The sequence below is a fragment of the Pollicipes pollicipes genome, unplaced genomic scaffold (genome assembly GCF_011947565.3).
Source record: "Pollicipes pollicipes isolate AB1234 unplaced genomic scaffold, Ppol_2.1 Scaffold_7231;HRSCAF=8579_pilon_pilon_pilon, whole genome shotgun sequence".
NCBI classification, from domain to species: domain Eukaryota; kingdom Metazoa; phylum Arthropoda; class Thecostraca; order Pollicipedomorpha; family Pollicipedidae; genus Pollicipes; species Pollicipes pollicipes.
The window spans coordinates 38,023,343-38,094,589 of NW_023597034.1; the positions used below are offsets into that span (position 1 = coordinate 38,023,343).

Here is a 71,247-nt window from a genome sequence, read left to right on the forward strand (position 1 = left end):
AAATGGAGCCAGCAGAACGCCGGCAGCAACAGCTGACGACGCAATACGGATAATGAGTCTAAAGGGATGGGCACAAACAGAACATTCGGCGGTGACATCTGATGTCCACGGCGTGCGCTGTTGATTGAAACTGTTTTTGGATGCGTCATTGGGGCACTGTGCATGATTTTTGGAGCATTGTCTGAGTCGTGTGATACCGAATACGATACATATCATGGCATATCAACATTGAGTGTAAGTTTAAAGGGATTTGTCGGGAAAATCTTACGTGAAGGTGTTATGATATTTCAAAAGCTGCATGACTTTATATCTTTATGCAGTTGCTTCGTCTAGAAATGAGTGGTAGTACGTTAGGTATTCAAATGATGTGTAGAATCATGGTTCATTTGTTCTCAGGTATGATGTCAATAAAGACAAACATCAGTGCTGTGAGTCATATTTGAGACACAAACAGTTCACACCAGCATCGGGTTTCGTCGCCATCAATGACAAATCCACCAGCCTCGCGCGTCACCATCAACAATAGCAGACATGTCTCTAAATCGTGCGCCATCAACGCGGCCAGCAAATATGACACCAAATGCGAGAACTCTAAATAATCATCATCAAAAGCGGTATGCCACCAAGGTGTCACCGACACCAACAGCGGAAATCCACCGAACTCCGCGTCACAACCACGAACCGTGGACATATCACCAGTCACGTACATCACCACCACCGCCGGCCGGCCCGTCACCACCACCACTGGCAGAGGACATGCCACCGAGCCGGTTCGCCCCCGCTGAGAGCGGGCACCCGCCAGACCCGTGCACCATTCCCATGGCCACGTCACGTGACGTGGCCACGGGAGTGGTGACGTGGTTGACACGTCACCGGGCTAGCGCGCCACCATCACCAATCGCGGACGGTCGGCTCGGCCCGTGCGTCGCCGCTCAGCCGTCCCGGGTCCCCGCGGGGCACGTGGCCGGCCCGATGTCCCCTATATTCCAATAAATGCCCGGCCGCTGTGGGACCGGCCGGGCCGCCGGACGACGGATGGGCCCGCTGCGACTCTTCGCGAGAGGCAGCTTGCAGACTGAGGTCGGCGTCACGTATTGTGGACGGATGTTGCGTGGGAGTTGAACTTGGGAACCCGGGGACCATGAGTCAACAACGCGCCGAGGCTGGCAGGCGTTCACAGGAGTCGGGCTGGAGCAGTGCGCGAGAATCTGGAGCTAGAAAGCGGTATTAACCTTTAATCGAATCTCGCGGACGGTGACCTGAGGATGAAAAACTCGTCAAAACTTCGGTGCCGCTGTGGCGGCGTTGTCGCGAGCTCCACGAGCCTGTGGCTGACACACCAGAACAATATCATACGGAAGCTGTCTTCCGATGTCGTGCCCAAGCATCCCGTGGAGAAGGCGGTACCATTGCCCCGTACCAGAGGGAGGCCGGGCGCTCCAGAGGAACGCCGGGGCATCAAGTCCACATCGTCTCCAGTCTTACTCTCCGTTAACATATTAACAGACTTACCACATGCCTTCGTGGCATTCGCACCACTCGTTAGCCCGGGGAGAGGGGGGGGGGGGGGGGCGGGCGCCGGGGAACTTCGGCCGCTGCTTCGGCCAGCACGCGAGCCGCACGCTGCTGCACCCTACACCAGGCACGACCTCCCCGAGTTAAACCCGATACGGCCTGACCTCATCACGTGGACGGAAGTCGGACCGCGCGGCGGGGGGCGCATGGCTGACATTCTAGTGGACCAAGTTCCAATATACCCCGCGCGACGGAAGCGGCGGCCGTCGCAGAGGCCGCTGCTCCCTGATCGCTGCGTCGCCGGGTGCCCGGCGCCGAAAGCTGGCGCGCACGGCGCCTGATGACCGTGAATCGTTACCGATCTCCGGCCTGCTTAACACTGCAAAAAGATGGTGAAATAGGAAACATATTGATAAAAATCGGCGAGTGCAACCAATGGCATCAATAAGAATGAAGTTAAGATCGTAATGAGAATTACTTGTGTTGGTTTGATACGGTCAGGTTAAGGTTGCACTTTGTATTGTCCAGTCAGGGTCAGCGCGTGGGCATTTCACTGTTAAGTACTTCGGAGCAGCGCGTCTGCACGTTGCCCGATGGCCGGCTGCTCCAGCCCCGAGATCAACTTTTGTGGCGAGAACGCCTTTGTCACGGAATCAGCTCCCCTTGCCAAATGACAGCAGCTATTGTCAGGAATGAGAGCTGAGTATGACCTCATCGCGATGCTTTTTTAGACTTATGAATGGCACGTATGCGTTTCGTGATTATGGCCACTTGGGATACGTATACGTATTTCATGTTTTAAGGTCAAGACTATATGGTCGTGGGTGCACCCGCGGTCATGCACGATGCCTGAATTACGCATTCTTATCTGTCATCATGGATGGCACGAGAAACCACTGTCCACTCCGCCTAGTCCCGAAAAGGAGGAAGAGCGGACACGTCCAATAGGTTCCGTGTTTCCGATTCGACCCGAATCCAGAAAAACTTAGGATGGCAGATAATTTCACATTGGTCACCGCCGTGACTTTCTGATGCGTGACTTTCTCGCCTGGATTCTGCTTGGCGCGCGGCACGCGCCCGCCTGCAAACCTGACGGGTACACATTCCGAAAAATCGTTAAAAATGTTTATGCCAATAAATGCCTGCTGTACACTTTACTTGACCAAAAGAAGCATCAGTAACTACAACTTTTAGGAATTCCGAATTTGCATCCCAAATCTATCGGGTACTTGGAATTGTGTTGTCATGCAGTAGGCGCTCGTGGAAACGACTATAATTGGTGTTCCCGGTGCAGGGACCGCGCTGAATGCCAGCCCGAGCGCAGTTAACGGTGCTCTTTGATGGTGACCGTGGTCCCGTTCATTTTGGAACTAACTTCTGCTCTACGACGAAAGGCCTCACCCAATCTGAATGAAGTCCGCGCTGCAGATTCGCTCACTCATTGCATGACACGCCGTAGTTTTGGCAGGTTCCATTCTCAGAAAAGAAACATCTTTGTCGCGCACCGAGGCGTGGGAAACGCGGCCGTTTATTGGCGTTGCCTCAAAGCCGCTCCCAGTCGGCTGAGAGAAATTGCTTGTTACTTACGTGCGTTACACTGAAGGCGACAGTCATAACGAAATGATTCGCAGTAGCAGCGTGCACATGTCAGAGAGTCACATTTGGACGGCCTGCTTACGATTTAAGAGGTCATGAAAACGAACGGAATATAGCCTAAAGTTAATATACTGGCCTTCACAATTTACTCACACGGTTGCCTAGCATCGCGATGGAGGGCACGCAGACATTCCGTAGATTTATGCTCAGCTGTATGAGCTTCATTCTGAGTAGTCCGATTCCGCCAGCTGCTCTGCAGATGAGCCTCCACTGCGGGCGACGACAGCCCAACTTCGGTCATTATTCATGGTCGCAGGAATCCCGCCAGCACCCGGCCCGCAATATTTTAGTAGCTAACGATGCACAGATCCCCTAATTGGTGTAGTTACAACGGTTTCGCATGCAAATGTCCGAGCCACTCGGACTGCAATCTTCGAAGTCACAGTTAACCTCTCGCTATTTTGAGAACCAGTCTACAAGGTTGTTTGAGTGCTGTAAATAATCCAGGAAACCCCAAAATAGCCCACTTCGTCCGTAGCAAAACAAGACAAAGTGGCCAATGGCCAACCCTGTAATTCATGTTTGACTTTTGCTAGGGGTTTTATTTTGCAATGATAGATGTTTGAGTGCTCTTAAGCTGTTCGACTTTTCCGGACTCGATTCCTTATACCTTCTACAACAATCTGCTACATTTACTTCCAGTCGGGCGACATCCTGAAAGGTGAGATCAAAGGTCACGTCGACCAATTAGCGCATAACAGCATATCGCCATCATCATTATCGCTGGGGCTTTACGACTTATTCGTGCCCTGCCACTCACCCTGGCAGGAAGGGCGGGCACGACGGGAAAACAAACCTCATGCCTCTGGTTTTCCAAACGCGCAGGCTAACCTCTACACTACCGGCACCCTCTTGCCGGTGACGGGATGAAGTAACTTGAGTATTTCCATTGCATTACATTATTTCTACTACATTTCGGCCAAGAATGTCATGGCTATTTCGATAGAGGTCCAAGACTTTCCAGGAGGTCCAAGGAGGTCCAAACTCTTTCCAAAGACTTCGCGATCAGCACACATGTCATCTGCCCAGAGCATGCGAAGGACGCGGCGCAACACTTCTCTCTTCGTACCAAACTGATAGCCATACATGCCAGGGAAATGTCTAGGTTTAGAATGTTCCGCTAACTTACGCTGGTCAAAAAGATCGTCAACTATTGCCCTTCAGAAGCCTCTTCACCCTTTCCCAAACAAAGGGACTCTAAGAAACCCGCTGAGGTCTAAACAACTACGCAAGTTAAATTCACAGAGAAACGGCACTGGAAAACTTCGCCAAACAGCATCAGATACGTTTTGCTGAACATTTATCAACATGGCCCCTGACTGTCCACTTCAGAAATGAGGGTAAAACTAGCCCGTCATAGACACTCCTGGTTGTCTCAAATACTAAGCATGCTTGGACGATGCCAAAAACAACGTCAGCAAACAATCCATCAATCCTGGGAAGCTATCTACGACCTGGTTGCCAATTGTGACATGATACAAGCTTGTTTCATAAATAAAAGCTTGCGTCAGTGATGTCACACATGATTGTATCGGAAGGTGAGGGGTCAGGATATCAGAGATGGAGATAAGTCAAACGCGCCCAATTGTTAGTTTGATACGTGTTTATGACACCTACGCTTGCAGCAATTACTTCTATCCGTCCACCACATCAATCTTATTTAAACGAACATGGTGCAACCAACCTTGGCAAAGCTGCATGGCGGGGTGCGGCTACCATTGCCCACGCCGGCAGAACATCTAATAACCCGATGGGCGTCCGACGTAACTGATACGGGGACATCTGCGAAATGGCTCCATCAGCCAATGCGCTCCCAGGCGCCGATCGCAACCGATCTAATCGCAGCGTATGTGGGATTCGACGAACCCGTCCCTGAAGTGCTTGTTAAAAGTCAGTGGGTGTTCAAACTGCCAAATCATGCGACGGGTGAGCTTTGTCTGGCGCGGATGCCCTAGTAAATTCACATCGAGCACCACTTGGGCGTCGGGCCGGCTTTTGGTATGCACAATCCTTCCTGGACTATGAACCGCAATGTTATCTCACGGGCCTGCACGTGCCTTACCTACATGGGATGTTTGCGTGCTTGAGGCTGCCCATAAATGACGCCATGCAGGTTTTACCATTTTCAACCTTCCCCATGATTACACGCCTTTTGCGCTGGACGACCAACCCCTCCCGGTTGATGATGATTGGAGATTTAGGTGCCGGCGCCGAAGGTCCTTTTGCAACCGTATCTATTCACGTGCGATGCCTAAAAACTAGTAGGGATTACGAATTGCTGAAAACTTGACGTCTGTAAGAAATGAAAACATCTGACTCGAGTCCAACAAAGAAGAGTCGCTCCCCAGGATTTGGATAGATTAGAACCCGAGATTATTGTCCAAAGAGATGCAAACGCTCTTCCATGAAATGTAGGCAAGAGTAGAGTATGGAGCGAGCAGCCGTTGACGCACCGCATGTGGGGGGAATTGGGGTCTGTTTCCACAACACAATAGATATCCGGATGTTGCATGTGTGTGGTCGGTTCGCAGGCGGCACATAATAACCTCCTCGCGCCTCTCCAAACGTGAGTTGGATGGCCAAAGCCCCAACTGTGGCTTGATTGCCTTTCGCTTGTTATTTTCCTCAACATCGCAACAACACTGCCCTTTTCTTTTCACGTGCGCTGTGGTCGCTGGATAGAAGTTTCTGAACAGCGGAGGTAGGTTGCATACATGGTGCGTGTGGCGCCCGTTTCGCCGACGCGTCAGCAACCTTGCCCCTAAAACCCACGTGGCTGGGGACCTCCCCCTGCTAACACTAAGCTAGGCGGAAATCCCCAAAAGTAAAACCCATTTGGCCACTGAGTTAGAGGTGCGAAACAAATAGGGGCGGGGGAATCACTCGCTGACAGGAAGCCGGAGATATCCATCCTTAACAGGCACTCGGGTGGGGATCAATTTGATCCCGCCCAAAGGTTTTTCCGTAATAGTTTTCGAACGGCGCGGCGCAGCCGCGCCAAATTTGGCCTATGTGTAGACAATTAAATGTCGGGTCATTTCATATGCAAAGTTACATGCAACTTGTAAGGTCGCTGACCTACCGCAGGTCAGTCAGGCCATGGATTCAGTGAAGTCAACTTCTAGGGAATCGTTGAACCTGATGTTACAGTGGTGTTAGACAAATCCATGCATCTCTGAGATAACTTCTTAGACAACACATTAGTTGAATAATCAAATTAAATTGACCTAGGGTCAGGTATGAAGGTCAGACCAAGGCCAAAACCAGCCTGTTTTATTACTCCGGTTCTTGCTGCATAGGGTAGTTTCTGGTGCTCATCTCGGATTTATTGATAACAGAAACCCCATTATACGTCCCGCATGGACTTCTCAAGGTCGGAATAGGTCACTGATCTAAAATGACCCGGCCAATATTTCGTTCTAGGAATATGCTGCCCACCTGATCTTCATCGCTTATTCAAATGCAGAACTCAAAGCAGTCCCGTAGGACTTAAGTCATGTCACTGATCTTAAATGAGCATGTGACTTTTTGCCTAGAACAGGTTTCTAGGCTCTAGGGGGGCTTTTTGGACGCTTACCTGGTGTTTGACCTCGTCTGACACGAGGACCATAGCATAGGAACCTCGAACTTCGACCCAAGCGAGTTCACACACAACCCAACACACCCTGTGAATTTGGTGTCTACAGCTCTCTTAGTTTCTGATATCTCGGGGGCTTCAAATTGCCCCCCCCCCCTCAACCCCACCCGAGCGAAGAGCATCCAACCGGCCGCCGGGGCGCGTGTTAAGGTGGTAATAGCATGCTTTCCAACCACAAATGAGCGTAACGTTGCGCCGCCCAAAACGTGCTCCCATTACGCCCCACCAAGATGCCCCTCCCCCACGCGTTACGTTATTTATGAACGGCCCCTTGAGGTCAAGTGGCCGGTATCGGCCATCGAAAGAGCCCATGTCCAACGGTCGTGGGACACTCTGTTTCCGGTATTACTCCACCACCATCACTGTAGCGGGCCGATTAGTTTCGAGGACGTCCCTGCTTGGTTGATCAGTTTTCGCAAGCAGCGATTGGTGAAAGCGTTGCGCGGTTGTATTTAAATCTCTTTCGTGCAAGGATCTGGAAAATGACGCCACGTGCCTTACGGCGTTCTGTCTCGTGAGTTCCGACGTCCAGCTGTTCGTCCCACTGCAAATAAGTTTAACTAATCGCTGCGATTACTCGGCATAACAAAGATGCAGGATGCTAGATGAGCATGGAAATGTGAAACGTGAAATTATGCAAAACTGGGATCTTCCACCAGGAAAGATCCACGCGCCGGTCCGTGTTGGCCCAGCGCGGGCTCGCGCCTTCCTCGCGCGCGGAGCTGGCAAGACTACCGGCTACCGAGCCTTCCTCGCGCGCGGGGCCGGCACCAACGCCGGCTCCCGAACCTTCCTCGCGCGCGAGCACCGCCGGATCCTGGAGGCCGGCCGCCTCACCCGACCAGCGCCTGGATGCCAGCCAGATCAGATTCGACACCAACGTGGCACGGCGGCAATCTGGGCGCGTCTGGCCGACGCCACACGCCCCCGTCGAAATATACGCGCACATAAAACTAGGAGATTTATTAGTTTTGATCAGCAGGGTCCGGGTAAAACCAGTCTCAACCAAAAGTTAAAATAAGTCCGATTACGCGGACCAAACCAGTGGAATTACGATGCACCATCACATAAGTAACGCCGGCCAGTCATCCTGTGACTGGGGGCGGCGCGGCGGGCGGGACCTCGCAGCGGCCCGACCGCCTGCGCCCGAGGCGTTGCAACGCCCCGGCCACGGCCGCTGGCGGCGGTGGTGTGTGACCCGCGGTACGGTGCGGCGGCGGCAGCGCGGACCGCGCGGCCGGGCTCCGCAGAGTGGCCGGCACGTCTGGGTGACCAGGGTCGCCGGATCGTCTGTGTCTTGTGAGTGCGTAGGGTCACAGCTGTGGGGTACGGTGGAGTCGGTAGGGTCACGGTTGTAGGGTAGGGTAGAGTCGGTAGGGTCACGGTTGTAAGGTCAGGTCGTGTCACAGTTGTAAAATCGGGTCATTGTTGTGAGGTCAGGTCGGGTCACGGCTGTGGGGTCGGATCACGGTTGCGAGGTCGGGTCACGGTTGTATGGTCAAATCACGGTTGAGAAGTCGAGTCACGGTGACGTCGGGTAACGGTCGTAAGGTCAGGTGGGGACACGGTCGTCAGGTCAGATCGGGGCATGGTGTGAGGTCGGGTCGCGTCGGATCAGCGTGTTTGTGTGTGTGTGTGTGTGCGTGTGTCGTGCAGTCTAGGCCGGTGGGCCGGCGGTGGTCAGTCGAGTCAGTCGTGCCGCGGCGTCGCGTGTCGTCATGTCAGCCGGCAGTGGTGTGTTTGTGTGATGCGAGCCGCCTGCTAGCGTGCCGTCAGTCCGTCGACTCGCGTGCTCTCGGCAGGCCGCCTCCTGTCTGATGTGCTGTGCTTCGGTGGCGTCGCTCGCTCTCTGCTGTCAGTCGGATGAGCCTCCTGTCGGAGCGCTGTCAGTCGGCTGGGTCTGGTCATGCGTGCGCGGCTGGGGAGACAAGTATGCTGTGTGCTGTGCGTCGGCCACGCCGGTCCCGCCGCTGGGCGCTGCTCCGTCTGTGGCGTCGCCGGCTGGCGCGCGGCGCCGCGCCGTGCTGTTTGTCGAGGTGGCATGTGCGGCCCTGGTCAGGGACGCGCCACACGCAGGAGAAGACAGATAACGCGTCGCTCTAGTGGGGCTGGATGCCAGCTAGGAGGACGCGCCAATTGGAAAAGCCTAGGAGCCGCTCCGTTACCAGGCCGCCTTCTTCTTGGCCTTGGCGTTCCTCTTCATCACTTGCGTCTTCAGCATCTCCTTGTAGCTGATGATGTCACCCTCCCACTTCGTGACCGCCTGTTTCTCACAGATCCAGATTTCCTCAGCCACCTGGATCGCAAAGGACAGCTATCGGCTACGAGCAGCCTTGGACAATACACACCTGCACGATGCGCGTAACGGAACCAGCTCACCCTCATCCAAATTAGACCGCACGTATTCATGGCAGGACAAGGCGATGGCTGTCAGTCGTACGTGTAGCACCCCACGCTGGGATTGCGCAGGGCACACGAATCATTCCTGACACTCAGCTGACCGAGCATCCAGCCGCTCTCTGCCCGACAGAGGCACAAGCGGACCGTCGCGAAGCGGCCCGATGCCTGCCCGACGACGCGGCGGCGCCCACCTGGCTGATGAGGCGGAAGTCGTGGCTGACCAGGATCAGACCGCCGCTGAAGTTGTTGATGGCCTCGGCCAGCGAGTCGATCGTCTCCATGTCCAGGTGGTTGGTGGGCTCGTCGAGGAAGAGCAGGTGCGGCGACTGCCAGGCCAGCCAGGCGAACACCACGCGGCAGCGCTGGCCGTCCGACAGCTGTCGGATCGGGCACACCTGCCGCCGCCGGCCGCCGCCGCGTCAGCCGACGGCCACACCCACACACGGACGCCGCGGGGGCGGGAGCGGCCGCCGGCGCACCGCGTTACCCAGCGCCAGCCTCTTATGCTGAAGCCCGGCCAGCTTACCGGCAAGTCCAGCAGTGAAGCCGGGGGAGGACACTGACGCAGTCAACCGACCAGGAGGTTGACTGTGCTTTGGCTTTGCAATTACTGACGTGGCAGCAATTGTAAAGCCCAAGCACGTTTGCATTGGTATCACTAAAATTGCAAAAAAAAAACAACTCCTGATCTCTGCTCATACCACGCCCTACCTTATATTTCAATAATCGATTTGTATAATTCATATGTTAATATATTTTCATATCTAAACACATACACCATGAATGGTTTATTGTCCACCATATCCCTGCAAATTTAATCATAAGACACATTACACGTGCAGCTTCTGCTCTACACAACCTTGTTGACATTCCTCAATAACACACACCGTCACCCAACAAAGCGCCGGTGCTGGCGCGCGGCGGTGCTGGCCGCGGCCTGGCACCGCCGTCACGTTACCTGCTGCTTGCCGGTGAGGCCGTAGCGACCGATGACTTTGCGCATCTCCTCCTTCTCCTTGATCTCGGGGAACTCCTTGAGCATGTACTCGAGCGGCGTCAGGTTGAGGTCGAGCAGCTCATGCAGGTGCTGGTGGTAGCGCGCGATGCGTACGTGCATGTTCTTCCGGATCATGCCGGTGGTCGGCGACAGCTGGTGACGCGCGGAGACAAACGAGGGTCAGCTGCACCGCCACCCTCCGCCGCACTCCAACGCACGGACCCATGGCCGCCCCGGGCCACCCTCTGCCGCACTCTAATACACGGACCCATAGTCACCCCTGGGTCACCCTCTGCCGCACTTTAGCACACGGACCCATAGCCGTCCCGGGCCACCCCCCCCCCCCCCTCCCGCTGAAAAATAACTGAAGCAAACCATAATGAACACTCAGAATGTTTGCGCCAAATGGTAGCTAGCACCCGCGCTCATATCTTTCAGCACCTGCCTGCGATTCAGTAAATGACTCCGCCGCGCTCACCTCCCCATAGAGCAGTTTAAGCAGTGTTGACTTGCCGGCCCCGTTGGGTCCCACCAGCGCCAGACGGGTGTCCAGGTCGATGCCAAACTCCAGGTTCTTGTAGATGTAGTCAAGGCCCTCGTCATACTTGAAGCTCACGTTCTGCGTTAACGAAAGCGCGATGATGTTACACGGCAGCCATCGCTGCTGTTTATCTGCACATCTATCAAGCGTTTTTTTTCAATCGCTGCATCAAGAATGCAAAGCAAATGCCTTCCACTACCGCGATGAAAAGTCGGCCGGCTGTCTCAAAGAAGGCACAGTGCTCGTAACAATCCACCAACCCATCTTATGTCTGACGGGCCACCTAAAAGTTCTCAAAGTCTGAACGGTCGACTCTCATGTCAACCGTCATGTAACTCCGAACAGCTACGCCAGTCAGGTCTCTTCTGCTGCAGAAGTGAGCAACTTCTCAGTCTCAACACCCGTCCAGAGCTCCGCTCCATCCCCTCCGCCGACAACATGGCACACGCCAGCACTCGCCCGTCCGCGTTCCTCGCCGCGCGTGCACGACGTGCACACCCCTCTCCCTCCGCTTCCGAAATGTCGGAGCAGCCCCAGGCCAGCCGCCTCGGCGCGGACCAGTGGTCCCGGGACCGGGACCGGGACCGGGTCCGCGCCACGCTTCACCAGACTCCCGTGTCCTGCCGGGCACGGGCCGGCGTCGGACGCCCGCGCCCGGCAGGGCTCGGCGCCGCACCTGCACCATGATGACCGGCGGCGGGATGGTGCCGCAGTCGAAGAAGTAGAAGGAAAGCTGCTTGTCGCCGGTCACCCGCTCTGTCAGACCCTTGTCGACCATCTTCTGCAGCGTCTTCTCCTTGGACTGCGCCTGGCGCGCCAGCTTGGCCGAGCCGTGGCCGAAGCGCGCGATGTAGTTCTGCCGGCCGGCGGGCGTGGTGCGATGACGACGCGCTCAGCCAGGGAACAACGGCCACATTGCACGGAGCGGGCTGGAGGGAACACCCACCAGGGTGCGGCCGGGGCTCCGACAGGCAGCCGGAGCCCCGGCCGACACAGTGCCCCGGGGAACGCCAATGGACCCGCCGCACAGCTCGTGGTGACGCACAGTGGCATGGATGTGGAACACAATCAGACGAAAAGTGTCAGACGCAGAGCAGGATGCACGCAAAATGCCACACTTGAGCAATGCGGTTCTCAACAACCCATACGAGAGGTTCCATATTTGAATGGGAACGTTACGGCCAGGGTGGGAGGAACAGGCTGCAAACTAAGCGAAACACGGCGGCAGAGTGCCGCACGGAACCAGGAACTGTGCTTATGCGAGTGACATAAGGCGTCCAAAGTGCGGCAGTCATATGGTAGTGGGCACATATCGTGTCAATAGAACGATGTTCATGTTACACGACATTGAAGGATAATTAACTGAGTTTAGGAACGTACTAACTGCTTGATTATGCACCATAAAGGGCCCATAACGCCGGTCAGAGGTCACAGAGTGCATATGACGGTGTAACCGACGTCCGAATGCAGGGGTACGCCTTAACAACAAAACAGCCAAAGTTAAAATAAATCGCAGCATAAAAATACGGCAGCAATCTTGGTAAAACGAGCGAAGATGCTTGATGTAATCGATATCCGGCCCAAACACTATCACCTGTTGGACTTCCCCCGGGGTTATCCTTCACCACACGAGGAAAACGAGGCAGTCAAATGCAATTTCACACATGTGAAGGGCGCATTCCATTCCTGTGTGCAGACTCAGGCAGGTGACCAGCACATGGTGAGTGGTAGTAGGCTACACTACCTACAGCTTGCACTGGCAGGCAATTGGACAATACAAAACACGTGATCTTCACCTTCATGTGAGCGATCTGGTCCTGTTCCCACTTGTACTGCTTCATCTGGTTCTCCATCAGCTCACAGCGAGTTTGCACGAACATGTCGTAGTTACCCGTGTAGAACTGCAGTTTCTTATTGTCTAGGTGGATGATATTCGAACACACACCTGCAAAGAGAACGACCAGCACGCATGTCACATCATACATGACGAACGGGCAATATTGAAACTACAACAGTGACTATTAAATGTGTATGTCAAGTTGCTCAACATCGAGTGCAGACGAAGGACGATATTGAGGTTACCATGCTATTTTATGACATTGGACAGCAGAAACCAGGACAGAGCCAATGAAGTAGACGACCTAAAGCCCTGCACGTATCTTACTGTTGCACTTCTTCTGTGCTCCCAGTGCCACAAGATTTCTGTGAGTTCAAGTATACCATGCGAGCATGCAATCAGAGAAGATATGACACCGAAATAATAGGACAAACTAACGCGAAGCCAGCATGCGTACACCGAAAATAAAAATGAAGAAGACGACACCCCGCAAAACGCTCTGCAATGAACATCTACAGAGCACATCACTTGTCAACTCGGGCACTAACGCCCATCCGACAGATGGCGCCATTCTCACTCCCGCCACCTGGCGGCGGTTCGCGCCCGCTGCACGACTGCTCCGACTGACGCCCTGGGAACGCTCAACTCCCTCCCGAGCCGCCGGCCGCCGGTGTCCCAGCCCGCTGTACCGTGGAGGTCAACCCGCGAAAACGTTCACCGAGCCACTGGCCGGCGGCGCCGCCACCGACTCACCGTTGAGGAAGTCCTGCGAGTGGCTGATGACCACCAGGATGCGCTTGTACGTCTTGAGCTCCTCCTCGAGCCAGACGCACGCGTTCAGGTCCAGGTGGTTAGTGGGCTCGTCCAGCATGAGCAGGTGCGGCCGCACGAACAGAGCACGCGCCAGGGCGACGCGCATGCGCCAGCCGCCCGAGAAGTCCTTACACTGGCGCTGCTGCATCTCCTGCCGGTCACACGAGCGGACGTCAGCGCCCCGGGCGGGTCGGCCAGCTGGAGAGGCTGCCGCACGTGCGGACGTGCCAGGCCGCCGCGGCGGACAGGCCTTGTCCATCCGAAACATCACATGACGCCCGGGAGCGGAAATCTGGCTCCCGTAGCACGCAATGCGTGGAATGTGCGCCCCGAGAAGGCTACCTCTGGACGCTTCAACCGCTTTCGCCGCAGTCACTACTCGCTCCATCTGCAATTCAACATAAACGCAATTTTACACCGAAGTAAACTCACCAGGCAGTCAGTACCCGGGGAACTTAAACAAAAAAATTGAGCTATTGCGAGGATGTTCTGGGACATTAGCATTCCATAACACAGCCTCTTGATTTCGAACTTTTCACGAATGCGTTCACCGCATTCCATTATATTTTAATTCCATTCTAAACACCGATTCTGCACCGTTTGTTCATCACCAGTGAGCATACTTTTCCGGCGGGGGCACAGGGAACTTTTTCCTGAATGGCCTGCACGGGTGGCCCCGGATTCGCAGTAGCGGCTTAGTCAATCTTGCTGCACGACCCCAACCCACTACCAGCGGTGAATCACCATCTTCATAACGCAACTTTCCCTCAGCACTATCGCCACATAGGCCTGCGCAGGATTTTTCGAGTCGGGCAACGTCACCGCACGGCCAGCCGGACCTGTGTGCTGGCCGTCGCTCAACACCTGCCAGATGGCCTTTCCTTTGGGGCCAAACAACGCACCCGTACCTGAACCATCATCCAGTGCCACTGGATAACGGTCTCAGCATCTTTTCCTAGGCTACAAGGGCGGCAGTAAATACGCGCAGGATAAGAAACATTTCAGCTGCAGTAGTCACCTTCTCGTCAACAATCCGTCCGAAGCTGAGTACAATCGTTGTATCTCACCCATTGTTTCTGGATACTGGTGCAGTCCTTCTCAAGCCTGAACTCAGACAGAGGAATAGTTGATTACATGTATGTCGAGGAGCGTGATAAAACTTAGTTTGGGAATGACCTGTGCATGTGTTACAGCGCCGGGGCATTGTGCATAGGCATCATGAGACGACGAAGCCGTTCGTAGGCATGGCTTGTAGTTGCTTTGCGATTTGGGTGATGCAAGTCATGTTTGCTCTGAAAACAAGGTTCAGCCTCTCACATGGCACTAACCTGTCAGCGTGTAATTTGTTTTCGAATGCCAATATGCATTTCTACTTTTGCCTCCACTGGTGTTCCAAACCTTGTCCTTTGCTCTTATCACTCTCGGGTGCTAAAACCAAAACTCCGACCTCATTGCAGCTTCGAATTCCCACATGCCACGCCATGGGCTGCACGCAGCTGCGGCAGGCAGAGCCCCCAGTCGCCGGCCACCACACGGCAGACGGCCGTCCGCCGCGCCCGCATGCTCCACTGACCGTGGTGAAGCCGAGACCGTGCAGGATGTAGCCGGCCTTGGCGGCGGCCGTGTCGGCGCCCAGCTCGTCCAGCCGCTCGTACACGTCCATCAGCTCCTCCTGGCTCTCGTCGTCCGGACAGTGGGCCAGCTCCTCGGCCAGCCGCTCCAGCCGCACGCGCTCCTGGTCCACCTCCATCACGCACTGCAGCGCCGTCTTCTCCGAGGCCGGCATCTCGCGCGCCAGCAGGAACACATCCACCATGTCCTGGATGGGGATCTCGCGGTTGGAGATCGCGTGCAGCAGCGACGACTTGCCTGAGGGCAGAGCAAGCCGAGGTCAGGCGCCGGTCCGGCGTGACCGTTACTGGATCCGGGGGGGGGGGGGGGGCGGCGGCTCACGGGCGGCGCAGAATGGAGTCTGGGCTTAACGGAACGCCCGCACAGCCGTGAGAGCCTGCGGACGTTCCACCGCGCAAGCCTGCCGTCTGAAGCCGCGCACTTTCACATTTACAACACAACAAATCGCCACCTCGACACCAAGACTGCGTCATCCTTGTCACGGCCGCCGAGAGCGAAGAGCCTGACCGGACCGTGGCGGGGGCCGCTGCCGGCACGGGGCCGGCGCGCTCACCGCTGCCGTTGGCGCCGATCAGGCCGTATCGGCGGCCACAGTTGAGCTCCAGGTGCGTGTCCTGCAGCAGCTCGGAGCCGTAGAAGCTCATGGACAGGCCCGACACCTTGATGTCGCGGCTGCGCGGGTGGACGCCCATGACGCCCGTGCAGGCGCGCGCCTCGGCCGCCATGGCCAGCTCCGCCTCCAGCTGGGCGCACAGCTTCTCTGCGGGCGGTGCCAGCACGAGGCGTCAACGGCCGCCAGCACGGCACAGGGTGTAGCGACAAGACGCTGGCGGTGCGGTCAGACGGAGCCGGAGACACGGGTCAAGCAACACGTCCTCCGCTGTCCAACCTGTCGGCGACATGGAGACATGGGCCACGGGCCCATCGAGACAACCGCCAACGAACGATACATGACAACGCCCTACGTCAACACCCGCATGTCACACACCAAACCACACACACATGGAGCGAGCGTCTCGCGCAGTCCTCCAGTCCCTGGCTCACCTTCGTCCGTCATGGCCTTGACCTCGCCATTGGTGGACGTTCCATTCTGCGCTCCGTTTTGCTGAGAGTCGTTGCCGTTGGACACCTCGGCGGCCTCTGGTTTCTTGCTTTTGGGAGCGCCCTTCTTCTTGGCAGCGTCCTTCTTGGCAGCCTGCCGCTTCCTGGACGACTCAGACGGCATGGTTCTGCAAGCGGAGCATGCAGACAGGCTCGTGCACATGAACAGTGACTCGCAAGAAACCAAAGTTCATGGCTAAATTAAAAAATTTAAACCTTCTAATCTCCGTTCCAAATGACCCCCACGACCAAGCACACTGATATATGAAAGAATAGGTCCAGTTTGCCCGATTTCTGTCACTACGTCGATTGCGCTAACAAATAATTGGGGCAGCCATAAGCGGCCTGAGCTGGCACCGTTACACAATGTGTTGGGATGCATATCAAATGTGCATCTCTTTCAAAACGCAACATGAGGCGAGAGCATCGCTTTGCCGGTCACATGAAAAGTCGCCTGCCTGCTTTCGTTGCACGATTCTGCCGTTGATAAAGAACTGCGTGATCGTACGGTGGGTGTCAGGCCTCACGCAACCACCTTCTGATTAGCATGAGCACTGAACACAAGATTCCAACTAATCAAAATGCTTGGACTTAAAACTCGATACTTAAAAAGGTTCCCGCATCTTCCATGACCCGTCCCATTAGTTTGGGTTGTAAAAATAAAGTGAATAGTGAGTTACCAGGCGTTGTCATTACATCCTCACCTCAACTATTTCAGACTTTAAGACAGAAGGTTCAGGTGGCCACAGGCCGCTTTTGAGAGCGCATCCGCATACTTTTCGCTAAAATCTTAAACTTGAGCACGAAACCTTTCCAAATTTTTCCAAAAGGAGCGGTTTCTTCGGGTTGTCCGCGGGCTATGACAACGGAGGTGATTTATATGCCTTTATCATGCATTTCCATGCCGTTTCCCTACTCTTCCAATAAGGATCTTTAGGCACCCGCTCGCAGCGAATGTGTTGAGCGGACGAGCACGCTGTGCACCGGGTGTAGCATCCCAGTAGCTGAAGACAGCAGATCAGTTCTTTACGTGCATAAAAGGAACACAGAAAGGTTAATTCAATGGGCAATCAGTTGGAGGTGGGTGACGAGGTTTGTGTCCCAAACTGTTGCGGCGTCCATTACATCTACCCCATCAAAGCATATGAATTGTAGAATACCTAACACCCGGCTGACGGTCAAGTGGACCTGAACAGGGAGCTGGATAAACTCAGATACTTTGCTCGAGCTAGAAAAGTAGACATGGAAGCTGTACTAAAAAAAACCTTTGACTAGCTTTATTTCTGTCAAACACACTATAGGTCACACCAGCATTTCGACCCTAATATAAAAAAATGGGTGGTCCCGGAAAAAACGCCTAGCAGCCGTGGTACCATCGGGTCACCTCCAACCAAGCCTTTTCTAAAGATGGCAGTGTTGAAAACGAACCAGTCGCCAAGTGTGAATCCATTAGAAATCGTAAAGGCCAATCCCACGTGGGAAAGTGGCGGCAGCTTGGCAATGCCGACCAAACAACGTCGGTCACGTCAACACCGCACGACAAGCGCCGCGCGGGCCCCAACGGCAACACATCAATCACGGGAATGTTCACCGGCATCGCACTCTTGCGCATACGCAACCATGGCGAGTGTCCCGTCCCACCACTGTAAACGTCGCCCACGCCACCAGCTGCACTCAACACTTTACGGCCTGTGTGACGAGCCATACCCCACGGCCTGTGCACGCGCCGGGTACGGGGTAACGTGTGACCCGCACTGTGCAGCTCTGCGACGCCCAGTGACGCAGTCCGTGGCGGATTCCTTACAAACTCTTCATAATAACACATCGATCTATGTGGTTGTTGGTATCGAAGCGGACGTTGGGCAGCTGGTGCGGCCGCACCTCGTCACGCCTGATATCTGCATAGAACAGTTGTAACTACCGCTTCTTAACGGGTCTCCTCAACGGGATCAGCGAGCATTACCCGAGGAAATGGCTCAGTATGTACCCGCTGGACAAATGGCCGACTATAATGTGAAAGAGGGTGCCCAAGTTCCGAAAGTAGCTGGACGCAGCAAGACACTTGTTGGCGCCGTTCTCACAATGAGGGCGACTTCATCTCAAACGAAGCAGGCACTTGTGAAGCTTGACGCGAGTCACTGCACGGCTGTTTGGTTCGAGACTGTGTAGTCGCTTATATTGCAATACAAATTTAATAAAATGTATACTGCGGCATCCATCCGCTTAAGCTTTCGCTCCGTCGGTCCAACGCATAGTCGGACCCGTTACCCAAATGAATGAAGACTGGGCTATCAGCCGGGAGCCATTCCTCTGACGATGCTCGCAGGTTCTGCTGAGGAGACCCGTCAAGAAGCCATTGTCTGATGACCATTGCAGGGCTGGGACGGTGTGCGTCCGCAGCCGTTGGCCGGCATCAACTCCGTCAATCACGTCAACTGGTCGAGTTGGTAACGGAGCCTGTTTGGCGACTGATGCAGAGAGTTGGTGATTCTCTGTATCACTGGGCATCACACAGCTATCGACTGCACGTCACAAGTCACCCTTATACCTGGTGTGCACACTGAGGCTGCTGGACGAGGCCACGCAGGCGGCATCTGCGCCTTTGGCAGGACCTGACGCGCGTCACGGATACATGTGCGCCAAAATGTCACGGCCATTTATAAGGTTTGGCTGTGATTAGAGCCCTTTCAGCTAGCACTGGCTACGCAGAGCATGGCATGATCGAGCAGTGAGTGGAGTGGAAATAATGTGGCAATTGTGAGAGACCTCTCGAGACGAGCCTTATCCCACACAGGGACATCCTTGGGGCTTTTATGGATGATTGGATAGGCATCCTACCAGAGCATGCATTTTTGCCAGATCAAGGTTGCCATCTACAATTCAGTGTCAACAAATGCAGCAGTAGAATTTAAGATAAAGCACTGAAATGATGAAGTCAATAGTGGGGCAAATGACCTCCACTGGCATTGTAAAAAGGCCAATTGGAGGTGATGCAAACACACTGTGGCTCCTAGACCAGCCTTACAAACCCATTCATTCTGCAATCATATTCTTTGTGCTAAGAGTGAAGATCTATTTTTTTTTTTAAGGAACAAACCTGGCTTAAATGTCATTTTCAAATACCCTTCGCACCTGTTTGCATACCGACAACCACCCATTTACATCAAGCTTCACTTTTTGAGGATCAGATAAAAAAGCATCTGTCACACACTAGATTATAACATTAGGAACAATTTCTAGTGGAGCAGTTTAAGCCCATTTCAAAGTTTATGGGGCACAGACCCCTCCCAACCACATCTAACCAATTGTCCATGAAGTTAACCTGCTGGGGTTCGACATAAAGGTGCATAAGATTGATTTGCAGGCTTCTGTGGTCAATGAAAGTGTAGCAAAAAAAATCATGATGAGGCAACACAATTCACTTCCCTTGGCAAAAAAAAACTGAGTAAAAAAACCATGTTTTCAAAAAGCAAATTAAAAATTTCTTCTACAGCCACCTTCAAACTTCATTTAAATTTGCAATTACAGCACCCAAAAACTTCCCCATTCTTTGAAAATGCTTACAAAAGCTTATCATGAAGAAAATGTCTGAAGTTTTATGACCACATTGGGTACAGAAGCTACTCCACACTCATTATACTACTTGCTAAGCATTATGCTACAAACACAGTGAGTAAATGACATGCAGACCTCTCTGTTAGATAGCTGTTTGTTTACAGTTGACAGAACTAAACTTCAGCAATTTGCTGTATATGCTGTATAATGAAACTTCTTGAGCACCATTTTGTTAAAATATGCATGTGGCCTGATTGCCAAGCTACCATCATCATCGCTCAGCTCATAGATCAGTGGAATGCTGGAAGTTTAAATAGCATGCAGCATATGTGTAATTTGTGTTCCAGAAAATGTGTTCAAGACTTACATATGATGGCAAATTAGCAAGTTGCCATGACTTAAGCTGAAAAATATGGGAGTGTTTTCCAGACATAAACCTGGAGCCAAAAATAAGATAAAGATAAGATTGTACATTCCCATACATATGGAACCCTATTGCATCTTAGATCCAACCTTGGGATCCAGGCACATGTTGTTTTGTCCAATACCTCAGCACAAGCAAGGCCAGAATTTTGTATTGGGAGTCTGGGACCAAAGCCTGGCGTGAGTAAAATATAAAGTGAGAATGCCAGATGAGATGAAGCATAGCTACATACCTATGCCAGTTGAAAATATATTGAAAATAAAATTTCATAACTTAGGAACACCATTCAATATGAACTCAAATTCCAGTATGCACCATATGTAACTTGCAGAGCTACAAAAACAAGTTAGCCAGTTCAGTCTCACTAGGCAGTGCTGGCATTCCATTAGTTTGCACATATGTATAGACCACTCCTTAAATATAACTCATGAAATACTGCTAGTTTTGATTCATGCATGTAAATCCGTATCAACATTAATTTATGTTTCAGAAGTGTCCGATGTTCAGAAAGAATGAGGCAATTACAAATTCAGAAGAAAAGATGAAGAAGAGATGCTGATGTTTGGCAGTGACATTAACAAACAGTTTCCATGAAGCAACACAATAAAAAAGCAATATGCTGATTGCATTCCAAACATACTTTCTATAGTTTCCCTGATTAAAGAATAAAAACATCTACATTACCTGCACCAACATTTAGAGAACAGGGTTCCAGGATATATCAGCCTAAAATACCAGAACTGATGTTTTTTGGAATGAATGAGGTCATTCATGTGACCAGGTTGATGAGTCACCATTCATCCACCAAGCCAGAACAGCTGCATGGCACCATCGGAAAACATCTGGAAAGGGCTTAGCGCAAACATGAAAAGCAAACAAGCACATGGCTCCTTTCATCCAGAACAAAACAAATTTGGAGACAATTATTAAATGACGATGTCAAACAAGACCGACATGCATGCACAATGTTCATACTCAACAAAGCATGACATCCTAGAAACGCGCCATAATTGTATCTTGTGATAATCTCTTCCACTTTTGGTCAGAAGAGCTACAGAAGGACAGCAAACGGTGTGAGATTCTTGCATTCTCAAAACGGAAAACAATGAAGGGGGCGCATACCCCCACAACTTACCCGGAAAAATCGGTAGGGGCCAGGGAATCCGCCCTGCGCGCCTCACGTACGGTCTCCGCACGAGAAAGGACTGACGTCACGTCGGCCGGATGCGCGCTGTATTCGCACAAGGTCAGTCATATAATTTGGGTAATATGAATTTAAAACGCTGACTAAAAGTCTTCTTGCGCGTATTTGAGAATTTCAAGTGCAGGTTGTCGCTCAAACGGCTTTAAAGGTGCTAAATGCTACCGTTAAATTACGATATTCCGTTTTTTTGCTATGTTCTAGACAATTATCTTATATTGCATAAAAAAACTCGTGAGGTAGTGGTTCTTTCATTTTTGTGACGTCACTGTGAATGGCACTTCCATATATTCGCGATCTTTTGGAACTGATGTATCTGCTCACATTGCATAGCCGCTGTGCAATGTGCGCTTTGCTGGAAGCAATGGACTAGGTTGGCCAGAATGCCGTCAAAAACGGCATAAGCTCAAATGGGCCCGCAGCCTTGAGCCCCCATAGCCATCATTTAGCGCCCGAGTCGCTCCTCTCATTTGCTTAGCCCGATCCTTTTTATATGAGAGCCCTATTCTAGATCAGCAAAGACGTTTCCTGGTGCGTTTTTGTGCATCTGGTTATGCCAATCGGTCGATCACGTGTAAAGATTTGCACCCTCCGCATTGCAGTGCCAGCGTGGCCGTTCCGTTGGCATTGTGCACGCGTTGTGAACGCTAGACGGGCGCCGCCCTTCGTACATGGCGCGAGCCTGGCTGCACACGGCACCAATGCCAGCTGATTCGGAGACCTGACAGTAGGCGGCGGTGTTGGCAGTGGGCCGCGCCGGTACGGGGCGCCGGGGCCGGCCGTCGAGCAATGAGGGAACTCCAAATCGGGAATTACATGTGCTTGGGCTGTATGGTGCGGATGCGCGATGAAAATGCTCGTTTCATTTCGGCGCTAACCAACGTAAGTCGTGCAGCTCGATTTTTCTGGGCACTCCGCACTGGGGCCCCTAGGATAGGTTCCGGGAGAATACGAAGAAGAGGATGGGACTCTGTGGCTTTTATTGGGAATCCTTCAAGTGTTTTCATTTAAGTTACATGCTGAATCTTGCACGGCGACGAATATGTGAGCTGCCATTGCGCCTTAACCAAGGTATATTTCTGAAACCAAGCATCTGTGATTATGGTTCAGGCGCATTTGTTAAATTTGAATAACGTTTGGGCTAAGCAACAAAATAATATGCAGCTGTAGTGAAGACATCTTTCCCTTTCTGGCGCTGTGCTTTGCTCTGCGGTGAACACTAAACGAAGTTTTTCATGTACAAATGCCCATACCGTGTGGCAGGCGAAGCAAGTGTGCGTAACATTGAACCCCGACGCATTAGCAGGACCCCATTGTTATATCTCGGTAACTCGCGGCAACGGACGGCCCGGTGTGCTGGCCAACAATGTGAGAACTCCCACAGGGCGCGCTAAACGCGGCTGGAAACGTCCGTCAGAGGCTAATTCATGAGTGGTGGACTTAAATTTCACGAGAGGAGAAATACTGCAACATAAAAATTTTCCAGCTGTTCGAGCGTCTGGTTGGGACCGAAGGCGAAGACTCGAAAGTTGAATCTTCGCTTAGGTTTAGAAACATCGCCGGGGTGGGGGGGGGGGGGGGCAATGACCAGGGAGAGGGACAAAGCTCAGGGGCACAAAATAATTTACCCAAGGGAAGGGGAGGTTGACCACAGCGACAAAGCACCGCACCATTTTATTTATTCCGCAAAGGTTATTTATAGGTAAAGAAAAATAAAACAATGTGTGTCATACTTTCTAGGTAGCACCTTCTCTTTAACATACAATGCCACAAACAGAACTGAAGAGCACTTCGAGCAAGTAAAAAAAGACAGACAATGTGTGGAGACACTTGAACGATTGACAGTGTTCCGAAAGTTCACATGTTGAGCCCTGACAGTGCCGTATGTGTTTAGACATTGTGGAAGACCCAAAACTTTAATAACAATGATACCTTAAATCAGCTTCAGCCAGCGCTTCATTCCCATTCATTCCATCACAGTAGTCATCACTTTCGTCTGCTCATCAGCCCTTCAGCTTTGTTTGGGATGTTGGTGAATTTAAAAAGTTACTTAGAAACTCATTTAGCGACAAACGTTTTAGGGTGACCTTAAGAGGTCTTGAATTTTTGACGGGTGTCACCTTATGAAGTGATCGATATTCTGATGATTAAATATTTCAAATTGGCCCCGCGGTTTCGTAACGCAGTGCATAGTTCCTCGTTATCTTAGGTTCCCGTCACTTGAATTCCCCGTATACAGTTCCCCGTCATTGTGATACGAAGTTGCTATGCGCAAATTCGCTCAATGGGAACTCCTTGCGCTGTAAAGTTCACATTCACATTTCACACGGAGTTCACATTCACCACTTCGATTGTGCAAAGCGTTTGTCATGCTTCTCAGCTGTTGTTCCACAGGACGAACCTGATATCTGCTTTCGGGGCCATGCCCACCATAATGAGGTACCCACCCCAAATTTTTAGCGGTGTCCCCGCGGTTAGGAACTTGAGCCTTATTACTATGTCCGTTTTTTAAATAACTGCTCAAAATTTCGCGAAGTGAAGTTAAGTTTCGCACACAATGAACAGTTCCAGGCGTCTCTACGGGCCCCGCAGCTGGTCGCCAGCTCCGGTGAAATTGGCCACAAAGCTGGCTCTGGTGAGCCCGGCCTATGTGCTGGATCTGGTGAGCTCAGCCTCTGTGCTGGATCTGGTGAGCTGGGCCTCTGTGCTGGATCTGGTGAGCCCGGCCTCTGTGCTGGCGCTGGTGAGCTCGGCCTCTGTGCTGGCGCTGGTGAGCTCGGCCTCTGCGCCGGCTCTGATGAGCCCAGCCTCAGCGCCGGCTGTGGTGAGCCCGGCCTCTATGATGGCTCTGATAAGGCTCGGTCCCGCACCGGCTCGAGTGAGATCGCCCGTTACAAATGGTTTAGCTGAACTAATTTTCAACACAAGTAATTGAACACCACATGGTGTCATGCATGTACCCTATTCCTCTCTGTCACGCAAACGTCTTCGCGAAATATCCCTGGGCAGAGGTTTTAAGAGAGCTTACGTACTACGTTCATCTGTGCGAGTTTTCCATTCAACCGGGAGACCTATATGTGATGAATGCCACTCCTAGCTGAACACGATGGGGCCTCGAAGACTCATTGAACAAACATGAACTTAGGAATAGAACCACTGGTTCATGCCGTCCCAAGGCGGTGCAACCACTCAATACTGCGATATCATCCGCCTGTTTTCACAGTTTGTCAACAACTACTTGCAAGGTTTGTAAACTGCACATCTTGTCAACTAGCTATGGTGCGTGCCGGATTTTGACCAAGGGTTTGAAGTACAGTTCCACAGTGCGTCTTCCATCTCAGGCTGCGCTCGACACCGCGACCTTGGTGGTATGCACGCCGTTCGCTGGCGCGCCGCCCCTCCGCTGTTGCGAAGGCCTTTTGTGACAAACCCATGAATGATAAGATAATATGAATATGACAAATGATAAGATATAGGTGTCAGGGGAAATAGCTGTCGTCTTTCCACAGTGTCCAGTTGTATACCTTGGGCATCGACATTATAGCTCAATCATGCGAAAGATATGTGTTTGTATGTGTTATGTGTTTGTATGTGTTAGAGGTACGTGTTTGCTGCTATGATTTGATTTCATATTTTTTGACAAGTTGTAAACAAGTTAAACAAAGTGGCTGCATACATTTTATCACGATCCGCGCAATGATTTCCGCACGGACAACATGTTATGCTGCTCGCTCCTGTCGAATACGTCCGACTTAAGACAGAGACGCGTCCGACCTGAGACAGAGACGCGTCCCACCTGAGGCAGAGACACGTTCGACCTGATACAGAGACCCGTCCGACCTGAGACGGAGATTTGCTCGGCTTTGGGACGGAACGGCACCTGTTTTTAGGTCAAACCCCACCAACCGGGGAGCTGAACACGGCCGCACGGTGCGGCCGCGCCCGCGTGGGAGACCTGCACGTCGCGTGTCACACAGCAGTCACCAGCAATCACCGTCAACGCGGACAGCTGGAGCCGACCACCGAAAGTCACCCAAAGCCAATTCAGCTTTCTCCTCCCGGTGTTCCGCTCCACGTCCAGATCATGTATTGTTCGAAGCCGTATTTATCCGCATCCACGGAATGCAGTCCTTCAGTTGGCTTAACGCCAGCTTGTGATACCAACCGTAGCAGTCCACTTATTCAACAGCTTGTGTTACTATCAAAATCAACTTGCATTGTTATTGAATCCTTGCCGTTCGTCCTGACCTGGATTGAATAGACCAGGAAAGACCAGGCAACTGACCGCTACTACCGGCCCGACGCCGCTGACCCAACATGACCTGGGGGACCAGCTGCTGACCCAGCTGCGCGCCGACAGCCACACAGACACCGCACCGCTGACCAAGCATGACCTGATGAACCAGCTGCTGACCCAGCTGTGCGTCGACAGCCACACGGACACCGCGCTGCCTCGCGCCGACGCTGCCGCCGCCGCCGCCAGCGGCGTGTCGTCGGTGACGCCCGAGACCCAGCTGTCACAAACGCTGTGGACCATCATCAGCCCGCTGCCGATGACGCACCGCGGCCGCCGGGCCTCACGCCCTGCCTGGTGCACTCGAGCCTGACCGAGTCTGATCAGATTCGACACCATCGTCCGAGAGATAACAGGGCGGTTGTGATGACGACTGTCATCCAAACTGTCGCGACCGCGCGGCGGCGCGCGGCAGCCGTCCGTTTGACTCTTCGAGAGCGACCAAACCCAACGCGCTCGTCCGTCAGGCTCGACGAGGCCGTCAGACTCTTCAGCCGGACCAGTATCAACACCCTGTCATACGACGTGTGACGGGTGACGGGTGACAGGTGACGGGTGACGGCACGATGGTCACGGCGCCGACCACCGAGCCGTCATTGCTCACATGACATATGACAGTCGGTCGTGCCGTCCGCTGCGCTGGTCGGACACGCCTGGACAAATGCCAGCCAATTGAACAAGTCAAAACGGTTCGTAGTGAGTGATAATATGTAGAGCTGAGTATAAGATAATCCAAGTGCAGTTCAGGTAACGTAGGGCTAACACAACATGCCACTCTTACGCATATAATTGCTGTAAGAATAAGACAAATGTAAGTAATGCAATGCCACTCGGCCAATCTTTGTTTGAAATTAGTTCTGAGCAGGCTTGTTCGTCGACCGGTGACGTCACCCCACGCGTGGACCGGAGATACGTGGGGACGCGTGCGCAGTGCGGTAGTCTCCCGCGGCATTCTCGGCGCTCTCCGTGACGTGATGTGAGAAGCGTGTGGCGCGGCCGCGCTGCTCTGTGGGGACAGCCACGGGGGGCTTAGCTCCCGTATGCGCAGGTCTGCGTATGCTCGTGCTCGTACTGAGCACGAGCATAGAGTACTTAGAGTACTTAAGGCTCTTAAGTTGATTGCTCTATGTTTCAATGTAATCAGTCCATTGCCGCTTCCTTGTTTTGCTTAATTCTTCTTGGTTTACTCTTATTATGTAAATATATTTGGATATTTCTGCATTCTGTCTGTCCTGTTAACAAAACTTCCAAGTCGCTAAGACATATAACCGGGGAGTGAGTTGCCCGGAAAAAGAAACTTACACCTCCAAAAGATGAAATAAATCATACCAAGAAAACGAATGCAAGCTTCCCAATATGTTAGTACAGATACATGGGCTCATCACTGTAGCCATCATGCTCGTTTTGTACCACACAGTATCCTGAACCCTGTAGTCTTTTTCAAGATCATATCATTAGACAGGGACTCAATTTGATACCAAATCTGAAATGTACAAAGGCTGGGATAAACAGGAGTGGAATCAATCGTTTGTCGACAGGCCCTGGGGCAGCGCAGCAGGGGCGGGGACAGGAGAAGAGGCAGTGCCCCCCTCCCTGCCGGTCGCGCAGGGAAAGGGCAAGAATACGTTTTTTGCCCCCTCACATTTTTTTTTTTGAGTGCCCTGTTTCCCAAGCTAAAGACATTGTTGCTACCCGTAGATTACTATAATCCAGATCAAGGAGATCCCATGACTGAGTTAGAGAGTAATAAATCAGGCTCATAACAACCTTTCCTACAGCAAGAGACTCGCCTTTTGGATAATAAGGCCACCTTTATGAATAAGGCAGCCCATTCTCAAATCAGTGGGCCCGATGTCGTGTTAAGGAGATCCTTAATATAGGAGATCCTTTCGGTGACTCGGGAGGCCCCATTACAAACTAGTGGACCTCTGTTCTGAGTCAGGAGGCACCCTTTATATTCAGGAGGCCCCTCTTCTTTAACAGGAGGCCCCTTTCCAACATCAGATGGCCGCGGTTCTGGACTAGGATGACCATTTTTGTGATACAGTCCCTTGGCTAGATTTGGAGGCCCCTTCGTGAATCGGAAACATCCTGGTATATAGTAGGAGGCTCCTCCGTGCATAAGGAGGCCCTTTTCAGGAACACGAGGCCCTGTTTTATGCTAGCGAGACCTATAACTGGTTAATCAGAAGGCCCTCATCCAACTTTTTTGACTGTCGACATTCATTTATTTGGATATAATACATATCACAATCTGATAATGAGACACATGCCCTCGGTGTCCTTCCCCATGAAATGTAATACTGCCCGGGAGGCTCCCTGTGAGGGAGCTCAATTTTGCACCAGAGGCCCCGGGAAAGTCCTGCCCCCCCCCCCCCCTCCAGCTCAAAATTCGTGGCGCCTTATCAACAAGCCGTTGAAGATTGTTGTGGAATCGTTCTTTTTCGTCACCATACATCTGTTCGTCATATTACGTTTAGTAATTTGACCCAATGAGGAAGCAAAATAATAAAGTACCGAAATATGACATTACGAATAAGTATACGGTGGTGGAAGAAAAAAGCTGGAATCCAATTCAACGTTTATTTCGATAGATATAAGAGCATTTGAAGGGTTTCTTGAAGGGTACTGGATTCTGTGCATTTCAACTGTTTTATAATACCAACGTGAAAACGGGTACGCCATGTGCTAAAAGTGATGAGCTAAAATGATATTTATGAGCTTAAGTGATATCACAATAAAAGTACGCTCAGATCATATTCACTATTCGTTGGACTGTTGGTAAGGCCAAACGCTGCTAAATCATTGTAGCATGCAGGTAAAAGCTTCAGTAGATAGAACGATATGCAATGAATGGTTAACATGCGACACAGCTTTCATCTTTAACTCAGAAAAGATTTCTTATTAGTCAGAACTGACCCCTTTGAAGATCCAAAGATTCTTATCCCTTTAGCTGATTCCTTAAGCCCTAAAAAGCCTCACCTCTGTCTGCATTAAGCCTGATTAGGCCACCGTATCGGCCACGACTTTAAGGCATATTGGCCGCCGCGATGTCGGACAAGACCGTCGTGCGAGTAGTTTCAACAGCTGTAGGCAGACACCATTTTCGGGTTCGGAAAGGTTTCATTATTGCACCTGATAAGTGTTTGCTTAGCCAAATGTAGCTAGAAATCCTCACGCCCAAAAACAAGTACACGTCATGTTTTGCAAAGTGACTAATGAAGCTAAACGCAAGCTTTCGAACTTGGAATAACACGCAAAAATGGATGGAGCATGCAATGATCCGCACAATCACGCCCGCTGTTGCTTTACTCCTGACGCGGCTGCAAAACATCGACGTTCAGCTGGACGTGCTGCCACCACAGCGGTAGCCCCCCGGTCGGCAGCACGTGGCTTCACCGGCGCCTGGTCACTGGACAGTGACAGACACTGTCACCCCAGGGACAGCCCCGGCCGGGGAGAGGCGGCACGTGACATCATCGGCGCCTGATCACTGGACAGTGACAGGCACTGTCACCCCAGGGACAGCCCCGGCCGGGGAGAGGCGGCACGTGACATCACCGGCGCCTGATCACTGGACAGAAACAGACACTGTCGCCCCAGGGACAGCCCCGGCTGGGGAGAGGCGGCACGTGGCTTCATCAGCGCCTGGTCACCAGCAAGTGACAGACACTGTCATCCCAGAGACAGCCCGGCCGGAGAGAGGCGGCACGTGACATCATCGGCGCCTGACCACTGGACAGTGACAGACACTGTCGCCCCAGGGACAGCCCCGGCTGGGGAGAGGCGGCACGTGGCTTCATCAACGCCTGGTCACCAGCTAGTGACAGACACTGTCATCCCAGAGACAGCCCGGCCGGAGAGAGGCGGCACGTGACATCATCGGCGCCTGGTCACTAGAGAATCAGACACTGTCACCCCAGGGACGGCCCCGGCCGGAGAGGGCGGCACGTAACATCCCCGGCGTCTGGTCTCCAGACAGCGACAGACACCCCAGGGACAGCTCCGGCCGGGGAGGGCAACACTTGACCTGGCCTGCCCCACATACCGTTTATGGATCAGCGATGTTTGCGGGTTTTACGATCCATTTGGGCAACATTGCAACGTGGGGGGGGGGGGGGGGGGTTCGCTGTTGGCAACATCGAGTGCAACTTTTGAGTGCAACGAGCGCCACCCCAAGGTGAGATTCAAAAGCTATCTCAATAAATCTGACAGCAAACGATGGGTTTCGTTCCTGCTCCTCCGGTTTTGATGCTTTTCGGAGTCGGTACAAGAATGTGTCTCTGTAATGTTAACACGAGAAAGGCTGGTTTGCTTTGCCGTGCCGACTGTGTTATGTTCTACGTCAATCTTCAAGTGCTGGCAGGTTTTTTAAGTTATTTTGATCGGGGTAAAAGACAGCTGCAACATACGATAATTTTTACAAGTCATGGGAACAGAAGAAAATACCCGTGTTGAGAATGGCGGCATGGAGGACCTTACGTCTGGTTACCGGGCGTATGGTGGTCGCTACCGCACCATCCAGTAAGTTTGGCCGCCTGAAAAAGTTGCTGTCATGCTTGCATTACTCCAACTCAAACAAACTCTAAAATTGAGCTGAACTTTCCATTGTGTGCTGAACATTCCATTGTGCTGAACTGAATATTCCATTTTCCTTTCCATTGTTTCTGATCAGATTGGTGGGAGATGATACCGAACAAGTTAGATGGATCATTCAGGATGTCACACAAGGACAAATTAACCACACAAACGTTCCGAGGCAACGTAAGGTTTAACAGGGGCATACCAGAGGACCTTCCAATTTCATGCACCTTTTCAGTTCGCCCGGCCCACGGCTTAAACTGAAGGATAACACCTTTCATGCACCTTTGATGAGATGCCAATTTGCAGTGCATACCTATTCTGGCCAAGTTGGGCGGAATCTGCTGTAGGTCCTTCCACCTGTCGGTATGGGTGCCCACGAAAGCGTTTGGCCCTGACTGCCTTTATCTTACAATTGCGTTATTTTGCGACATGAATTACCAGATTAATATCACGACTCCAAATTTTTCTAAAGCGGCCTGCTTGTTTTCAATCGTATTTTCACTCATAACGTTGATTTTGCTCAAGACCTATCACACTTTGAAGCAAACCAATAAGGAGGCTTTGGCAGTCCTACTTGAGGGCATCAAAGACAGACAGAACAGAAGAATGCGCTATTTGACAGATGCGTGCATCATTCTCAGCCTTGTTCCAGAATTCAGATGTTTTAAAGGGACGCAACGTAATCCTAATTAGTCTGAAGATATAATCGGTGTTTGAGAAGAAAAAAAACAGTGTAAAACCATATACATACAGCCTTGCTTTTCCTTTCATTTTGGGCTCGTCTCAACTAAAAGCATGCTCCAAACGGTATTGGTAATTCACTTTTCACATGCACACCACCAACGGCGCTTACCAGCCCAGTGATTTTGCTAACAATGAAAGGGGGTCGACTGCCAAAGTTGCGGGCAGCATCAAGCCTTCAGTCCGCCCTTTGTTAGCGAGCAATCGGGCCGTCGCTGCCGGCGCGACGGCGGCGTCTCCGCGATGGTGTGAGCGGCCCCTCTGCCGATTGGTCCCCACCACCTGGAGCCCATATGTGGGCCACGTGGGTTTATGGGAACACGCGGGCGGGGACGCGCAGTCCCTGCCGAGCAGTCAACGTTCGGGCTCCGACGGCGCGGCTCGACGCGAGCCGCGTCAGCGTTTACGCCGACGACGACAACGACTTCGGAGTGTGCGACGCCGCCCTTCCAACCCCTCTCTCACCTTTGCCTTGCAACTCTTTGGCTAATAGAGACTCTTCCCTTTCAACTTCTCAAGTTAATGGTCCTCCGGAATACTAACGAATTCTTTCGCATGAACACCCCTTATGACCGGGATTTTCCGCGCTATTCGCGAGCGTGGGCGTCTGCGTGAATGGGCTAGGGAGCATGAGAACCATGACTTGCTTTTTCATGCTGGGCCACGGTGCACGGTCTTGTCTTCGTCATAGTAAAAGGTGTTAGTGGGATGTCAAAAGACACAACCAAAACTTAATCACCGAATCACAGACCTCGTTTGGCTGCAAGATGAGTACTGTGTAGTTGCGTTGTTATTGTTGTTAACTGAATATACCCTGTTTCATTTCAGAGGAGCTATATAGGATAGCTGAAGAATGTATTCGAAAAGTCTGTCTGGGCTCAAGGGTGACCGCGATAAGATGCGTTCGGCTTAGCCGGTAAAAATGGATGTCTTTTGTAATGCATATTGTGCCGTGCGCACGATGGACAGACTGAAGGATCTCTTACGTATCAGACGTGATCATTTCCTTGACAGCGACAGTGGCGCCGCGTGGTGGTCAAAGTACGACAATGACGATTTGTGCAAATTGTAGCGAATTTTGCACAATTGAGATCAGTTTGCACATATGAGGCATTTGGGAAAAAGTTAGCTCACTGCTTCCCACATATTTTTCATGGAACAAACCCGTCTAATCGTGAATTTGGGTTCATCATTTAGTACGTAAGCAAAAGGAGATGCACCGTGCGTCTGTTGCAAAACACAAATGCATCTCGGTAAATAGGACTCTGTACGGTAAAAGCAACGCGTTAATCCCGGACGGAAAATATTACGTGACACCTAGTCGAGCATACAACGTTGGTGTCCACCCAGTTTTGGAATCGCGCAATTCACAGGGAACATCGCGTACCTACGTTTGCATTTTAACGCAGTGGTAGTGGAATGTTGCGTGGGAAACCTTGCTGTAGTTTTGCTGCGAGTTTTGTGGTAAACTTTTACCAATGCAGAAATGACGCCGGTGAAGTTGTAGGAATTTCACTTGAAGCGAAGTGCATTGAATCACTTTTCATAGCACGGTTGGTGCGTCACTTTTGCTAAGTACCCGTCACACCTAAATTCGTGTCACTTACCGCTGGAATCTGCAGACATTTAACTCCATAATGAGGCAATAAAGTGTTGCTTGGAAGGTTCATCCTTCTTCGCATAAGGCATTCCAAGTTGCACAGCGCGAAGTCCCCTAATTCGCCAGCTCCTTTCAAAACAGGAGCGAGTTGTCGCATATGTGTCAAAGGCATGTGAGAATAGTTTCCGTTCTTGACAAATATCAAGAACTCGCATGACCGCTCTGACATGGGGAATAGCACTTAACGCAAGGCTTACCGGATGAGTGAGCTGGTAAATGTGAGTTTGAACTCTGAGCCACACCATTCAAGGGGTGAAAAGTGTTCGTCCCTGACTTTGTGCCCAATTCAGCTCACTGGCCATGTGCAATGCAAAGAGCATGCATAAGGCGACAACATGGAAACTTGGAGGGCAAATATGCTGAAGCTCATTTTGCATTCTATTAAACGTGACTTTCTAAGTTCTCTCAATCATTATTTTCCACAGACAGACCCTTCACGCACGCTTTGAAATGCTCACACTAGTCGCCAGTAGAGGACTACACGGGTACCCATATAAAATGGGAAATGGGTTGGATTTGGTACAAATATCGGAAAATGTGGCACGGGTACGGGCTTGGGTAAGCCGTTAACGAAATGGCGCTTAGATACGTCAATACATACAACACGTATCCATGACTTACGCTTCTTTTAATCATAGTTAGCTCCCTTCCCACCGCTTTTGTCATTTTAAACTCAAAACGGTACGTTTGCTTCACACTTTCTGGAATTCTCGCATAATCTAGAAGCGAAGTCCTCAACAATGCAAACTTGTGAGCAAGGGGAGGGTAAAGCTGATTACGAATGGGTACCGGGCGAGTATGATCACTGCTCCATGGGTAACGGCGGGCCAGGAAGCGCACTGATTGCTCGCTGACCGGTCACCGGGTCGAGCGACCAACTAAAAATCACAGGATATTTTTTGTCGCCTGGTTGGAAAGTTTCCTAGAAAAGATATGGTGCCGTAGGGTGCGGAAAAGGTTCTTTGCGAAAATGCCTGCCGTTGTGTGCCGAAATGTGTTATGATGGAGACCTCAGGTTAGACTGTGCAGCGTGCGCTGCAATATTTATCGCAGCCGCCACCAAAACTTGCATACAAAAGCTTTTTGGCTCCAGGCACCACGCAAAATTATGTATTTTTGTCGCCGACTTTATCCACGAAGTCGGGACGTTTTAACACTAGGTAGTCAGTGCACTGGGCAAAGGAAAGCTTATCCATGAACGTCTAGTCTCCAGCCTTCACCTTACTGGCCTTTCCAGTTATCAACACACGTATTGAGAAAGAAGGTCGTCGGTCATCGTTAAAAAATAAGCAACCACGGAACCAACGTTGAATATAGTACCTTATATTTTCGCGAGAAAGGTAGGGCCAGCAACCACTAGGTGAATCTATCGCTAGGTACCACCACTGCCTAAGAGGAAAATTAGCCGACACGCATATTCGGCGTTGCCCCTCCCCTAGCGTTGAGGGGCTGGATGGCAATGCCAACGCCATTTTTCTCTCTTTGTGGCCGTCTCAACTGACTCCCACCCTATGTTTGCATTTATCGCCTTTGTACTATCCGACGTGAAGCAAACTTAGTGCACACATCACCTGTATTTATAAGATCCATAGCCGAAATCGGATGATCCTTGTTGATCAGCCAATATCAATAGATGCTTTCCCACTGGGCAATTCTATTCCACTGGTCCCACTGAGCTATTCTATCAGGCGTACTCATTTTCAAAAAAGGTTGCCTTCTCAGTCACGATGCCATCCGCTGTCGAGGAACACGTCAAGGAACTCTCTCTCTCTCTCTCTCTCTCTCTCTCTCTCTCTCTCTCTCTCTCTCTCTCTCTCTCTCAGCACATTTCGGGACACATTGCTTTGAAATCGGGGAGAGCCCCCTATACCCCTCCTCTCTATCGGCCCAGCTGGACCACGCTCCAATCGCCGCTCGGTACCAGCTCCCCAAGCGCCCACCTCACTCACCACCAGGCCCGCGCTGGTTACCTGATTACCATATTCCAGACCGTACGCGCACCACGCGCGCATTATCATCAGAGTCCACCGGTCGCGCATGTGGCCGCGCCGATCCTCTACCGATACGGGAAGACCCCGACCGACGCTGCCGCCGGCCGGTATCCAGAATCGACCACTGGCGGCGGGGCGCGGTGGAGCGGTGGTCCGCGACCTTGGCTGTGCCATCGGCGCGCGGTCGGCCGGGTCGAGCGAAGGGTCCGTGTGGGGCGTGCGGGGGCCGGTCGTGCGCGTGCGCCCAGGCGCGGAGCGGGGCCGCGCGCGGGCGGTAATCGCGCGCTGTCTCGACAGCCATGTCGTCGGAGGGGACGGAGCGGGCCGCGATGGCGGTGGTGAACGACGGGGCGCCGCCGAAGCAGAGCCTCCTGAACTACGTGGACATCGTCGTGGTGGTGGTGTACTTCGGACTAGTGATGGCCACCGGAATATACGTGGGTGTTAGAGACATCGGCAGCGACGCGGCCCTGGAGTTCAGGACTCCGCAGCTGTCGGGTGGTTGGGGCGGGGCTGTATCTATGAAGCGCATCGTGTTACATGGGCAGAAACAAATGTAAGCAATCGGGGACTAACGTTGTCAAAACTGATCTGTGCATTCGGTTCTCTTCAGAACAGTAAGGGTTTTTGTGTAACGCGCCACCTAGCGCGGCAACGCTAAATAGTTGCCGCGCAAGGTGACGCCCGCTAATAGTATTTATTCGGCGCATTCGCTAGACTTTGACTCAGTCGTCCTAGTATAAACGTTCCCGATCTCAACCAAAACGCGTCCTTTTTCCATAATGCTCCCGCAGTTTCGCTTCTCTGGCCAGTGGGAAGTCCCTCCCCAAGCCGCTAGCTGCGCTCCCGGGTGTTTTCTCACCAGCGGGAGCCTGCGAGAAACCCGAAAGAGCCCTTACGTGCTATGCACGTGATCCTTGACGCCGTGCAAACGATGTCGTCTATTACGTCGTAATGCCGTCTCTCCTTCGGCAGTCAATGTGTCGTCCAAATCGCGGCACGGTCAGCGGGTTCTTCCTGGCTGGACGCAACATGAGCTGGCTGCCGGTAGGTGCCAGTTTGGGAGACGCTGCCCCCGTCCCCGCCCTCATGTATATTTAAGAGCTGCTTCGATCTGTACGGTACACCTGGCGGCACAGGTCGCCAGCTCACCGCACGTGGTTCACGCTGTATAACAGGCTAAAATTGTACCGTTTAACGTGTCGTGAGAACCCACATGTAAATGCTCTCCTCTGGCGGTTGCCGAATGAGTTCCGTCATCTTTGTATTCTGTCGCACCGATGCCTTGACTGCGCGCTGCCGTCTATAAGTGTCGCTCGCTGGTTATGTTGCTGTAGGTGACAGCCGGCGGGCGCCGGATCTGCTAATCATCAGCCACCACGGCGTGTTTTGGGTCGGCCGATGTTGGCCGGTGGGCGGAGCTCGGTGACTGAAGGTTGTTTTTGCTGGCGGGCGCCGGTAGGTGGGCGCATCACTCTTCGCCAGCAACATCGGTTCGGAGCATTTCATCGGACTGGCCGGCTCCGGCGCGGCCGCCGGGATCGGGGTCGGCGCGTTCGAGTTTAACGTGAGCGCAGCTGTGCGAGCGGTAGGGTGGGCAGCGAGACTGGATGCGGCCCGGTAAACTTTCATTGGGATATTACGCTTTCCTAGGATTACATGGAAAGAAAAGGAGCTTAAAAGCTTCCATCCGTACCCTGCTTTGTGAGAGAAATACAGTGCAGATTGCCACCGTTTTTGCTTATCGCTCAATGCCAGTATGGATGCATTTCCCTTCCCATCATGACGGACGATTATGTGTGAATAATCGCTGTCTTTAATTCATACGCTGGTGGCCTTTAAGATCAAATGTCGTGTTTGAATTTGCGACAAGATGCCACGAGCAGGGGCTGTGCGGTGGGAGAAGGTATAATATATTGCGCCGATCAAGTGCTGCAGTAGACCCTGGTGCGCGGAAGGTGAAGCGTCTGCTTTGATATGGAGCAAGCCCGGTATGCAGCTTGTGCGATACCATCGTAATGAAGCTGATGGTTGCGTGAACCAGCAGTCCAAAGGAACGTTCGTGTGCTCCCATATATAAATCACAATAGATCACGATCTTTCTGCTGAAGTTCGAGACGACCGCTGTTCATTATTTAATGCAGAGACTGTCAACTGTCTGGACGCCAAGCATTGCATGGCATTAGACTGTCAGGGGAATGGAATTCACCGCCTCTGTAAAGAAAACCTGCTTACATGCTGGTTGTTTTCCAGGCGATTATACTAATTCAGCTGCTGGGGTGGATTTTCCTGCCCGTGTTCCTGGCGAGTAGGGTAAGTACCACCAGCGTCATTTGCCGCTGCCGTCCATGCGCCGGTAAGTGCAATCTCCACTCATCAGCCGATCGACTGTGGGTCGAGACCAGCAGTTTCTACTGACGACCGTCATCGGGTGGTGACCTGGCTGAACCTACCGACCTCCGCTGGACAGAGGGATGAGGGAGTGGGGAGGCGACTGCCGGATGGCGCGCGGAAGCCGGCTCTCCAATTCAGACACGAGGAAGCTGTCTTCGAAGACGCGCGCTGGCAACAGGAGGAAGACAACGCATTCGCCGGAGAAGATCTGCGATAACCTGCGACGAGAAACGTGTAGCAATTTTTGTTCACAGGCACTGGTTTTAACGCTTAAAGAGAGCATTGCACACCGACGTGGGATTTTGAACTGAAATAGCCGTCTTGGAGACCGTTCCATGTAGTTCACAGCCCTGCCCTCCTCAAGACCTAAACCCCTTTAGTTTCTGAGCTACACACCCGCAAAGATGGGGAGACTTTTTCGTGGATAGTATTTCAAAGTCACCTTGTCATTCATGACGCCATAATAAGCCATTCAAATCCTGTCATTCCATAAGCCATGCGACAGTCAAGGTTAACGGCCGTTAATTGGCTCTCAATGTTGGCAAGGTATGATCGCCACATCAAACAATTACGTATCGAGGAGCATATTTACGGCGGAGAAAAATTGTGTTTTCCAGAGCAGTCTTTTCTTCTTAAAAGTGTACCAATAGTCATAAGTGAGCTCGTTTTATGGTATGTGATGCTGGCTTCAATATCTTCAAGTGTGAAACATATCCTTTAAGACACCAATTTTCACCCGGCGAGTCTACCCGACCGTCCGCCATCTACAGCAAAGCAAGAGGGAAAAACCACGCGTAGGCGGCCTAACATGAGCTTTTGTGGTTGTTTATGAATAAGCACATCGCCGTGGGGAACTGCCACCCCAGATGTAATTGTTATCAGGGTTATAACTTTAGTTTCGAGTCCAGAATATGACAAAAAATGAGAATATATGATAATACATCACAGAATGAAAAATGAGAATGCATGACATATAACTGACCCCCGTCGATTTTGAAGAGGTCACTAACCAAGCAAGCGGTTTGTGTGCTTATACACCGTACAGTACTATTCTATACTAAATTGTGCCCGAAGATGTTGTTTGTTTCTATGAACAGCTAAAGACCGGCATCAGACGTAATTTAGTCATGCAAAATTCAAGAAACAACCTCGCATAGGTCATTGACAAATCTGGGGTCGATTCTTGTACGTTTAAAGGAGTGGTTCGCCTTTGAAGATGTTGAAACAAGCATTAGATACGACGAAACAAGCTTGCTTATAATTCGAATATCATCAGTACATCAATATATCGTCGGGTAGGCCAGTTATACGGCGTTATCTATAATGGTTTTTTGGTGATCTCAGAAATGACGCTTGGGGGAGCGGGCATTCGGAAACGCTCGTCTTGACCCTTGCTTCTTCGTCGGACGAACGTTCACTCAAGCCTTAGATATATCATACTGCTTTTTTTCAGGAACAGTCAGCAGATACGTTCAGCTGTTGTCTGCTCGTTGGTGAAACCTCCGGTAAAAAACGGAATATCATAGCTCAAAATTATTCATGATGCATCAAGGTGGCGAATGGACACTTTGGTCGTGGTGACTGGTCCTGTTGCGGTGCGGCGATCACACCACTGCATCGCCGGTGAGGTAATTCCGAGGCTCTAGCGCGGCTCCGAAGCGGCCGGGCCCGTCCTGGGGAAAATACCGCGGCTCTGCGCCTCGGGGCTGGACATCCTGCGTCCTCGCGACACTCCGAATGTCCGGGGCCGAGTATATGCGCCAGCCACCAGTATGCCGAAGGTCCCCCGACAGGGGTCCTGGTGCGAGCGCCCGACACGAGCCCCGCAGAGGGCTCCCTGCGCGGGCTTAGTCTCGGCGGTTGAGTCCCAAGACGGACGTAGCCATGCCCCACCGCTCTCAATTCTCCTTCATCTCGCATGGGGTTACCCCGAATAGCCCCAAAATGACCTTTACTGGTCGAAAGGGCCCTAATCCAAATAACCAAGCCACGGCTATTTGGATTGGTATTCGCAAGAGAGAATACTGATCCCGAGAGAAGTTGTAAGCGGAGAGCGAGGCGGTGCACTCGCATACTCGAGCTCTGGCGACTTTCTTTTAAAGCGTTCTAGGGTGACCGTCTTTGGAGGCGGCCGACGTGGAAAAGCTTCCGGCCTGTTGAGAATGCAAATCCATGCTTTCCAGCCTAGCGTTTTGAGAACAGGCTTCTTAAGGCTTCCAAGCTTTGAAAAGTGCCGTCGTTCTGACTGCGTGTTTTACGTTATGCTACGTCAGCTGCCATGGCAGTCTGCGTTATACTGCCATTGTCAGTTTTCTAGTGCTAAATATATTTTTAGAAATTTAAAATAACTTTATGTGACCCACATGGGAAGAAAAGCGAACCAAGTTGAAAGTCATCTGCTGCGTCATGTGCAAACACATCACGAGTGCGCGGACTGTAGCCCATGGAACTATCTACATCACAAAACCTACCTGTTCTGTGGGTGTCTGGAGGTCGTCGCGTCCCATACCAGTCATGCAGCCCTTGAGCGGGCCCGTCAGCCGACGAAGCGGGGTTTGACACTCGACTCCGACCAGCCCGGCCGGCCTCGCCTGGCCGGAAGGTCACATAGTCTGGAGCGAAGCGACTCCGTTCGGGCGCCCACTTTTTGGCATCCACTACGCCGTCCACATTGGCTGTGAACAGGAACCACGAAACGGATGCAAATGGCCGACTCCGTGAACAACTGACCCCTTTGTCAAATACTAGAACATAGTCTGCAGAGAAAAGATGTTTTGATGTCAATGTTCACGAATCGAGGGCATTTGGAGACGTGTAGAACATGAGTTTTTACACTATAATCATGTTTGGTGTGCTATAGCACTGTACCTGCGCGTACTGCTAGGGTTGTTTTTTTGTAAAAATTCCAGGCAGCCGGGTCCCCAATAATTATAGAAATTATTAATGCAGAAAGCGTATTTCCTGTTGAGGTGTAGATAATCTGATGACAATGTGCTGTGTGTATGGTTGCATTGAGATGTTTTCGTCTATATGACCTTTAAATTGAACGACTGGGACAATGCGGCACACCTGAAGGACAAACAGTGGCAAATATGCGTTAAACTGGATGGCTGATTTCAGGTTGGCACATTACCGGAGTTCATGAAGAAACGGTTCGGAGGTTCCAGGATCCGGGTGTACCTGGCCATCTTGTCCCTGATACTATACATCTTCACCAAGATATCGGTTAGTTTCTGTTACATTTCGGGTCTTTTCAGCCGTGCTTGCTGCATGCTAGTTAGGCAGTTCGGTTCGTTTCCTCTCGTTTCGTTATCAATTGCAAAGTTTTCTGTCATCGGCCCATCAGGGATTTTTGTGAATTTTTGCCGGATCAGAATCAACATACGGAGAAGTCGCTCACTTCTTGTGCCGCATTGGCACAGCGCTGTTTAAGGGCATTTCATGTCAAATTGATCTGGTTTGCCCGTGAACTCATCCGATCGCGATAAAACCCGCTGGAGGATCAGCACCTGCGAAAGATGATCAAACGCTACTTCATACCCGCTCCCGCTCCTCCCCTCTCCTCCTCGAAGCATTCGTATGTCTAGCCTCTGGTTCAAGGCCAGAAGCTTTTTAATGCTCGCATTTTTCACTCGCGCAAAAATTGGAATATCCATAATGACGTTTTTTATTAAGGACGTTGCCCAGATAATTTTGCGACCAGTTGAACTTGCGTGCTCCCTTGAATGTTCCGTAACTTTGTCGCATTATATTGGTCCTACCTTGGAGATTATGAGGATGTCCCACATTTCGATCAGCGGTGTATGTCGGTCAGGTCCGTAACTTTGCATAAATAACAAGCATATCTTTGCTAGGGAATGGTAGTTTTTGGAGACGTAATACTTTGGATATGACCCCCATTCAACTCATGGTCTCCTCCGCATAAAAAAACACTGCCCCTCCGGCTTCCTGCCTCACAAGCCAAATGCAAAGTGAAAGATTATGTACCCAGGTGATGCCGCGTTACTTTCTGCACTGTTCACATTTTTAAAATAATGTGTTTGGGGTATTTTCGAACGGCTTAGGGTTCATCTGTATGTGATTCACACAATTTTTTTTTTTTTACTCACGGGACAGCGCTATTTGAGACATCTCAGATCAGTACCATTTCCGGGGTGTTAGCCAAGGTCGTCCGAAGTGGCATTGACCCGGACTGAGAAGTGCATTATAAGCATCTCTCAAGATGCGTAAATTTGAGTATGCAAACGCCAAATATTTTGTGGCCTTTAACGTACCGCGCCAGGTCGTTAACGTCTCGTCAAACATTGCACGACGTTCTTGAGCGTGTTCCCAACGCGTTACGAATCATGTGTTTGTAGGGTAAGAGGAGCGTTTCAGTCATGAAACATGCGCCCACAGGTATTATCAGAACGATCAGTTCCACGGCTTTCGATAACTGAAGTTGTGCTGGTCAGGGTGGTATTAATCGCTTGCATGCAACATGCAATGTCTAGCTTTAACGATATCTTTTTTCTATCCTTTTTGCAGTTTGTTGAACAGCGGAGGTGACCGATGGTTGGTTGGATATTTGGGCTTTAGGGCACCTGGTCTACACGGTTACTCTATTGTCCATAACAAAGTGGTAATCAAAGCTGTCCAGCGGCTGAAAGCTTTTTACGCATGGTATGAACTCCTTAGGTAGGCGTATACAGCGCAGAACTTGAGATGCGATATGAAGTTGTAGGTATGTTCGATATATGGTGAGATGTCACATAGCAAATTGCAGAGCACTAGAGACGGCACAACCGGGCCAAGTATCTTAGACATTCGGCGCGTAGTGCGGCACAGTATACGGGCACGTGTCCCACCGTAAGCGCAACGTTACAGTGCCGACACTGAGGTAGTTCGTCGCGACACGATAGGTATCGCTTTGTGACATAAACATGGCCAATCCGCAAGCGACACAAGATGATTTCCTCCTTCCGTCAAGACTTTCAGTAGGATGACTGCCACTCCTGGACAACAGGCTCAATGCTTTTCAGTTCACTAGCGCCATTGGATCCTATGTGCTGTGTCATTTTCCGCGCAAAAAAGCAGAGATGGCCGAGGTTCAAGGTTTGTAACGGGTATTGGGGACGCCGTTCGACAGGGACGAAGCGTAGCCCTCTTTGCGGTAGCGTGGACCAGCTCATTTCCAGCGATGCCAGCGTGACGTGAAATCCAGTAAGTACAGTGGTCTTACCGGCCCGGCGCATGGAGTTGAGACGCAGTGAAATGCCCTGTAGCGGGGGATTTGCCGGAGCAAAATCGGGCCCCACCGAAGTACGTTGGTGGCACCACCACTTTGCAGAGCACTTTTCCAACAAGCTCATAGGGCTCACGTGTTAAAGACCTGCTTTCCGCAGAGCTGTGAATCAAATTTTATGTGGTCAGTCTCGATGGACCTGGCATCAGACGAAAGATTGTTCGATTGTCCAGAGCCGATCCATTAGGAGTTTTAGTTTAGCTAGAGGAGCCAAATCATACGACGGAGCAGGTCAAGGGTTTTTGTGCATGGTACGCCTTGAATCTTTCGACTTGCTCTACCCGCCCAATAGTCTCGCAGCTCAATCGATGGCACGCTGGGTCTTTAACCGAGAGGTTGTGTGTTCGAAGCTGCGGAGCATCAGGGCTTTTCTACCATTGCTGTATGGAATATGGTGAATTGTTTGCCATGAACCAGTTCATGCCGTCAGTGTAATGTAGTATACAACTCCGTTTGAGTGTTTCGTGCAAACACTCTGGGCATAGCGTTCATTTGAATTTTGAATACATCCACTACTGTATGATCTGTGCCAAGCTACCTTCAATTAATGGCTGTCAAACATTCAGTACAAACCAGAAATTTGACCTACATTGCGCATCCAGTACATTTCTAGTTTTTTACTGGAGTTGTTTTTTGCACTGAACGTCGCTCTACCCGCAACCTATTACCCTGGATTCAAACGTTTTAATGTCAAAGGGCTGCTCAGTTAGTCCAAAAAAAATCACGAACAGACTTCTCCGACTACTTCCATCAAGCAAAACGCTTTAGTGGTGGCCACAAGCTCTGCCGTATACAGGGACACATGGGCCGGAAGTGTGAATGATCGCGTGGCGTGACTACACACAAAGGCGAAACCAACGCCCGTGTCCGTTCTAGAGCCGTCTGTATATTAGTTTTGAATCCCCAGTGCGTTTGAGCATGTGACAGGGCTGGGCTATCTGGCAACACACGGAATCGTATTTTGCTTTCGAACCTCCGACAATGATACGTCGACGGTTGACGCTGCTATCGCCCACGGAGCGGTCAGCAGGCTACGTGGGCGCGCCACGCCCCGAAAACTGGGGCCGCTGCCATGAAGGACGTCACAAACACGAACACGTAGCAGCGCGACGCGTAATGTTTGCTCGTCTTTAAACAGCATTTGATGTGTGGCGCGACAACACGACACCATGTGTTGGACGGTTCGGGAATAGAGCCAGACTGCGAGCGTACCACATCCACAACAATTTCCTTCGAGCCGCCTGCGAGGGTTCGTTGGCTTCGGCAAGCAAGCTGGCTGTCGAAGACGTACGACATGCACCAGCGATGATGCCAACGCAGTATGATGGACCGCATTTAATATACGCTCTACGGACTCAGAGGCTTTGTCGTATACAAAACAGGCATAGTCTGGCTTGGAGCGTATCAGATAACGGTGCAAGGACATGAGCGTCCCACTGCCGACCCGTAAGACGGTTGTGAGATGCATTTTAAACGTTCATGGATTTAAAACATCTCTCCTTGAAAGTTTTAACTTAAAGTTTAAACATGACAAAGAAACGAAAAGTTTTAACGAAAAGTTTTAATATCACAACATTTTGATATCGCACCTGAAGGTAAATTTCTATGAGACTGAATCCTGAGAAACGCACACTGGGATCGTATGGTATCACCTATCTTTGCAGACGAATGTACATGCTGGGACAGTTCGGACGTGAACAAAATGTACAGCCACTATCTCTGCAGTTGAGAGCTGGAGTCCGTTGAGCGCAGTCTAGCCCTGCAACGCCGCTAGACAGCACCGTGATCAGGATGGATCTGAGCGATCTCCGCCCCTTGTATCACAAAAAACGGCGCGAATCGGACCTAACTGAACATGACTGCCTGGTTGACGTAACATGAACAGATGTGATAGATCTGAAAATAACCGGCTTAGATGCTCTACGGCACAGACTGGACCATCTGTAGGAGCCTCATTAAAGAACTTTTAGCGATACGCAGCATTTTGTATATTTGAAGCTATTGGCCAGGAAAAGACGCGGATATTAGATGTCCTCTGGTTTCCGCCTCGGTGTCCGAAATATCTCGCCGGGGACTAGAAATTGACGCATTATCATGGTTTATGGGGTGTCTCATCTCTGCCAAAATGTTCGTCATATTGGAAAGGGGTGTAGGTGAAATGTGTCCGATTTGTATCGAGTTCATGTGGGATGACATGTATTTCAGACAATCCATGTGGCCAAAGATATGAATGAGTTGCGGAAAGTTAAAATGTGCTCAATGGGAATGTATTAAGGTGCGAAGTTGACCGAATGTCGGTCCAAGTTTATTTGGTGTAGCTTATATATGTTAATAATTCGTTATGCAATTAGAAGACTGTCAATCGCTTAAATGAAGGTGTTGCAGCTCATAGATAAGTCCCCGTGTAATTGTGTCAAGATTTCAGCAGGCTGAGGACTTTTTTGTAGAACGGCATGAGACTACGCGGGGGAAAGCGACGCGCTTTCGAGCTGAAGCATTCCAAGCAACTGTTCAAGATGGAAGCTCACGCTGCGATTGACCAGGGCCAGCGGCCGGCGTGCTTGCGCAAGCGCTGTTTTACGTGGGCTGGGTTGTATCAGCGCGTGCTACACACTTCGCTAAATGTCTCACGGAGGGGATGGCAAAAATGGGCTGTCACGCAGACCAAACGAGGCATATGTTTACGGCAAGCTTGGGGCCAGGCATGTTTGGACGTGACTCAACGAGTGTGCACAGCACATCTGACGCGGCACAATCCGCTTGCAGGCATTCGATGTTATCTGAGGGCAACGCATGTCGCCCGTATTTGCGTCGCGATTTAGTTTCAAGTAACATCGGATCAACGCACAGCTGCGTATTGCGTGACACTATCACGCATTCTCGGGGCTAATTGTTTTGGCGCGCTGGCGTATTTCTCATTAATTTATTTGCCGTAACGGTGCAGTTTATTGTGTTTTGTTATTTCTGCATGCGAAGACTAAACGTCTGTCGCATTGTTCTCCAAATTGAGCTGAGCTCCCTTCGGAATTTAAAGCTTGCAAGGCTCATGCATTACTGCAAAGGTAAAGCAAGTGTGCTTGAACACTCAACTGGTTATTGGTTGTGCCTAACGCGGCCGTTAAATAGGTTTTACCTTCTTAACATATGCTGTACAGATGTCATACCAGGCCACACTCAGGAAAGCACTAAATTATGATGACATGGCATAATTAAAAGTAACGTGGAGCAAGTGGGACCAGGAATAAGTCGATCAATTTTTTGGCATGCTCTGCGCTTTGCTACGAGCAAAAAGCCTTGGCTACGAGTATAAGTGCTATTCCTGCCATAATGTCTTCTGTCCGATAAACAAACGCGCATGCGTCATCCTGCGCTGCTTTCCATCCATGCACGTGCGCCTGCGCTAGAGCCCGCCTTCAGCAGAGATAAACGCACACCAACATAGTCCACAGGTCGAGCCACGCGCCGAAGCCTCTGTCCGCAGGTGAGGCTTGGCGCGACCCTGGCGCGACCCGTCTCCCTCGGGCGCACATCACTCAGCACGTCTCTGTTCAGGCGCACGCGCACCCTGTCCCCAGGTGAACCTGTACTCGGGCGCAGTGTTCATCCAGCAGGCACTGCGCTGGTCGATCTGGTGGTCAGTGCTGCTGATCCTGCTGGTGACCGTGCTGACCACCGTGCTGGGCGGCCTGGCCGCCGTCATATACACCGACACGCTGCAGTTCTTCATCATGATCATCGGAGCGCTTGTCGTCATGGGCAAAGGTGAACGGCACGGCAGCGAGCGTGTGACGTGTGAAGTGTGACGGGGCTGGCCTGATGGGGCTCACCTCAATGTCCTAACAGCCAGCTGAGTTTGATGACGAATTTCAGGAATTTCAGGGCATTTGTTGCGTTGTGACCATGGAATTTAGCCATGCTTCTTCGGAAAGCTGTTCCACGATGGGCTCATCTTTTTGTTTGATGTGATTTTATTCAACGTTTTGATTTTATTAAACCCGTGGAAATGGAAAGGCATATACCCGTTCATGCAATTTTTACTACCGGGCATTGTGATTAGCTGAGGCTAGCCCAATGGACCCGAGCGTTGCACCAGATAACGACGCAACTTATTTTATGCTAGTATGGATAGTCCGCGGATTGTTTTATTTCAGAGGCAGTAGCTCACAGCTAAGTCATGCATTTATGGATAACGTGCGCAACATGAGTCATAACTATGAAAAGGAAGCATCCGCCATTAGAAGAAAACCACAAGCCTAAACCGAGAAAGCGGCTGGTCCACATGCTCCTACCGTTCAATACGCAGCGCGTGCTTCTGTTGGCAGGGAGCGCGGCAGCATCCCCAGGCAGCACCGGATCTGCCGTCGAGGTCGGATCGCACCAGGCCTGCGCGCCTCCTAACCGCCGAGTGCGTCCCTTTTGCAGCATTCTCCATGGTGGGCGGCTACTGGGAGCTGCAGGAGCGCTACATCCAGGCCATCCCCAGCGTCACCGTGCCGAACACCACGTGCGGCCTGCCGGCCACGGTGCGTCTCAGAGCAACGGCCCTCATCCGCCCGGCACGGCGCCCCGGCGACAGCCGCATCTGGTCCGTATGATGCCGGGCTGGCGGCGTTCATGGCGAACATGGTGGTCTGCAAAACAGCAGCATTCATCGTGTTGAGCAGAAGCATCTATGTGGCGCGCAGCACTCCGCCGCAATGTGGCGTGTGCCGCGCTGCTATGCGCAGCAGGCTCTTAGGCGGGTACCCTGTGCTTTCCTCGCGTAAGTGGACGTCCCGTGGACGACGCACAAGTGCTATCTCCCCGTGTCTGACGGGATTCCTCCGTAACTGCAGGACTCTTGGGTGATGCTGCGGGACCCTATCAATTCGGATATGCCGTGGCCCGGCTTCATCCTGGGTCAGACGCCCGCCTCCATCTGGTACTGGTGCGCCGATCAGGTGAGAACTGCCTCGCCGCTCGCTCCCGCCCCACACTCGCCACTCGCTCCTGCCACTTGCCGCTCGCTCCCGTCCCTTACTTGCCGCTCGCTCCCGTCTCTTACTTGCCGCTCGCTCCCGTCCCTTACTTGCCGCTCGCTCCCGCCCCACACTCGCCGCTCGCTCCTGCCACTTGCCGCTCGCTCCCGCCCCTTTCTTGCCGCTCGCTCCCGCCCCACACTCGCCGTTCGCTCCTGCCCCACACTCCGCTCGCTCCCGCCCCACACTCGCTGCTCGCTCCCGCCCCACACTCGCTGCTCGCTCCCGTTCCACTCACTGTTCACTCCTTCCCCACACTCCGCCTGCTCCCGCCCTGGCGAACTGTTGTAGACAGCGCTCAGTGTTTTTTTTTTAGGTGTTGGCGTTAGAAATGGGAAGACTTCGCTGTTTCCTTTGCGCCCGTGATCGCTGCTCCTGATAGGACTGAATGCGAATATGCATTCTTGTGTCAAATACATAAAGTGGCATAGCCGTACATTTGATAAAGCTAGTGGCAACATGCTTCTGTTTTGGATCGTTTGTAGTCTCATGTTTTAATCAAATCTGGAAGTCAATTAAGCATGCCGCCTCCAGCTATGAGGTATTATTATGGTGTTTACGCAAATAGCTTTCGACGGAATGGAGACACGTGCATGCTGAGTGGTGTTTTTCCTCTTGACATGGAATGAAACAGTGCTGTTGTCCGTATCACGCACACACATGAGCGACCGGAACATTTCTGATAACGCCACCGTGATTCATCAGGCGGGTAGCTCATGAAAGGGAGATGCACTCGATGGTTTGTGTGGGCGAAGCTTCATTCGAGCCATGTTTCCAATATATTCCTTCCCGTCCCGCGCCCTTTTCCCAACTCACGCCGCAAGCTCCCTTCCGCCCGGACGTGGGAGCCCCCAGCGCTGGTTGGTTTGCTGCGCGCTGACAGACGAGCGTGGCTGCAGGGCTCGCGCACGCACCGTTGCCGTCCGTTGAGTTTGGCTGACGTTGTCGCCCCGTCAGAACTGCCAGCTGCGCGTCATTAGTCGCCACGGAATAGTGAACAGCTGACCAACGACAGACGAGTCACCCTAGCCAGCTGACGCAGCAGTCTTAGTCAGCTGACTGACGCTGTGGGGTGACCCACGCGAACCAGACGATCCTGAGATGTCACACGGTCGAACGCAGCCGAATGAGAGAACAAAAACGTAAGGATACCGAATGGCTTATATGAAAAGTCCAGCGTGATGTTCCTGTGTGCGAACACTCAGGCTGTAACTTTGGAGGTTTAAGCAATGTTCGCTGTCAGTGGCACACTTGAGACATTGCCTGCCGCTGCTGCAGATGATGGTGCAGCGGGCGCTGTCGGCCAAGTCGCTTTCGCACGCCCAGGGTGCCACCCTGATGGCCGGCTACATCAAGATACTGCCCGTCTTCATCATGGTGCTGCCCGGCATGATCAGCAGGGTGCTCTTCCCCGACGAGGTCAGCTGTCCCGGAAAGACTGGTGGGAGGCGGGCCACATCGAGCCAGCAGTCTCGAGCGCGACTGGCCAGCGTGGGTGACGGGCCTGGGCGGGGGGTGGGGTCACGGGTCAGCCATATCAAGCTGGGAGTCATGGGTCAGGTCAACGGCATCAAGCTGGGAGTCATGAGTCAGTTCAGTGATATTAAGTTTGGCCAGTGGGGCATGGGTTACGGATGGGTCAGCAGTCTCGAGACTCGAGTAGGGTTAGCCGGGTATGGGTCATAAATTAGATTGCCTGATTACCCGATTACCTGATTCAGGCACAACCAGCGGCGCGTAGGTTGTGAGTGAGTCGAATTTTGCGGACCACACCCCAGGAACTGGAACTGGTACATCTAGAACTGGTACATGGGAACGCCGTCTGATTTCGAAACCAAAACAGCCATGCGCACGAACAAAAGCCAACTAACGTTTGTAAGAAAACGCCGAGAGCCAGAACTGCACTGTGGCTATTTCAGAGAAATGATCGCCTGCACACCAAGAACTGATATGTAGGTCGACGGTCGCTAAGTTTTTGTCAAGATAACACAAAGTTGTCTGTGCCGGGGGTCGCTTTCCCGGGCTTCTGCTGAAGTGACGGCCACAAATACGCATTGCCTGTCCCGACCCGGAGTGTGGGGCAGAACACTGAGCAGCGCGGACGGGTACCCTCAGGTCGGCTGTGTGGTACCCTCAGGTCGGCTGTGTGGTACCCTCAGGTCGGCTGTGTGGTACCCTCAGGTCGGCTGTGTGGTACCCTCAGGTAGGCTGTGTGGTAGCCTCAGGTCGGCTGTGTGGCACCCTCAGGTCGGCTGTGTGGTACCCTCAGGTCGGCTGTGTGGCCCCTCAGGTCGGCGTGTGGTACCCTCAGGTCGGCTGTGTGGTACCCTCAGGTGGGCTGTGTGGTACCCCCAGGTTGGCTGTGTGGTACCCTCAGGTCGGCTGTGTGGTACCCTCAGGTCGGCGTGTGGTACCCTCAGGTCGGCTGTGTGGTACCCTCAGGGGGCTGTGTGGTACCCTCAGGTGGGCTGTGTGGTACCCTCAGTGGGCTGTGTGGTACCCCAGGTCGGCTGTGTGGTACCCTCAGGTGGGCTGTGTGGTACCCCAGGTTGGCTGTGTGGTACCCTCAGGTCGGCTGTGTGGCACCCTCAGGTCGGCGTGTGGTACCCTCAGGTCGGCGTGTGGTACCCTCAGGTCGGCTGTGTGGTACCCTCAGGTGGGCTGTGTGGTACCCTCAGGTGGGCTGTGTGGTACCCTCAGGTGGGCTGTGTGGTACCCCCAGGTTGGCTGTGTGGTACCCTCAGGTGGGCTGTGTGGTACCCTCAGGTCGGCGTGTGGTACCCTCAGGTCGGCGTGTGGTACCCTCAGGTCGGCTGTGTGGTACCCTCAGGTGGGCTGTGTGGTACCCCCAGGTTGGCTGTGTGGTACCCTCAGGTCGGCTGTGTGGCACCCTCAGGTCGGCGTGTGGTACCCTCAGGTCGGCTGTGTGGTACCCTCAGGTGGGCTGTGTGGTACCCCCAGGTTGGCTGTGTGGTACCCTCAGGTCGGCTGTGTGGCACCCTCAGGTCGGCTGTGTGGTACCCTCAGGTGGGCTGTGTGGTACCCTCAGGTGGGCTGTGTGGTACCCTCAGGTGGGCTGTGTGGTACCCCCAGGTTGGCTGTGTGGTACCCTCAGGTGGGCTGTGTGGTACCCTCAGGTGGGCTGTGTGGTACCCCAGGTTGGCTGTGTGGTACCCTCAGGTGGGCTGTGTGGTACCCCCAGGTCGGCTGTGTGGTACCCTCAGGTCGGCTGTGTGGTACCCTCAGGTCGGCTGTGTGGTACCCCCAGGTTGGCTGTGTGGTACCCTCAGGTCGGCGTGTGGTACCCTCAGGTCGGCTGTGTGGTACCCTCAGGTGGGCTGTGTGGTACCCCCAGGTTGGCTGTGTGGTAACCTCAGGTTGGCTGTGTGGTACCCTCAGGTCGGCTGTGTGGTGCCGGAGGAGTGCAAGAGGATCTGCGGAAACGCCGTCAGCTGCTCCAACATCGCCTACCCCAAGCTGGTGCTCAGCATCATGCCGCAGGGTGGGTTCTCTGGTCGGGAGCAGCTGCTCCTAGCTCTGTTCTGAGTTTGTTCGGCAGAAACCTTGGGAATCCGATTTTGATGCGGCTTTGCCATGCTTGCGTGCATTTTGATCCGGTAGTCGTGTTGCCATTGGTTGGCCATGTTTAAATGACATACCAGAGGCTGCCCTGCGAACAAAGGCAGACAGAATTTATCTGTTTAAATATCATCCACCATTTTTATCAGTGTATCCGTTTTTATAGTTTGGATATCCCGTGGTCGCCGTGGTTGAATCCTTTTTTTGATAGCTGATCAATAAGGTAATTTGTTGCGTATTGCGCATTATGTATGACACATGTGGCAGGATGTACCATAGAAGACTAGGCACAGTTATATCGGGTTATCCGATCGCGTCATTCCTCGCTCATCGCTTGAGTAGTGCGCGCTTACTACAATGTACCTCTGCTCCCGGCAGGCATGCGCGGCGTCATGATCTCGGTGATGCTGGCCGCCCTGATGTCCGACCTCACCTCCATCTTCAATTCGGCCTCCACCCTCTTCACCATGGACGTGTACGGTCTGTTCCGGTCCAAGACCTCTGAGCGGCACAAGATCATGGTCGGCAGGTGGGTCTGCGCTGATCTGGCTCGAAGCGCACCATGCCGGTCGCTGGTGCTGGAGGCGCAAAGCTCCCACATTGCAGCGTGGCCCGCAGTGTGTCCCTGCTATATTTAAGCTGTTTGTGTCGTGTGTGTCCCATCCATAATGGCATTTGGTTGCCTATCGCCCCTGGGCGCGTCTCTGTTTGACGCTATTGCTGTGGCGTGTCCGATTTCATGATGCACATGGACCCGACCCCTCGTGTCCCAGCTAGGCAAAGCGAAGCCCACAGCGCATGGTTTACTGCTGTCCGGCGACTAGATGACCATTCTGTCCGTGTGTCAGCAGGTGGTCAGATGGCTATTCTTTCCGTGTGTCAGCAGGTGGCCAGATGGCCATTCTATCCGTGTGTCAGCAGGTGGTCAGATGGTCATTCTGTCCGTGTGTCTGCAGTTCTGCACCAAATGTGGTCACCTTTTCTGGGGTTCGGCTGATAAATGAAGGCGCCGCTCGTATCGGATGACTGCTTTGTTTACGTTGCGCGTAATCAAGACGGCTGCTCATCCCCGCAGATACAGACCATCCTAAGCGACTGTGCTACGTATTGCTGGAATGGCCTGCGTCTTGCTTTGCCACAGACGCCTTCCGATTACCACTGATGGCGCGTGTGGCCTGGGGGCGTATCGCTGGCGTCGGGTGCCGCCAAATTCCAGAGAATCCGCGTCATGGGCTGGCCGTGATGTACATTGCTAGTCTAAAACATTTAAAATCATCGGCCCGTGACGTCTCGCTGACCAGGTAGCGGATCTCACGGGCCGCAGTCCGTTCTGCTGACGTCATCAGCCCACGGTGTCGCGTGTCCCGCTGACCTGACCTCGTGCCGCAGGCTGTTCGTGTGCTTCATGGTGCTGATCAGCATTGCATGGATTCCGCTGATCGACAAGGCGCAGGGTGGACAGCTGTTCCTCTACATCCAGTCCATCTCGGCTTACCTGGCGCCGCCCATCGCCGCTGTCTACACCATGGCTGTCCTCTGGAGACGCATGAACGAAGCGGTGAGGCGTGGGCGGCCGGCTATCACTGACGTGTCGCCCGGCGCCATTTCCGTGGTGGCGACAGCAGCGCCGCGTGGTGGTCAATATATACAAATGACGATTTGCACAAATTGCAGCGAATTTCCTGCAATGGGTGTTTATTACGTATGCCTCGGCGTGTGGGAAAAAATAGTTAAGAGCTTCCCACGCATTTTTCATCATGTAACACTGTCCAACTGTAGAATTTCGGCTCGACATTGACAATGGAAACTGAAGGAGATAGGCAGCATATTCTCTTCAAAGCATAAACATTTGTCAATAATGTCAGCGCATTCATCATAGTGGAGGCACATGGTAAAGGTGGCTGGTTGATCCCGGAAGGACTTGATCACGCGAAATCAATTCATGCTCATGACGTTGATGCTCACCTAATTTCTGGCTCATCATTATGCGGGGCAATATTGTGTAATTATGTGTGCAATGCACGCAGTCCAGTGCGCCATTCCATGGGGGAGACCTTGCAATGTATATTGCGGAAATGGTAGTGGTAAAGTTACAAAATTGCGCTTTAAGTGAAGTACATTGAACCACTTAATGTTACACACTTCTGTTAGATACTCACAGTCATACCTAAATTTGTATCTGGTAGCTTCAGGAATTGAATGCCAGACGCTATGACAGACTCTTCGATTCTGCTCGCGTCGCACCGCACCGTCCGACGCACTTTGAGGCGCTGAGCATTGACCCGGACGGCCTGATGGCTCGCTGACAAGCGCTGATTTTTGATGGGCACGTTGGATGAATAAGGGCCAAACTTTGTGACTCCCCCTCGGAGTCCCGCACGGACGTGTAGCGGTCACGGCCTTTCTGTAACTTTCCATTCGGTCCACGTCAGCGGTCGGTCGGGCCGCTCGTTTCGTGTCTATCGATCGTCGCAGTATTGCGTCGTAGCTGGGCTGGCGGGGAGCGTGTTCCACTGCGAGCGCGGTGGAATCTGAGGTCATATGACGGTGGGGTCGTTCGGGGCAGGTCGCGCAGTATGAATGTTTGGCAGTGCCTGACCTGACCCACCGTCCGATCTGGCCTGGGCGGAGGGAGGTCCAAACGTGTCGATTACGTGCAAATCTGACCTAAATATGGGGCGTTTCTGTCCCCACCGTTTCCGAATGCCACGCCCGGCTGGTGCGCCTGGATCCACCGGTACCCTAGGTAGATGTGCTGGTCAGTCATATATAAAACACATCGGTATGAGACTCAAACATATGAAGTACACAGTAAACGTTTAAAAAACGCCACCATACTGGGATTGCAATCTTTCGTCAGATGACCCAAACACCATCATCCACTGAAGGATTGGGATCTGAGGTGGCGTTCTTTTGGTATGCTACGTGTCTTTTTGTACTTGTGCGTGTCTCAAGACAACAAGTTTAGTATATGGTTACAACACAACTACAACATCACGTAACTATGAACTGAAATGTAATTAACTACGTAACGGGCGACGAACCGACTCGAAGAAGGTGTAACACTGACTAGCGAACGGTATACAGATCGTTGGCGATTACCTCCAACGTGTAACCGTGTCGATCGCGCTGGCCGTCGGGGCTGCGCTGCCTCCGGGGCGATACTCGACTCCGCGGTGGTCGTCCCACGGCCGGGCCCAGGCTGTACGACTCGCCTAACATGTCGCCAGCTGTTGCGGCAATGCGTGTACTGCGGGTCCGATCACGGCTACTTCATCTATCCGACGCTGAATGATCAGGGTAACAGGACACTGTGAATGATGGATCCGACGGTGAATCGTCAGGAGACGCCACGGGACCTGGCTGACCGGCCACCTCCGCTGGCAGGGCGCCTTCTGGGGACTGATGAGCGGCTTCATCGTTGGCGTCATTCGGATGGTGCTGGATTTCGTGTACATGTTCGACGCGCCAAAGTGCTGGGAGACTGAGGACACCCGGCCGGCTGTCGTGGCCAAGGTGGGTGGAGTGACATGCGCGCTGACGGGTGGTGGGCACGGGCCCGCCCGCCCGGCGTCAGGCCAAGGTTGTCATGCGTGCCGCTGCCAAGATCACATGCGCCGGCCTCCGCTGGAGTTCGAGCCGAAGAAGCGCGGTGACGTAATACCCCGGCGAGAGAACGTCAGTCGCTGGCGAGGAGCTTCGGGGCAGTGACGGCGCTTCTCTCCGGCTATTGCGGATCAAAGTCCATCTTAGTTCACCCTGAAAGTCTCGAGGGTTTTGCAGCAACCTCTTCCGCCTGTTCATAACGAAGTTGGGCCTACCAAAGAAAAAGTTTGCGGAAGTTTTTCACATACCCTTTCAATTCATTTAGTGTTTGTTTTCTTGTTGCCGTGTTTTTATCTTAACGCTATGCTAATTCGCGATTTTTAAAAAATCTAAACCAGGTGGGGGTGGGTGAGGCACATCATTTATGACGGTGTACTAGTCCACGGCGTTGTTGCCGGCGAGAAAGTGTACAAGCGAAAATGCTTCAGTTAAGCGTTTTTTACCGTTGAAGTTTTGCTTAATTAAACGCTCGTCTCCTAAAAATGATATCTAGTAACTTCCGCAGTAGACCCACTTCCTTTAACGAACCTCACAAAATTCGACCAGGACGAAACGCAAAGCTTGTGAGAGGCTAGAGCGTTGGCACCCAACCGGCAGCTGCGTGTTCAGCGTGCTTTGCTGACTTCAGATGCACTACATGTACTTCGCGATGCTGCTGTTCTGGCTGACGGGCGTGGTGGCGGCGGCCGTGTCGCTGCTGACCGAGCCGCCGGAGCACTGGCGCGTCATCCGCACCACCTTCTTCACCCGCTTCTCGGAGGAGAGGCGCCAGGATGAGGCGGCGCCGGCCGAGCCGGCCGACACCGACAAGTTCGCTCTGGAGACAGACGAGCTGGACCGTCCAGGTGAGAGGAGGCTGCGAACCTGCGTCGGCCACAGGTGCGCATGATGAGTGCGGACGGAGCGACCATGTGTGTATATGTCTGCGTATTGCACAACTGTACGTACCACCTTTGATGCGGGTGGGATCAACCGTGCGTCGCGTGCAAATGGCTGTTGAGTACCATGCCTCAAAACGGCCCGTGTTTTCGGTAGCCGTCTGAACTCTCGGCTCGAGGTTTCAGGTCGAGGCGATTCATTTAGTTGCGATGAACCGTCCCGACGGCCCATCCTAATTCGCGGTGCTGCGCTATTGACTGTGGCAGGCCTGCGGCAAACCCCGCAGACTTCTCCAGCCTGAGCCCACACCCGGCCGGCTGCGGCGCGATGACACGCCGGCCGCCCCCAGAGCCGGCCGTCTGGCAGCGGGCCTACAACTGGATATGCGGCTACGAGAGCGCCGCGGCCGAGAAGGCGCACGCGGCAGAGCTGCAGCGCCACCTGCTGGAGGTCAGCAGCATCCGGCAGCCGCGCCGCCAGCGCGTTCTGCTCAACAGCCTGCTGGTGGTGGTGCTGGCCACGGGTGTGGCGCTGCTAGCCTTCTTCACCGTCAACCCGTTCCCGGAGGCCGTGTACCGCGAGGTGCAGACCAACAAGCTGCGCTCCATGGGCTACCCATCCCCATGGCCGGAGGAACTTTAGCCGGACCGCCGGCCGCGCGGAGCCGCGGATGCCCGGCAGGCCCGACGACGTCATCCGCCGTCACGTCCGGTGCGGGAGTGCCCCCTGGCAGCCGAGTCGGTGCCGCCCGCGCTCCGTCGCGTCGAAGGTCGCTGAGCTCCTCCGCGGGAGCCGCGCCGCGCCAGCGCTGTCCCCCTCGGCTCCGATAGGCGGGCCCACGCCACTTGCTGTCGCATGGCGACTGCCTTACTGCAGTGTTGTTTGCCGGTCATTGTGCTAGGCTGCGCGCTCGTTACCCATTGCCTCTGTCGCGCGTGAAGCAATCGTTAGACTGATCATCGATCAGCTAATGCTGTGTACTGGGATGTAACTAGATCCCAAAGGCGCACCGTGTTATTTGGATTGGTCCAATGGTAGGGGGTTGTAACCCTGAATTCATGACTTCTTTGGGTCCGATTCCATGATCCAACTGACAGTTCCATTTATTTTGATTTCTATCCACACATCTGGTAGTATAGCTGCTGTGTCGCACTGAAGCTGTCCCACAGTTGTGCCATGTCTGACTAGCGGAATCCCGTGGAACACGTCTGAGCAATGTGCGCGCTCCCCGAGGACTGAGTACTCGCACTGTGTCACACCTAATGTCGCCAATGTGTGACGAACATCCCTGACAGAGGCGGATCCAGGATTTTCATTCAGGAGTAAGGAAGGGGTCGCCCTGTAGCAGGCATTCGGTTGACCTGGCCACGCCAAAATGGAGCAAACTTCGTCTGCAAAAAAATTATAAGAAGGAATGAAAAAATTAAATTGAGAAAAAAACTTGCAAAGTCGCGAATTTCGGCTCCCAGACACACTGCTGTTTTGGAGCGTTGTTTTACTCACGCGGCACACGTTTGACGTTCAATATGATGCCCTCGGCTCACCGCTTACGTGGCAAGTGTCACGTGCCCTCGACACAGGGACACCAATTTTTATCACCCATGGGACGGGGGGGGGGGGGAGTGGCGGCGGTGGCCACCCTGCAGATCCGTCCCGGGCCAATGGCTTTGCGTGTAATAGCATGTAGAATCGGCAGCGATAGTGGAGCCCTGCCGGTTATCTGGCTGGATAGTTGGTGCCCCTAGCTACGCGCCAGTCATTGTTGACGCGGATCAACGTTTATCCGGCAGGGAGCTTCTGCCGCCATACATGAAATCCCTTCTGTGGCGGATGTCGAAAATACTATGGACGAATATACCTTAGTTTTACAGGCATCAGAACCCTTTTCGGGGAGTCCTGAGAGTGACGTAGCTCGTAGAGTCCTCTGGAACCACGTTTTGTATGCACTGGGTGGAGCATTGCTTGCAGCGGTCCCACGACGCCTTCAGCTGGGCTTTTGCAAAGTACATGAGGTCATGCCGACGCGAGCAAGAGTGCTTTACACGTCTTGACAACGGAGCAGAGGGGCAGAAGCGATGTATGAATTTGGGGGAGGGGGGCTGAGGACCAGCGCTCTTTCGACAAGGGAGCTTTGAAACAGTAAAACCCTATGACGATGTTATGGAAACGGCGACTACATCTGGACCAAGGACCTGGAGTTAAGTGCTGGCATTCCCCTGCTCATGCTCACGTGGGACTCCAATACGCCCAGCATACGAAACGAAGTGCGCTTGTGCATTGCCCACCAACTTATGTACTATAATGCCCGGGCCGATAGTTGGTTAGATAGATAGATAGCCGATATGGTTGCCGATAGTCCGGAAAGCATCCTAGCCAAGGCAGCCGTCGCATCACCGATCGTGTGAAGCGAGTGCTGCAGCGAACATCCAATATAAATGACGCCGCGCACGCTAGCTCAAAAGCGACTTTACTGAAATGTGGTCATTGTGAGCCGCACCTGGGCGACCGGTCGCCCCGAGATTGTCGTGAAAGTGAGCTTTAAGATGACTGTCGAGAGTCACGAATGTCACTGTACACACAACAAATGGTAGGCAATGTGTATGGGGGCATGTCCAGTGCCCATTTTCTCAGAGCATCCTTGTTCAGTGGGAAAACCCAAGAGCATGGGGTCTGCACATGGGTGTAAAACATAGTGTGAAAGGGAGATATGACACATTGAAAAACCGAGTACCTTATGACTGACCTTGCACATAATGCTCAAATATGAGAGGCACATCACCTCACAGTCAACATGCATTGCAAGAGGTGGCTGAAAATGACAGTTTTCCTTTGTATTAAGCATGAAAGCAGTGCATACACTCACACAGTCAAAGTGCACACTTTGGTTGGGAGACCTATCAAGTTGTCACACAGTCCAGTGTTATCAGAATTAAGTTTCCAAGTGCTCAAACTGCATGGCACCTGCTGTCCAATCAAGAAAACAAAGGCAGACATGCTACAAAGACAACTGCAGTTCATTCCCTACCCACCATATGCCCACTCTGTCTACATAAGCAAAATATGAAGCACATTCAGGCCAGTTTGCAACAACATAACACAACATGCACTTCTTATAAACAATGACACTCAAGTGTCAGAACCCAGTTCAATTCTGCCATATTGACCTTGAAAGTATCTTCCTGACCATACATGTCATGCTTATTCTCCTGACCAAAATTCCCAAGCATTTTCAGGCCATTGATCTTTTATAATAATTGTCCAGAAATGTCACAAGTTGCTGTTTCAACTGAGATCCAACATGGGTTTACAAAAATATGTTACTCTCCAAATAAAGCAATCACATTTCTTTCCCATCATACCCAATTGCAGCAAATCTCATAATTTGCTCTTCTATGTGAGTTTTAAGAGCAAAAGATTGTTAGCATAACATTGAGTCATTCAACATACTTGAAGCACCCTTAAATTAAAGTTGATGCAGTCTAATACCACTATCCTATTAGCAGTGGCAGCCAGTCCCAGCATCTGATGGCATAGTACATGCCCTGCTGCATCAACACATCTTGGTGAAAGCATATGCATACATTTATTTCCATCACCCACTATGACTACTTCCTTTTCTTCAAGGCTTCAAACCTCTTTGTCAAGTCATCAAAGTTGGCTTCTTCATCTGGGTTTCCTGTTGGTGCTGAGTTGGTACCAGAAGCTGGTGGCCCAAATGTGTTGAATTCAGCAGGGACATCAGGCAGGTTCAGTGCATTATCTACCTTTGACCTTGGTGCTGGGGTTGGGTAGTTGAAGTTGGTATTCAGTGGCTTTTCTGGAGAATTGAAGTTCACATTATATGGATTGTACGTGGGACCTGGGGCTGGGTAGGCTGGTCCGGCACTACCTGGAGCCTTAAATGTTGATGGGTCAACAAATCCCAGAGGAGGTGCCACTGCATCTGATGGAACTGTGGGCAGGACAATGCCTGAAGCCCCCATGGGAGGTTCTGAAAACCCACCTCCTCCTCCTCCTCCTCCTCCACCACTGCTCTTGGGTCCACCTCCAGCACCACTGTCCTCAGTGCCACCGAAGTTGATGAGGTTTTCACCAGTAGCATGCATTTCATCCTCTGCCATCACTTGTGGGTCCGGCCCATATGCCACGTTATAGTTTCTTGCAATTTCGCACAGGTATCTCTCCACCAAAATCTTGGGTGGGGCTTGGACCGACAGTTTGTGCATCAGTTTTGGTGACACAGCTCCAATGCTGTTCTCCCTGCATGCTTGCACATACTCCTGTCCATACTTGGTACCAAGCTGGCTTGCAATGACTTGCAACTCAGCAATATCAGCCTGCAGACGTGGAGTAACCCACAAGATACTCGCAATGGGCTCTGCCAGCCCCTCATCCAATGTCTTCATTTGCTGAATTAAACCCATCCTTGCAAGCAGCAGATCACAGTAGCACTCCACAATTTCCATGGCTTCCACCAGGTAATCTTCACGGATGATGTGTTCCACTCGAATTTTCGCCCTTTCCACTTTGTCCGCTGCAATGTAGTCAGCTATTTCCTTCCTTGCCTTCTGTGCCAGCTCCGTTTTTTTCTTTTCCAGTAGTTTCAGCCTGCTGACAGCCAGTCGCAGGTTGGTCTTAAGCTTGTTGTAATTTGGGCCAGAGCTAAACATATCTAGGATAATGAGGTGCGGATCGTATCACCCACTCCACAGCCTGACCGAGCGGAAATGTCTGAACAGTAGGTAACAGCGGTTGTGTCCCGAAGAACCGCACAATCAGCGCAACGGCCCAACTCAATGCCCAAGGCCCTGGAACAGACTCAACACCATACCGTAACACCACCCCATAGTACCACCGTAAAGCGCGTCACAGATGAGTCATATCTAAGGCTATGTCATATCAAGGTTACTTCAGTTTAATATACTGCAATAATGTTTGTTGGATGTCGAATCGTAAAAGATGGACGATATAATATCGTCAACGTACCAGTCGAGATTTAAACTCCAGATATAGCCAATATAGAACAAATGTTATCATCAGAGTTCTCACACATTGCAAAGCAGCCCTCATGGGCATGGAAACAGAAGGAGACGGCCCGCACTTCGAATGCTTAACGTTGAACTTAGGCGATGCATGCACAACATTTATTCGACCTTGGCACTGCCCGCCCCCTTCCCTTTCTCCGGGCTCCCTGACACACTTCTTCATTTTAAGCATTTTAAGCATATATATATATATATATATATATATATATATATACATATATCCGTTCCGAGTTAAAGTATTTCAAGCATGTCATAAGCGCAGGAACAGGAAGAAGGGACGGTGGGCAGGAGGGTCCATGCACTTCAAATTTTTTACTAAAGGGGGTAAAGGAATCTTGACAGGAAGCAGGAGCGTCACGATCGACACTTCGAACTACTGGTGCACGAGCTCGGGGCTCCCGACGTTCAGCAACGCGCTGACCGGACGCGCAGTCGCGATGGGTCCCGAACGGCAAGCAACAAAACTATGCACCATCTGCCTCACGGCTGCTGCATGCAGTTGTAAGGAATATTTTCCCGCAGGCCGCTGGGTGGCCCAAGCGACAAGACTGACTCAGTCTGGGGTGCTCAACATGGCCGGACGCTGCGATCAGGCCCGTCCGGGAAGCCTGAGTGACGGCTACTCAGTCTCAGAGTATTTCGATCAATTGTGCACAAAAGGCGTCATCTACAAATGACAAACAGGGGCATAAGGAGACATAAATGGATGAACACACTGATGGAGAGTGCGAATGCATCATGTTGAAGCGAAAAAATCAAAACGTAACATGACAGTGGAAGCGAGAGGCATGAAATAGGCAGTTGGTTTCTAAGGAGCATGGCGATTCGACAAAACTGCAAGACTCATTTACGCTTCATGTCTGTGATATGTGCGCTATAATAAGATGCTTTGTGACTTGTGCTTTCGTTTCGTTTAACACGCGCCGGGGTGGCCGGTTGAATACCCTTTGCTCGGGTGGGGGTCAATGCTGAGAAAGCTAGAGGCACCAAATTCAAGAGGTGTGTTATCCTGCACGTGAACTCGCTTGTGGCCAGATTTGGGCTTCTAGATCATAACCTTTGGGTTAAATGAGGTCAGACAAGTTCAAACTCCAGATTGGTGTCCACGGTGCCCAAAAACCTAAATACCACGGGTGTCGTTGTCCACGGATTCTAGATGCCATGAGTGTTTGGCGTCGATAAGTTGTACAGACCGCAGCACGCTGTGTTGTTTTGCTGCGACGTCTTACAGGAAAATGAAAACAAAGCGTGATAAGAGCTGTTAGCCGTTTACATTTGGAGGAACCCTTGAAATGTTCCTGAATGTTTGGTGAAACCTCACATGAAACTTCACGTGACTGTTCGATAAAACAGTTACAAAAACCTGACGACCGACACCAGCCCACTAAACCAATAGCGGCAATCGTCTTAGCTAGCCACCAACACAGCCCGCGTCAAGCATGCTTAATGGAAATGACGCACCTGCACCCCGCCCTACGGCCATCAACAGGGATTTCCATGGCAGACACTATTAGTCGCGCAATTACGCTCTTCGTTCCCGAAGCCGTGCACATCCAGCAGCGTCTGATGCCTCATAACGTCGACCCCATGTCGACTACTGAAGCCGGGCCGGGCCATCAAATGTCAGGAAGAGGGCATCTTGCACCGACTGGGGACACCCTGTGACGGCGCGGGTCTCTACTTCGGTCATAGACCAACAACGCTGAACAATCGATTCCGGGTTGGTCTGAGCCCTGGGAGCTCATTCCCAAACAGGAACAAGGTCGGAACGCGCATTTTGCATCGGTCGGGACCCTTAAAGCAATAAATGCTCTTTTGTGGGTCAAAGACCCACAGCGCCTGATAGAGGGTCCAATGTTTGTAAGGGGCTCGAGTCAGGGCAACATCTGTTAGGTAGAGACAGGGACGGGACCCCAAAAGCCGGGGGCCTGTTGTGTTGGTCGAGGCCCTCTGGCAACGAAAATGCTGATGGAAGCTAACGATGTGAGTCCACAACGCAATAATGGAAGGCCCTTTGTCCGGCAGGCCCCTGATACCGAACGGAGGGCTCTCCTTCCCATTTCAGCAAAGAGCCCGTTATGCCGAACTGTAGTCTCTGCCAATTATTGGACATCTGCGACTAATAGGGATCTTTTGCAGTCATGAGTGCCCTGCGCCTATTTGGTAGCAAATGGCCGGGTCAGGAGGCCTCCGGCGTCCGGTAAACACCAATGTATGATGTTTCCCTCTTAGGTTTTCTGTACCAGCCAGGACATCCCGCCCTGCGTCACCGGCATGACAGCCAGAGGGTACCACACGTTGCAACCGAATAGCCCCGAAGCCTCTGATCGGGAAATAGAATGTGCCTCCTACTGGTCTGCCCGCTGGGTCCCTTGCCCGGAAAATGAAAGCGGTTTCCTTAAAATTTCAATGGGGCGGATCACAATGAGGTCAAAAATGAAAAAGCCAGCAGAGGCGAGGCGTCTGCTACTTGGCCATGCTTGGTCAGGATGATCATGTGAAATACATTACGCGAAGCAGTTTTGGGCCTACGTGCTCGCAATCTTAGAAACAAGAACAGCAATGGCCGGGGGTGGCAGTTTCCATGAGACCGAGCAGTGTTAACCACCCGGCTTACATCGGGCAGAGGGCGCCTGTCATATTTTACCGTGCAGAAATCCAATGTTTTGGCGATTCTAAGCTTCGTCCTGACCTACCTGGCGATTATGATGCAGATGGTCAACTAGCCGCGATAAATAGATCGACCATCTTGGCATGCCCACAGTTACGGACCTCGGACGCCCTCAGATATCTCGAACACGCCAGGACAACGTTTGACGGCAAATATTTAGGTGTTACTTAACAAGCGCCCGGGTGTCCGGTTGGACGCCCTTCGCTCGGGTGGAGGTCAAGTTGACTGCCCTGAGATCTCAGGATTTTACAGAGCTAGAGACGCTAAGTTCACAGGGTGTGTTGACTTGTACATGAACTCACTTAGGTCAACGTTTAGTGCTCCTAGGTCATGACCTTTGGGTAAAATAAGGTCAAACTTGTCAAGTTCCAGGTTGGTCTAAAAGGGCCCTGGAACCTAGACAACTGTTCTAAGCAAAAGGTCACATGCTCATCTAAGGTCAGTGACCTCGTTTGACCTTTTGAAGGTCATGGTTATCAAAATAATACAACACCGCTTTGAGTTTTGCGTTTGGATAAGCGACAAATATTACTCTAGGCATTATGTTCCTAAAACAAAATTTCGACCTGGTCATCCCAGGTCATTGACCTATACTGGCCTTAAAGAAGTCTATGGGAGGTGTATAATGCGATTCCTGCTGTCAATGAATTCGAAATGAGCGCCAGAAATTATCACATACAGCAAGCCCTAGAGCAATAAAAAGGTTTATTTTGACCTTGGCCTGATCTTCATACCTGGCCTAAGGTCAATGCAATCTGTTCATTCAAGTGTTGTGTTGCCTAAGAAAGCATCTCGGAGATGTGTGGCTTCGTCTAACGCCCCGTCGTTGAATCAGATTGAAGGATTCCCTAGAAATTGCCTTCGCTAAGACCATGCCCTTACTTTGACCTGCCATAGGACAGCGTCCGTACAAAGCAAATTTCAGTTTTTGATGCCAGACGAACCGCTACTCAATTGTCTACAGCTATGCAAAACTTGGTGCGGCTACGCCGCGCCGTTCGGAAACCATTTTGCAAAAACCTTCTTTGGGGGGGTCAATTTGACCCCCACTGCCTGGCGGGTTTAAAAGGGAATGTTTCACATGTGCTTAGGATTTTGAACTATAATAACCATCTTGAAGATCACCCGGTGCAGTTCACAGCCCTGCCGTTCTTAAGATCTATAGCCCTCTGTTTCATGTGCTACGCGCCCGCGAAAATGTGCAAACAATTTTATGCGGATTATATCAAGGTCATTCAGCCATGCATTACGCCATAGAAACGCCATTCAAATTCTGCCATCCAATTGGCCATGCGGCGTTTAAGGCCAAGACAAATATAATTGTCGAGTCCTTCGCATCTGGCCTCCGTGAGCACAAATTCCAGATATAACGAACATCAATGGGCTTGGAACCAATGTTAAGCATGTTGTACAGTGTTCAAGCACAAATCAGGTTACGTGCTAAATAATGTAAAAAGTTGGACGTGTTTGCTAGTTACCATGGAAATAAGATTAATAATCAAACTGCATAAGATTAGCGCCAGAGCCAAGTGTGTAAATACAAATGAACATCTTAAACTCACGGATAGATATGCATGAACGCCTAGAGAAAGGTCTAAAACACGAGCACACGACGATATGTGGTTCAAAAAGCACCTCCAGCACCACCACGACTCCTCGGCCACCTCTCGGGAGGTTGAAGCGCTGCAAGTGTGTGCTTGGTTGTCAAATTCTCACGGCTTTTTCGGCAGCACCATAACGTCATACCAACTGTCTATGACACAATCAAACAATGAGATATTCAAAAACATATTTACTTTATCGATAAATTTACCTTCAAATATATTGCCCATTTCCACTTAACGGTATACTTATAGCTATACGTGAGCTGATAACATTATATCTAATACTTGGTTTAATATTTTCAAATGTTGAACATTTCCTTTTATAAAGAGTTCTGGTGGTCGTATAATTCGCATCACTCTAGTCACTTGTATGACATAGACATAACTTACATCATCACAATTGTAGCCTATAGGCACTTCAATTAACACTTTTTCATGACGGATATGTTTTATCTAAGATTGCCATGCATTACCAACGTCATTTGCGCATCAGTTTGTTTGTTAACACGCTCCCGGGTGGCCGGTTGGGTACCCTTCGCCCGGGTGGGGGGTCAGTTTGACCCCCTGACATCTGAGGAACTAAGAGGGCTAGAGACACCAAATTCACAGGGTGCATTAATCTGTACCTGAACTCACTTAGGTAAAAGTTTGAGATTCCTGGGTTATGACCTTCAAGTCAAATAAGGTCAAACAAGGTCAAATTTTAGGTTGGTCTCCAGTTGGCCCCTAGAACCTAGATAACCGTTTTATGCAAAAGATCACAAGCTCATCTAAGGTCATTGACTTCGTTTGACCGTTTGCAGGTCATAGTGATCAAAATCATACAAGAGCGCCCAGGGTTTTGCATTTGGATAAGCGACAAAGGTTACACTAGGCGGTATATTCCTAAAGACAAAATGTTGACCTGGGTCATTTTCGGTCAGTGACCTATTCTGACCCTTAAGAAGTCTATGTAAGGTGTATAATGCGGTTCCTGTCGTCAGCAAATTTGAAATGAGCACCAAAAACTACCCCTTACAGCAAGCCCCAAAGTAATAAAACAGCTTGATTTTGACCTTGGTCTGCCCTTAAGACCTGACCTTGGATTAATGTTATTTGTTTGTTCAAATGTTATGCTGCCTAAGAAAAAGTAACTCAGAGATGTCTGGCTTCGTCTAACTCTCCGTTATTGGATCAGATTGAATGATTCCCTAGAAACTGTTTTCGCTGAAACTATGGCCTGACTTTGACCTGCCATAGGTCAGCGACCTTACAAGGCAAATATAAAATTTTGCTGCCAGACGATCTGCCATACAATTGTGTACAGTAGTACAAAGTTTAGCCCGGCTGTACGGCGCCGTTCAGAAATCATTCTGGAAAAACTTTCGGTGGGGGTCAAGTTGACCGCCCACCCGAGCGCGTGTTAAGTTACGGTTGATTTGCATCAATTCATCTCAACTTTGTCAGATGGTGATTCGTTTGGGAAAGCAATGTGTGATTCACATTTTTCAGCAAAGTTTATTTGAGAAAAGTTTAAGCATCAGCCGTTTAATTTTCAGCGTGTTTATCTTAAATTATGTATGAACGTTTCACAATTCTTCAGTTTAGAATATTTTCCTATGCTTAGCGCATACTGAATTATGCAGCTTGCTCACTGATGGCTGTCGTTTCCTCCACTGGCGTGCATCGCTGTAGATGTGTAGTCACCATGTATAAGTAGATGTGTATATATATATATATATATATATATATATATATATATATATATATATATATATATATATATATATTTTGCGGCAATTTTGGCCCTTACATGCAGCAATTCGGGACTTCTTCCCTTATTTTGAATTACTTTGTCCAGTTCATAGACTTGTGTGTATGCCAGCGATGTCCAGTCACACTTTTCAATGGTCACTCCAAGGCACCTTAACAAGTTATGCAAGGTCAATCTATAATTGTCGGAACTGACTGACGTTATTTTGTGCTCGTTGCATTTATGTAGAGTTATCGACCTTCAGGACACCAGCAGGCAATGGTTAAACGACGTCGTAGAGCAAACATCGGCTATATTAACAATACTCCACGTTTCATTCGTTGCTCATGATGGCTAGTCATGGCATTATGCAAGTTTGTGGAAAAATTGGTTTAAGTGATGGATTCTCGAACCAACGATTCTGTCATTTGAACCGGATGAGCAGAAATATATCCGATAAGGTGACCTGACTTTGTCTTGAGAGGACCACGACGTGACCTGACTTTGATCTCAGACCTTCTTTAATGCCCTGGTATGGCTAAAAAGTATGTTTAAAGGCAAAAGCAGTAAGGATTTTGGAAGAATTTTACGCATACTCGTTTGACAGTGACAACCAAGGGCGCTTGATGACACGTTTCTACTTCCATAGTTATGGCAGAACCGCTGCAAGCAGTTGGTGCTTACAGGAAAATTCGAAGGCTATTTTTTAAAGCCCCATCATCACAGATACAAAAATGAAGATATTAATCCATGGTGCACAATTTTATCCTATCCGTGTACAATACCGGACAACTTCGGACAGAACATCATCAGCGGAAAGACGGACAACCTGAGCCTGACATATTTTCCGGAGCTGACCTAGTTTCATACAGAGAATGAGGAGGGAGGGGCTTTTGGGGGCTATGGCTACCCTAGGGATGGCGGGAGCCCCTGGGACCAAACGCAGTAATACTTTTTGGCAATCTGACACTCCCGCAGGGCTTCTGAAATGTAAAAAATGGGCCCCAGACATGTAAGTAGGAACAAGGGGTTAAGAGGGTTTTACGAATAAAATTGGTTTTTATTGCAATGAAGAGGGCCCTTGACTGAAAGAGCCCCCAAGGACCCGACTTGGTTAGTTTCTGGGCGAACATGTTGAGGGAGATGAGTGTTGTCCAAGCAAGTCGCTTCACTCCATGTTTCGCGCTGTATGCATCACACACGGGATTACTTCGAAAGTTGGTATAGTTTGTTCATTGATGTAATAGCAATTGGTACGTATTTCCCCCAAGGCCCTCAACAATTCTAATCGCGCGTTCTCCTCAGCGTTTGTAGCTTTTGAACCTTCCTGCCAAGCGTCGTTCCGGAACGGTCAGAATCCATAAATAAATTAGAACGAAACTAGAACTCCATAAATGAGAACAAAAAACTGCGGATCCTTATTAAACGTATAGCGTGCACGCATATAGATGACAGGTAAGCTGCAAGTGTAATCGACAAATTTGTATTCCTTCGTGTTTTGCTCCGTAAAACATTCGATAAATTGCGCCCACAACGTATCTGTTCACCAACCTGCAATGTGCTTAGAGGAGATCCTTTGCCGTCAAGCTTGGACACTGCTCCTGGAGTTGCAGGCTTACACGCACTGTCAGGCCCTGACTGGTGCCCACTACTTTCTTGCAAGGACATTTTCAATGAGAGGTCACAAACTAGCGCCATACACATTGGCCGTCGCCATTACTGTGTGTACCGGTTCCAAGAAGATCTCGCGATTCGGGCTCGCACCTGTCGTGGCTGAGCTGGATCCTGCTGTTGATCCGAAGCCTGTGGTCATAGATTTCGTGGCTTCGGCACACCTACCTGGTAGCGGGTCTGCACCAATTTTGAAGCGGTAGGTGACAGCGCTTTTTTCCAAGTCGTGCAAGACAGTTTCTACCACACCAGTTAGAGCGGGCCTCTTCGGTAGGTACCTGTCGGTGGTTTTGCGCAAAACACTGTTTGTCCCTTCGTGCTTCAGGTGGAAAAAATTTACGCATGCCTATGCAGTTTGGCACAGCAACTCCGCATAATTTTAACAAATGACCAGTTAAAACTCTTGGTCGTAAAAATGTCAAGTGGTTTGCACTACTCACGTCCAAATATCGATACGTCGTTTAAGCCCTTTTTACCTTTTTCTTCGCCTCACTTTACCCGATTTGTTAGTGCACATCCCCTGATGGCAGTTGCTGAAACCGGCAAAAAGGAGTGCTTGTTGCGTAATCCCTGAACCCTACCGATCAATAGTAAATTTTCAAGTCAACGACAGAATTTGGTAGCGGAGATTTATCGTGCTCGATGCGGTCCGCTCTTCCGCTCCGGCTCATTGCCAGAATGAACGAGATGATGTCATTTTAGAACAGTTGATTATTTCGCCTCATGTTGTGCTCCAGATAAACTTTATTTAATAGTTATCAATGTGCTGCGAAGACTTTGAGCGCACAGCATTACCATGTACGTGACTCGTGAAGGACGATAGGTACTGTCTATCGATAGACACGCGTTCGTCATTCATATATAGTTTCGGAATTCCGGAAGAATGTCTAAATGACCAGTATTAAGATTGAAATGAGTGGTATATATAATACAATGAAACTGAGCCGATCGTGTCCGGTCACCCGTACCTGCTGGCCGCCTCACGGCCTGCAGCCGCATGGGGTCCGTCAAGGTTCAAATTCAATTTGCTAGTGATCCAGAAGAACTTTGATCGATATCCTTTTTTAGTCTTGACGTAAATAATTGTTCCTCCAATACATGCCGGCTTAGGTAAAATAAAAGGCGCAATACATTTTATAAATTTCGGCCCAAGGTTCAAATTAGTTCACTATATGAACCTGACTAAAGTTGAATGATATATGTATGTGACATGAATGTAATGAATGAAAGTTGAAATGATATTTGGCAAATGTTTTCGAATGGTACAAGTATTTCGCCTTCCGATCGCGTTTTCCCCAAGCAATGCACATCGCAAATGTTTTTTTCTAGAGCAAGATTTAAAACAAGGTTCGTGGACTCTATCGCGTATTTTCATCTGATTCTATGTCCTTATCAGCATCTCTTCAGCTCGCGGCAGCCCTGAAATTGTCAGAACCGTGTTTTGGGTCGTGTACTTAGCCTTACAGATACGTTTCTTATCAAATTTGAAGGGGTGCCCGCGTTGAAGTGCACCAATTTGCATTTGGTTTGTCGTGGAATAACCCATTAACTGATAAGTACCCATCGAGGCATTTTACATTGTCAGGAACTATCAGTGCCGTTTTTCTTAACGTCATATCAGGCGCTTGATTCAGCAGATGAAGAAGGCGTATATTCACCGGTTTCAATCCCACTACACCTTGCTTGGTTTTTATAGGCAATTTCCCACCGATATTGAATGACATTAACCTGGCGCAATGTCACGCGAACTGTCCAGTGCTGCTCCCCGCTTAGCTCCAGCATGACTGCAGTCTCTGGAGCATTCAGCCTGTGAAGCCCCTCATCGGGCGAAAGGTCCCCGGCGAGGATTACAAAGCAAGAAATGCTCAACGCTTGGTGGCTCTCCTATGCAATCACCATTTTCACCAGCAGACATATATTCTTTATTGGGGTGGTTTGGTAAGTTCTACTGAGCCGCAAAGGAGTAACGCTACGAGCATGTCCACACCGAGCCAAATCTCTCATTCCTTCGCCGTGTCGTATCGCCGTCAAATCGGGTTGGATCGCCATGCCTCCGCCAGTCGGCCGTTAACGCGCCGCCCGGATGCCGCACCACGCTGCTCCAGTGTGATTCGTCGACCAGCTCCGCTCGCTCTGGCCAGCTGTGTGTTTCTGGCGTCGACCACCCTTTTACAAGCTAGCGCTAAGCCATAGGAAAGCAGCTACACAAACCACAGATCATGAGACCATGGGGGAGGGGGGGGGGGGGGTGTGTCCCATGAGCGCTGCGCCGTTGCACTCACAGTAGCACGTGTCTGGCAGACGAAAGGATAACCTGTTCCAAGTGCGCTCTGACGCTCCACGTTCCATCCGTGTCCCGGAGGGGCACGTGGGTCTCCGGGTAAACTGAACGTGTTGAGGCTCGGCTTGACCGGCACCCAGTTGGTGAAGTTCAGGGGAGGCCGCCCATTCAAGCCAGCGGTACTCGTTGTCGGCGAACTGCCGGTTAGCCACAGCCCGATGTACGTGAACTGGCGACCGTGGGACTGGGCGAGCTGTTGATGAAGTTGTTGTTCCGCCGCCCTCTTCCGGACGGACGACAGCAGGGGCGGGCGGGCGTCAGGGTGGCGCAGTAGGCCCTGGCCTCCGGCCAGCTGAGCGGGCTGTCCACGTACATGTAGACGGAGCCGCGGCGGTGGATACCAGCAGGCCTCGCTGAACAGGCGGCAGGCGTCCGCCTCCGCCGAGCCGTCGCACGTGACGGCCGCTGCAGCGCGGCTCGAGCGCGCAAGCTGGACGGCGCATTGGGGCACTGCTGCCGGCCGGCGCCCAGCCGAGCAGCCTGTGGCGGAGGCCGGGCCTGTCGAGCAGCGGTACCTGGCGCGCCCCGGCCGTCACCAGCAGCGCAGCCAGGTGGAGCGCACGCAGCGCGCGGCACCGCATGCTGAGGGGGGGTGCGGGTGCGGGTCCGGCACGTCGCCTCTGCCGCCTCGGACTGGCACAGTGACGGTCACGGTGAGGGAACGGCACCTCGGTCTGCGCCGCGTCGCTTTGTGTGTGGTTGTGGTCGCGTTTGTCTTGCTTTTTCGGACGTACGAGGCGGACGGGCTAAGCACGGGCCTTTGCGAGCAAGGTGGCCTTGTCCCATAGCACAGGTGCTGTGGAAATGGGCCGTGGAGTTTCTAAGAATGGTGTTTCCTTTGTTT

The 71,247-nt window shown here is 51.5% G+C and overlaps 3 protein-coding genes across 3 annotated transcripts; 1 reads left to right on the plus strand and 2 right to left on the minus strand.

The window, feature by feature from the left end:
- Positions 1-8,092: 8,092 nt before the first annotated feature.
- LOC119109355 (ATP-binding cassette sub-family F member 2) lies at positions 8,093-21,308 on the minus strand. The gene is made up of 11 exons (XM_037232968.1): positions 21,244-21,308; positions 16,073-16,257; positions 15,582-15,788; positions 14,970-15,265; positions 13,337-13,547; positions 12,543-12,691; positions 11,423-11,602; positions 10,684-10,824; positions 10,167-10,358; positions 9,400-9,603; positions 8,093-9,104 (listed from the first exon to the last, which is right to left on the minus strand). Exons 2-11 carry the CDS (start codon positions 16,251-16,253, stop codon positions 8,970-8,972), a joined length of 1,896 nt encoding a protein of 631 aa, XP_037088863.1. The 5' UTR covers positions 16,254-16,257; positions 21,244-21,308; the 3' UTR covers positions 8,093-8,969.
- A 13,494-nt stretch (positions 21,309-34,802) lies between these two features.
- LOC119110218 (sodium/glucose cotransporter 5) lies at positions 34,803-56,274 on the plus strand. The gene is made up of 15 exons (XM_037233955.1): positions 34,803-35,016; positions 35,555-35,626; positions 36,042-36,146; positions 36,833-36,892; positions 40,094-40,198; positions 45,833-46,019; positions 46,680-46,780; positions 47,093-47,197; positions 48,554-48,694; positions 50,675-50,777; positions 51,233-51,383; positions 52,244-52,412; positions 54,242-54,370; positions 55,089-55,305; positions 55,689-56,274. The coding sequence occupies exons 1-15, from the start codon at positions 34,879-34,881 to the stop codon at positions 55,979-55,981; spliced, it is 2,076 nt and encodes a 691-aa protein (XP_037089850.1). The 5' UTR covers positions 34,803-34,878; the 3' UTR covers positions 55,982-56,274.
- Positions 56,275-58,149: 1,875 nt separating this feature from the next.
- LOC119110518 (IST1 homolog) lies at positions 58,150-60,183 on the minus strand. Its single transcript, XM_037234384.1, has one exon. The coding sequence runs from the start codon at positions 60,007-60,009 to the stop codon at positions 58,945-58,947; it is 1,065 nt and encodes a 354-aa protein (XP_037090279.1). The 5' UTR covers positions 60,010-60,183; the 3' UTR covers positions 58,150-58,944.
- Between the last annotated feature and the right edge of the window lie 11,064 nt (positions 60,184-71,247).

Coding starts and splice junctions, on each gene's coding strand:
- LOC119110518 (XM_037234384.1), bottom strand. CDS start 60,009: ATGTTTAGCTCTGGCCCAAATTACAACAAGCTTAAGACCAACCTGCGA.
- LOC119109355 (XM_037232968.1), bottom strand. CDS start 16,253: ATGCCGTCTGAGTCGTCCAGGAAGCGGCAGGCTGCCAAGAAGGACGCT. Junction 15,266..15,581: donor GATCGGCGCCAACGGCAGCG/GTGAGCGCGCCG, acceptor CTCTGCCCTCAG/GCAAGTCGTCGCTGCTGCAC. Junction 9,604..10,166: donor GCCTCACCGGCAAGCAGCAG/GTAACGTGACGG, acceptor CGGCGGCGGCAG/GTGTGCCCGATCCGACAGCT.
- LOC119110218 (XM_037233955.1), top strand. CDS start 34,879: ATGTCGTCGGAGGGGACGGAGCGGGCCGCGATGGCGGTGGTGAACGAC. Junction 52,413..54,241: donor GGAGACGCATGAACGAAGCG/GTGAGGCGTGGG, acceptor CTCCGCTGGCAG/GGCGCCTTCTGGGGACTGAT. Junction 54,371..55,088: donor GGCCGGCTGTCGTGGCCAAG/GTGGGTGGAGTG, acceptor TGCTGACTTCAG/ATGCACTACATGTACTTCGC.